The sequence below is a fragment of the Capra hircus genome, chromosome 10 (genome assembly GCF_001704415.2).
Source record: "Capra hircus breed San Clemente chromosome 10, ASM170441v1, whole genome shotgun sequence".
NCBI lineage: Eukaryota > Metazoa > Chordata > Mammalia > Artiodactyla > Bovidae > Capra > Capra hircus.
In genome coordinates, this window is record NC_030817.1 from 35,019,279 (window position 1) to 35,091,367 (window position 72,089).

The 72,089-nt window shown below is 43.0% G+C and overlaps 1 long non-coding RNA gene across 2 annotated transcripts; it reads left to right on the forward strand.

The window, feature by feature from the left end:
- On the forward strand, positions 3,587-34,329 carry LOC108636975. Of its 2 annotated transcripts, none has more exons than XR_001918669.1 (3): positions 3,587-3,646; positions 33,045-33,503; positions 34,127-34,329. It is a non-coding gene; the product is annotated as an uncharacterized LOC108636975 (long non-coding RNA). The 2 variants fall into 2 exon arrangements; XR_001918668.1 differs by lacking the exon at positions 3,587-3,646 and having other exon boundaries at positions 31,183-33,224; positions 33,318-33,503.

Sequence of the window (72,089 nt, forward strand, 5' to 3'; positions counted from 1 at the left end):
ACTGCCCACTTAATACATCCTGCTGCTGCTGCTGCTGCTGCTAAGTCGCTTCAGTCGTGTCCAACTCTGTGCGAACCCATAGACAGCAGCCCACCAGGCTGCTCTGTCCCTGGGATTCTCCAGACAAGAATACTGGAGTGGGTTGCTCTTTCCTTCTCCAATGCATGAAAGTAAAAAGTGAAAATGAAGTCGCCAGTCGTGTCTGACTCTTCGCGACCCCATAAACTGTAGCCTTCCTCTGTCCATGGGATTTTCCAGGCGAGAGCACTGGAGTGGGTTGCCATTTCCTTCTCCATGATACATCCTCAGTTCAGTTCAGTTCAGTCGCTCAGTCGTGTCCAACTTTTTGCGACCCCATGAATCACAGCATGCCAGGCCTCCCTGTCCATCACCAACTCTTGGAGTTTACTCAAACTCATGTCCATCGAGTCAGTGATGCCATCCAGCCATCTCATCCTCTGTCGTCCCTTTCTTCTGACCTCAATCCCTCCCAGCATCAGGGCCTTTTCCAATAGGTCAATGCTTCACAGCAGGTGGCCAAAGTATTGGAGTTTCAGCTTCAGCACCAGTCCTTCCAGTGAACCCCCAGGACTGATCTCCTTTAGGATGGACTGGTTGGATCTCCTTGCAGTCCAAGGGACTCTCAAGAGTCTTCTCGAACACCACAGTTCAAAAGCATCATTCTTCAGTGCTCAGCTTTCTTCACAGTCCAACTCTCACATCCATACATGACTACTGGAAAAACCATAGCCTTGACTAGATGGACCTTTGTTGGCAAAGTAATATCTCTGCTTTTCAATATGCTATCTAGGTTGGTCACAACTTTTCTTCCAAGGAGTAAGCATGTTTTAATTTCATGGCTGCAATCACCATCTGCAGTGATTTTGGAGACCCAAAAAAATAAAGTCTGACACTGTTTCCACTGTCTTGCCATCTGTTTGCCATGAAGTGATCAGACCAGATGCCATGATCTTCATTTTCTGAATGTTGAGCTTTAAGTCAACTTTTCCACTCTCCTCTTTCATGTTCATCAAGAGGCTTTTTAGTTCCTCTTCACTTTCTGCCATAAGGGTGGTGTCATCTGCATATTTGAGGTGATTGATATTTCTCCCGGCAATCTTGATTCCAGCTTGTGCTTCTTCCAGCCCAGCGTTTCTCATGATGTACTCTGCATATAAGTTAAATAAGCAGGGTGACAATGTACAGCCTTGATGTACTCCTTTTCCTATTTGGAACCAGTCTATTGCTCCATGTCCAGTTCTAACTGTTGCTTCCTGACCTGCATATAGGTTTCTCAAGAGGCAGGTCAGGTGGTCTGATATTCCCTCCCATCTCTTTCAGAATTTTCCACAGTTTATTGTGATCCACACAGTCAAAAGCTTTGGCACAGGGCTTCGCAGTTTAGTTGTTTTATGACTATATCATATTGATATCTAACTTGTAGGTGAGCCCTTGAGAAATCTATCAATAGTTTGGCTCAGGGACTCTTTGGAATGGGACACAGTCCTACCCACTAAGGAGTTTATAATCCATGGAGGAAAAAGTGTCTACAATGTATGGGGCATAGATTATATACCCTGAACTGTGCTAAATTTAAATATATAATCTCATTGTAACTAACCTAACTCAGTGTCTTATGCAAACACATAGCATAAGAAACGTGCAGAAATGTCACCTAACTCAAACTAATCATGGCACACTCGCCAGCAGTGATTTTGTACAATCTCAGGGAAAGACCAGCTTCCCTGGTGGTTCAGATGGTAAAGAATATGCCTGCAGTGTGGAGACCTGGGGTCAATTCCTGGATTGGGAAGATCCCCTGAAGAAGGGAACGGCTACCCACTCCAGTATTCTGGCCTGGAGAATTCCATGGACTGTATAGTCAATGGGGTCGCAAAGAGTCAGACACGACTGACTTTCACTTCAGAGTAAGACCAAGTGGTGTGATCTGGCTGGGCCATTCTCAGATGGCTCCACAGGAACAGCAAGAATCTGATCTGGAGCAAACTGGACTCTACATTGATCAGGAAGTGGAGGGCTGCTGCTGCTGCTAAGTCACTTCAGTCGTGTTCAACTCTGTGCGACCCCATAGATGGCAGCCCACCAGGCTTCCCCGTCCCTGAGATTCTCCAGGCAAGAACACTGGAGTGGGGTGCCATTTCCTTCTCCAATGCATGAGTAAAAAGTGAAAGTGAAGTCACTCAGTCGTGTCTGACTCTTAGCGACCCCATGGACTGCAGCCTACCAGGCTCCTCCATCCATGGGATTTTCCAGGCAAGAGTACTGGAGTGGGGTGCCATTGCCTTCTCCGAGTAGAGGGCTAGAGAATGGCATCTAGAGAGATTGCCTGACCAGTGGCGCTCAAGGGAAGAGAGAGCCACCACCGGGGTCTCAGAGGAGGCCGTGGGCCTGGACAGAAATGAGAAAGAGCCTAAGTTGGTCTGAGAAACTTCTCCTTTGAAATTCTGAAGCACCATATCCCCCAGAGAAAGTTCTTTCCCTTGTGTGTGAGGCCCAAAGGGCAGCTGCCTCTAAAATCATCAGGAGAGTTGTTAAATATATGGATTTCTGAAGCCTTTCTCTGACCTACCAAATCATAACTTGGGAGGTTTGAGCCTGGAAAGACTCTAATGAGCCATCTTGATGAACCTCATGCAGGCTAAACTGAGAACCACCACCCCAGATGATGGCCCAACCACCAAGTCAAACATTTATTTATTCAACAAACATTACTGTACACCTCCATGTACTAAGCCAATGCTGGGAAATGAGTAATACAAACTACTCTCATCATCCTCTCTGCCATGAGCAATAAGAAAGAGAATCAAGCATACGTCTATTCTGAGAATAAACTATATTTCCAAGGTCACCAAAGTATTCGAGAAAAACTATTCTAATTATGGCTTAATTGATAGAAGGAAGACCTGGGACGCTCATGGGCTCAGATTCAAACCCTGAAGAGGTCCAAATGAGTAGCTCTGGAGGGCTATTCTGAGCTTCATTAAAGGATGCCCCTGCTGCAAACAGTTTGTCTCTTTTTCTCTCCTTTAAAAGTGAGAAATGCAACTGGGAAAATGAGACTGTTTTTAAAAGTCATTTGCAGAACTGGGCAAAAACAGAGGAAATTCTGTGACCGAGTCCACCCCTGTACTGCAAATCCCTGCTCATTTTCCTTCTGATTTCTTCCTCAAAAGTAATATTGTAAGGTAAGGACAGAGTCCACCTCGCTGTAGATGGTCCTGGTGTCAGCCCTGAATAACACACTTGAGCAAACCAGAAGCATTCAGGCAGGCAAAATGAATCCCAGGAGGTGGCCTTCACAGTTGGGAACAAGTCTCATCCAGTAAAAAGAAATATCTAACCTAAAACATATGCATTTAGATACAACTCTATAAAGCCAATGCTAATTAATCCTCCTGCTCATATAAAATGGCAAAGGAATTAACAATATTGCCAAGTCTGAAAAAGTCTTTTAATTGCACTGCGGTTCTTTCCAAGCAGCAGGCATCTGAGTCACACGTGGCCGCACCCCCCACACCCAGGTGGCTTCGCCCTTCACGCAAAGCACTTGGCACTCAGGCTCACAACCATGTTTTGTTGAAGCCTGGTACACATCTTCCCCACAGACTACTCAGAAACCAGCAAGGTAAGTCCTGTTTACCTTTGTAAAAGATCAACCGCTGAACATTGCAGGTACCCTAGGAACCCCTTCGAGTCCCCTCTGGCATTTACCTTCCTGTGAAGTTATTTTTGCTTGTTCTTCATGCTAGGAAAGGAATTGATTTGGATTAGAATTGTGGGCTATGGGCATCTTGCCTTCCATTTGGGAAAGGTCATTAAATATATTCTTAACGTCGAATTAACTGAACTTTGCACTTTGATTCCAAGACTAAAATGAAAAGCAAGGTTAAGTTAGATTCTCTTTAAACACAAACTCTGGAATAGACTCCTGGGCATACTGGATGGAACACGCTGGTGCAGTGCTCGGAACACGCTGGTGCAGTTCTCAGACCACTGCCACTGAAGGTGAAGGAGGTCCCAGGAAGCCCCCAACCCTGTCTTCCACCCCTGCTCAAGCAGAGGGCTTCAGAATCTCACTGGGAGGTGAGTTCTAAGGGCATTCTGACACTGGATTTTCTATCTTCCCCGGCTGGGAGCCTCCAGACGGTTCCAGCTCCCAGAGACAGGGTTATTCTGCTGGAGAACGAGGACTCAAACCTTTCTGGGAGGCCCCAGCTAGAAAACCTCTGACTCACCATCACATGCATTCTACAAATTACCAGGTTAAATGACAGAATAAAGTTATGGAGCACCTACTGTATACGAGGCAGTGCTGTCCTAGGGACTCTGGGAGGCACGGATGAATCAAAGATTCTGTTCTCAGGGAACTTAAATTCAGAAATGAAGAGGAGGAAGGACAAAGCGTATTTGAATAAATACACATTATCACTACGTTTGGGGTGGGAGGGCGGCATTGATGACATACAAGCTTTCCAAGTTATTCATCACATTTGGAAGTTTCGACAATATGAAGTTTCTGGACTTCTTTCCAGGAACTGACAACTAGTTTTGAGGCCCTCAAGGCTTTTGGAATCCATGTTCTGCAGTGATGATTCTGTTTAAAAAAGACAGGGCTAAGGTTCATGAAACCTGAAAGTCCTGAGGCTCCCTACCTCCAGACCACCATCATGGAATTTAACTAGGGAGCAATGGATTAAGCAAAACAGAATCCACTGTCTTCCTCAAATCTGCCTCCCCTACCATTATTCTCCTGGCCCCCACTCTGCCCCTAACCCAGATTATTTTATAAGATAAATCAAAGGGGAAACCACGTTAATAGGAAGCCCCATCTCAGTCAAAGCCACCATATATAGCTATATTCAACTTGGTCTATGTGGATGGTGACCCTAGAGCTGTCTGGGATACAACCTGCTACTGTACATGCGTCCCCCAAAGGAGCAACTTGTTCTCGGGCCATTCCTGGCCATGGTTTCCACAAAGTGGATCAGACAGAGTTGGTGAAGCTCTCAGAAACTTAAGGAATCCTTAACCTGGGGAAGTCAGACAAGAAGAAGAGCTCTAGAATCATCTCAGTTGTCCAGACCGGAGCTGTCCTCAGGGACTGGAGCTCAACTAGGCCTGTTGATATTTTCTCAGATAATCTTGAGTTAAAATGTTTAAATTGCTCCATTCTTCTGAGAATTATTCCTTGACCTTCTTAGCTAAAGGAGCTTCTCCCGCCCATTTTTCATTACTTTATACCATCCTAGTTTTGCTTCCTTTATAATACCATAATTTCTTAACAATGTATTTGACTGTTTAGTTGAGTTCTTTGGTCTCTTTCCTCTAGACCTTGATGGCAAGCTCTATGTCTGGCTTGTTCACTGATGTATTCTCAGCTGAGAATAGTTCCGATGTGTGATAGGTACTCAGAAAAATGTTTTTCTAATTAATGAATGACTGATAGGAAAGGACAAAGGACATATGCCATAAGGGTCAAGTTACCCTTCTTTCAGATATGAACCCAGCAGAAATGGCAAAGTATGAGCACAATAGTCACATAGTTTGCACAGATAGGTTAATTTAAGTTTTTAAACATATATGTAATTTTGTATCAAAAACTTCAAAACATTTCTTCACCATCATCTAGTTGAAGGAATGAGCTGAACATCCTCTGAGATCTCTTTTGGCACTAACACAGCATGACCTATGATACACATTTGGTGAACTAATCCAAATCCTGTCTCTGATCTCTGATCTCTTTAAATCAGAAACAGGGCCAGTGCTGCAACCAATTGGAGAGAGGAATAGTTTATTTCTAAGATAACTGAAAACAGGTCAATACTGACATTTTTGAGAAGCTCCTTGATAAGACTGCTCTGACTTAGATACACACATTATAATTTCCTTATAATGTCTAAAGGCAGGATGTGGTTCACCTTAGGTATGTGTCCTTGGAGATGTCTAACTATCAGTGAGCTCTGATTAGATCATTACATCATGTTCTCCCAATAATTGTCCTTCGATGGGTCATTATTTATGGACCACAGTGACCCAAAGTACTTTTCTCTCCACCTGTTCCCTGAGCATGCTGCCTCTTTCCGCTCATGTAGTGGGCATTTTTTGTTTGACCACTCAGCATACATTTCCTTTATCTCTTGGAAAGAGAAGTTTAATTCTCATTCAACTATCTACCTCCACCATATGCACGGGAAAAACTGACCATACTCCTAGCTCTATGAGTGAACCTTCACTAATTTAAACAACACACTGGCTGAGTGTGCTCAGAATGGCTAGGGACATTCCTGGTTATGTCATCCTGCAGTTCTAGTGAGAGGAGGGAGATGTCTTCCCTAGTGAATTACTGTTACTCCATCCCTGACAGCTAGATTTCAGCTCTAGAGTTCAAAGCAAAGATCCAAGTCCCAGTCCTAAAGACCAGAGAGATTTACCCCTTGGAATGGTCAGTTTCATAGTAAAGCCTGAATCTAGTCCCAAGGTTCATGGGATAAGGCAAAAGAAGTAACAATTCCTAGAAAAGAACAACACCAAAAAATACCCCTATCTTAGTGTTTTAGTGTTAGTCACTCAGTCATGTCTGACTCTTTGCAACTCCATGAACTGTAGCCCACCAGGCTCCTCTGTCCATGGAATTTTCCAGGCAAGAATACTGGAGTAGGTAGCCATTCCCTTCTCCAGGGGATCTTCCTGACCCAGGGATCACACCCCAGTCTCCAGCATTGCAGGCAGATTTGTTACCATCTGAGCCATCAGGGAAGCCCCTATCTTAACTGCTCATAAAAATTAATTCAAAATGGATTAAAGACTTAAATATAAGCCTGATAGCTATAAATTCCTAGAAGACAACATAGGGAAGAAGCTCCTTGACACTGGTCTTGGCAATGATTTTTTTGGATATGGCACAAAAAGCACAAGTAACCAAAACAAAAATCAACAAATAGGACATCAAGCTAAAATCCTCTGCAGAGCAAAAAAAAAAAAAAATTAAAAGGTAACCTGTGGAATGGTACAGAATATATGCAATCCATGTATCAGATAAGAAGTTAATGTCCAAAAGGTATAAAGAACTCATACATGGTACATGGTCCAGTGGTTAAGAATCCACCTCCCAATGAAGGGGATATGGGTTCCGTCTCTGGTCAGGGAACTGAGAGCCCAAACGCCATGAGACAACTAAGCCCACGTGCTGCAACTACTGAGCCCACGCACCCCAACTAGAGAGCCGTTGTGCTGCAACCAAAAATCCGTGTGCTGCAACTAAGATCTTACACCGCCAAATAAATAAATATTTTTAAAACTCATACAATTCAATTAAAAGAAAAAATATCTGATTAAAAATGGGCAGAGGAACCGAACAGACATTTTTTTTCAAAGAACATATCCAAATAGCCCACAGGTATAAATATCACCAATCATCAGAAAATGCAAATCAAAACCGCAATGAGAGATTGCCTCACACCTGTTACAGTGACTATCATTAAGAAGACAAGAGACAAGTGTTGGCAAGGATATAAAGGGAATCCTTCTGCACTGGTGGTAGGAATGTAAATTTGGAATAACCACTATGGAAAATAGTATAAAGTTTCCTCAAAAATTAAAACTAGAACTACTATATGATCCAGCAATCCCACTTCTGTATATATATATGAAGAAAATAAATACAGGATATCTAAAGGATATCTGCACTCCCATGTTCCTTTCAGCATTATTCACAATGGCCAAGCCATGGAAACAGTGTGTCTGCCAGATGAACGAAAATATGGTATATACAATGTATATGCGCGTATGTGCTTAGTTGCTCAGTCATGTCTAAATCTTTGCACCCCTGTGGACCCTTCCAGGATCATTTGTCCATGGTATTTCTAGGCATGAATACTGGAATGGGTTGCCATTCCCTTCTCCAGGAGATCTTCCCTACCCAGGGATTGAACCCAGGTCTCCTGCATTGCAGGTGGATTCTTAAACATCTGAGCCATGAGGGAAGTCCAAATAATGTATATACACAACAGAATACTATTCAGTCATGAGAAAGAAGAAAATCCTGCCATTTGTGACAACATGGTTGGAACTTGAGGGCCTTAGACTAAGTAAAATAAGTCAGAGAAAGACAAATACTACATGATCTCACTTATATGTGGAATCTAAAAACACAGACAAATAAATAAAGAAATAAAACTAAAATCATAGAAACAAAGAGTAGAATGGAGGTTACCAGGGTCTGGATGTTGCAAGGAACTGGGAAGTGTTTTTTAAGGGTACAACATTACAACCAGTAGATTAAAAAGTCTTGGAGATCTAATGCACAGCATAGTGATTACAGTCAACAGTAGATAAATGGTAAACTTCAAAGTTGCTAAGAGACTAGATCTTAATTGTTTTCACCACATAAAAACAGAAGAAAATTGTGACATAATAAATGTGTTAGCTAACACTACAGATGTAATCCTATTGCAATACGTAAGTATATCAAATCAACACAGTGTAAATCTTAAACTTACACATTTTTTTTAAAAAGAAATACTAATCCCCACCCAAAAAAAAGCCTCACAGAAAGACAAAACAGCCAAAGTCAAAAAGGGAATGAAACTAACATGTAAAGATGCTCAATATCACTAATTATTAGAACAAGGCAGATGAAAACTGCAGTGAGATATTACCTCACACCAGTCAGAATGGATATGATCAAAAAACCTATAAACGATAAACGCTGGAGAGGATGTGGAAAAAAGGGAACCCTCCTACCCTGTTGGTGGGAGTATAAACTGGCACAACCATTATGGAGAATAGTATGAAAGTTCCTTAAAAAACCAAAAATAGAGCTAGCGTATGATCTTGCAATCCCACTTCTGTGCATATACCCCAAGAAAACCATAATTCAAAAATACATGCATCCAATGTTCATTGCAGCACTATTTACAATAGCCCAGACATAAACAACCTAAGTGTCCATTGACAGAGGAATAGACAAAGAAGCTGAGGTAAATATATACGTACATGTAGTGGAATATTACTCAGCCATAAATAATGAAATAACGCCATTTGCAGAAGAGACTGCCATACTGAGTGAAGTAAATCAGACAGAGAAAAATTAAAATCTTATGATATCACTTATATGTGAAATTTTTAAAAATGGTACAAATGAAGTTATTTACAAAACAGAAATGGAGTCATAGGTGTAGAAAATTCAAGTTATGGTTAGGGGGTGGGGGAGGAAAGGAGAGATAAATTGAGAGATTGGGTTGACATATAAACACTTCTATATATAAAACTGATGACTGATAAGGATCTACTATATAGCACATGAAACTCTACTCAGTACTCTGTAATGATCTATATGGGAAAAGAATGTTTTAAAAAGTAGCTATATGTATAACTGATTCACTTTGTGGTATAGCAAAATTAATACAATGCTTTAAAGCAGCTATATTCCAAGAAAAAATTTAAGAAGGAAAAAGTAAATAGATAACCAACAAGGATGGTGCTACTGTAAAGTACCAGGAACTCTACTCAATAATTCTGTAATAACCTAAATGGAAAAAGAATTTGAAAAAGAATAGATATATGTACATGGAAAAAAAGTAAACCTATTTTTGAGATGCTTATTAAAAAAAAAAAAAAGCATATAAAGGGATAGCAGTAAACCTTGCCTGGCTATGTATCCCCACAACTATGTTAGGTTCCCCAGCTCCAGATTCCCCTTGCCTTCACTTCTCAGTATTTATCAGTATATTGTAAACACAAAACATTCCCTCCATTCCTTCAGTTCTAAGGATTTTGGACTCAACATTGACTGTTCTTTTTCCCTCATCCTATACAAATAATCTATTCATAAATCCCATTGGCTTTATTTTAAGCATATGTTCCAAATATCACTAGCCATTTCTCTGTAACTCACTACAACCATCTCAGACCAAGCCAGTATCATGCCTGAATTAATAAAACATCCCATTAAATAGTGTCCCTGAATCCACACTTAGCCCGCCTCGTTCTCCACATAGTACTCAGGGTAATTATTTCAACACTTAGGTCAGCTCCTGTTACTTTTCTGCTCAAAGTCTCCCAAAGTGCTTAACAGTGAAAGAAAATTTGAAGTCCTCCCCATAGCTCCCTAAAACTATTGTTCTGACCTCATTTTCCCTTCATTCTTTCTGTCCAGTCGTGCTGGTCTTGTTGAAGCCTAGAATGCCCTTCTCTCAAATATTTACGTGGCTTGCTCCCTGGCTTCATCTAGATCTCTGTTCAAACACCATGGCCTCTGTGAAGAGCCCCTTGATCAGTTTATCTTAAAAGTTCATTTCTTAGACTTTCTGGGTGGCACAGTGGATAAGAATTCGCCTGCCAATTCAGGGGACACAGGTTCAAACCCTGGTCTGGGTGGCACAGTGGATAAGAATTCGCCTTATCTGGGGAGATCCCACATGGTCTGGTCTGGCCTGGGGAGATCCCACATGCCTCGGAGTAACTAAGCCCAGGCACCACAACTACTGAAGCCTGCGTGCCCTAGAGCCTGTGGTCCACAAGAGAAGCCTCTGCAGTGAGAAGCCCACACACCTCAACGAACGTAGCCACTGCTCCCTGCAACTAGAGAAAACCCGTGCACAACAATGGAGATCCAACACTGCCAACAATAAATTAAATACATTAATATTACTTTAAAAAAATGCACAAAGCCCTTTTCTAAAAAGGTTCTTTCCTTTCTATCCTCTTACCTGCTTCATTTTCCTTCAAAGTGTTTACCATTTGTTTGTTTGCTATCTGTCTCCTACTATTAGAATTTAATTCCCATGTGGTTGGGGATCAATGTCAAACTCTGCCTTTTCCCAGTAACAGTTGAAGTGTCAAAGGAATAAACAGTATAAGACCATGGGTCCATTAAAATATAAGTCCTTTTACTACCTTCTCCTTCTTAAATTTGGGCAAATGAACGTCTTTGTCTCTGTGTTTCCTTTCTGTAATTCAGATGAGATAAAAATGTATTTTACAAAATGAAAAGATGAGGCTTCATCTTTCTAGCTTCACTATTCAAGGTCTGACTTAACCTTAATCTATTAACATTATTTGATCTGTCCAAAGAAGTTAATGGGTTATAAAATCTTTTTATAATGAATTTATTTGGAGGACATCCCTGGCAGTCCAGAGGTTAAGACTTGCAGTGCAGGGGTCATGGGTTCGATCCCTGGCCAAGGAACTAAGATCCCACATGCCACATGGCCAACAAGTAAATTAAAATATGCTTTGGAGCCTAAAATAGTTTTATTTTGGCCCTTTACTTTCCTTTTCTCTTTATGCATTAACTTACCATTTATATTTCTGCTCCTGCAAAATACTTATTCATGCCTTTTGCTCATTCTAAATTTTGTTACCCATTTTTCTGATATTGGAATATAGTTCTTTATTTGTCTATCACATCTTTTTCAGATCTAAACTTTTGGGGAAATTTTTTAACATAAAATTCTAACTTGGCAATCATTTTCTTTCAGCACTTTAAGATCTTATTCCATTGTTTTCTGGATCCCATTTTTTTCTTTTGAGAAGTCAAATGTCTTATTGTTGTTCCTTGAGAGGTAAATGTATCTTTCTTCTTTATTTTTAAGATGTTTCTCTTTGTGTTGATTCAGATTTATTATATAATTAGACATGGTCTTCATTCTATTTACCCTGCTTGGGTTCACAGAGAATATTTGTATTTAAGGTTTGATGCATCAGCTTGGGGAATTCTTAACTGTTATCTCTTCAAATATTCTTCTCTGCTCATAGAATTCAAATGTTAGATCTATTCTCATATCTCTTATACTCTTTTATATATTTTCCATCTTCTTTTTCCTCCAGTCTCCAGGATGGATATTTCTATTCAGCCACTGTATAGCTCACCAAACCTCCCTTTACCTGTATCTTATTTGCTGTTAAACCCACCTACTCAGTTCTTAATTTCAGCTGTAGGACTTTTTAATTTCTAAAATTTCCATTTGCTACTTTTCTGTCTAGATTTCTACTCTCGGTGAAATTCTCCATTTTGTGGGTTTCTTCTTGGTCTGCTTTTCTAGATTCTGTCCCCTTCTCTTAGCATGATTTATAATTTTCTATTGAATACTAAAGTGTTGTGCATGAAAAGCTGTAGTGTCTCCATATTATATCACTCCAGAGAAGATACTCCCTATTCTCTGCCAAATGCTATAGCGGCACATAATATCAACCCAATCAGAACCAATTCTTGCTCAAGATTTGTTTTCAGTCCTCATTAGGTTTACAGTGTCTTTGGTTCTCTCCCCTATTCCTAGGGATTAGGGCTCCCAGGGATCCCAACTGAGAATCTAGGATGTTTCCTCTGCTTCCTCCTCCTTAAGGGACCCTGAACTTAAATTTCTGTCTTCACAGCACTGCCTAAGATTCCATTCTGTCTCAGCAGCCTTCTGGTTGCTTACTTTACATAAATTAAACAGGATATATCTTGAAGGGAAAACCGACACAGCATCTGATCCACTTCTCTCCAGGTTTTTGTGTCTTTGACTCCAAGTTTTCTTGCAAATCTGGACTCTATTATTTGTCTCCCTAGCTTCATGCAATTGCTCAAAGCTCAGAAGTCCTCTCTGACCCTTAGATACGAAACCACTGCCCAGATTCTCAGCATCTTATCCATGCCTATTACATTAAATGTCTCATGAAGAAGGTAGCACATAAATGTGCTTATTTCAATGAGCTTTCTTTCTTTCCAGAATCTGGCCCTTTAAATAATAGCAGGTTCAGTATCTCTCTGATGCTTTCAAAGAAACCTTTCTTTTGTACTTTATCCACATCTTCTAGGCATTCTTGGCAGAAACGATGGCTTGATACAAGTGATAGATAGGCTTATCATAGCCAGAGACCTAACACATATGTCTTAAATAATAAATTTTTAGACTCCAAAACAGGTTTCACTAAAAGCATCATGTATTCTCTATAATAAATAATTTGTTAAGGACCATAAGCTGATAGGATATGAAATAATTGTATTTTTCATGTAGAACACAGGAAAATTCTTCACTGGTGGCAGTTTTCTTGCAACAGAGAGCACTTCTGAAAAGTTACCATTTTCATGTTTTCTTCTTCAGGAAGAAAACAAAGCACATACTAGTCTTTGTATGTGGTGGGGCAGTTTGAAGGGTTTCTATGCAAGAAACCCCAGGTGGCTCAGTGGTAAAGAATCCAGTAAAGAATCTGCCTGCTAATGCAGAAGACGCAGAAGATGCCCAAGACACAGGAGAGGCAGGATACTTTGTCCCAAAGATATAGCAAGCCACTCCAGTATTCTTGCCTGGAAAATCTGCTGGTGGGGTAGAGTCCATGGGGTCGCAAAGAGTCAGACACGACTTAGTGACTGAGCATGCACACATGCAAGAAACGGTCTATAATACCAGGAAATTACGTAAGAACATACATATTGAAACAAAACTCTGGACTCAAAACTTGTATCGAAAATCACATCTTGTTTTATCTAAAATATTTATGTGAGGATAATTTTCCTGTTCTTGTTTTTGGTTAATAGCCTCAATTTTTGTTTTGCTTAAGAGACAGTATGCGTCTGCAACCTTGGAGAGGAATATCTCCACTTTCACCCAAGCACCCTGTCACTTGTATTTTGCTGCTTTTCAAATTGCTTGAGTCCTTTTATAGCTGAAAAGAGTGTGGTCATTCAACCACAAGACCATGCTTTCTAGCTTCCTGAACCTGAAGATGTTTGATAAGAGTAAGGGGTAAAAGTTGTCATCAGCACAGGATAAAAAAGCAGCTCCCACAGAGAGAAGAGTACGGGGATCTTTTTATCTCCTTCTTACAACTTAGTTTCTTCCTATAGCATTGCCAAAGCTCCTTTCACAAACCTTGTAAAAGCCTATGTTCTCATTTATTAATAATCTAATTTTACTGGCCTGTAAATATTCACTGGGCCACAGGTCACAAAAGAGAGAAAACCAACCTCCCAAATGGAATCTTGACTGGATATCTGAAATAGTTGGGAGCTATTAAATGATTAGCAGACTAGTACACTAATAGATACCTCCTTACCATCTCATCCTAAGATAAACTTCTAAGGCATGGCCTACTTCACCCGCTTCAAGGTTAAAATTAATGATTAAAACAGCAAGTAGCGATTAACCAAAGCGATCTGCTCTCAACCCACAACCAACATTTGGAAACACTGTCTTAGAAATGAGGCGCCCTGACATATGGACACCATATGTCCGCTGACTTATCCAGAAAGAGTTATAGGAGCCCGAAAAATTCAGTCACTCAAAAATGTTTATTAAACACCTACTGTGTGCCAGACTCTGTGCTAGAGGCTGAGGATATAGGGGTGAACTTAGTGAAGCCACATTACAGACAAATAATCTATTCAATAGGAGCATTTCACATGGGAGTAAGTGCAATAAAGCAAGTATAACGGGATGATGGAACACTGAGTGAAGAAGTGAGGCCCAGCTATAGGGTGATCACAAAGGGTCTCCCTGCAGAGGTACATTTAAGCAAGATGTGAAAGACAAGAGCCAGTCATGCAAATGTCTGGGGGGCAAAGTATTACAGGCAGAGGAGATCCAGTGCAAAATCCTAACGCAGGAGAGAAGGTACATGAAGGGTATATAGCATAAACAAGGAGAGGGATGCAGATTATCAGACAGATAGGAATCAGTGATGTCAAATCTCGTAGGCCACTGAAAAGCCTTCGCGAGTTACTCAGTCTCTCTTTTCTACCTTCTCCCATCTCTGAATAGCATGTGTATGCAGTTGTGGTCAGAATTTGTTCCGCAGTGCTCATTAATTGAAAAATAATACCAATGTACTAGAACATTGTCACCAGATAATAGCTTCTGGCAATGATAGAAATGCATTTATTTTTCTGAGCCAAAGCAACTGATCCTCCTGGCAATATTCAAGGGCATTGGCAGCACTCGAGCTGGGCCCTGTGATTAATGCAGATTTAATCGGTTTATCTGATGGATATCAGCACAGAGCTTTGACAGTGCCCCTGTGGACCCCAGTGCACTGATTGGTGAACACAACAGAACCATTGTGCGGCTGAAGCCAATCAAGGACTAGGCCAGTTCATCCCAGGGGCATTGAACTGAGATGAATAACCTGCTTTCTAACTGGCTCAAGTCACAGTGACTGTTTGTTACTTTTGCCAATGAATAAAGCTTATCCACATTCATTGGATGCAATTGGTTGGCCCTGATCCCACCTCATATAATTAATGCCACATTGTGTTGCAATATTTCTGAACTGACATGTGGCAGGCAGAGAAATTCTAAATGAGTTCATCACCACCAGGGCTCTGGCCAAAAAAGAAAAAAAAGCCAAATTAATGCAGAGTAACGGAATGGCCAAACAGCCAGCTGCTGTCTTCCTACCCTAGCACATTGTCATTCATCCCTAGAAATTGCGTCCAACTGATTATAACGAAGAGGTTCTTGAGATACCCTTCCTGTGTGTAAGGATAGGAAATTTTAACTCCAGCACCTTGGCCACCTTCCATTTTGAATAATTATATTCCATTAGCCAAAAATTTCTTCAGCCTTAGGCCTTCAGAAATATGGCTGGATGGGGTCTCAATGTCTCCAATCTCAATGCCTCACCCCAGAAGAATCTTTACTCTTGGTAGTGCTAATTAGAGAAGTTTTTACACACACACACGCAAGTATGTTTTCCCATACCCAGGACAACATTATGCCTACCATTAAAAGGTATGAGCATATTAAATAAAACAATACTCAATTGGGGGGAGGATGTATAATTTGGTTCACTATTAGGCATTCATTGCAGAGGTTTATTGATTTCTGCACCACAAGGGAGCTCATTATAACAGAAACTTTGCCTGGAGTGGATCACAAATAGGTGACTGGCCCCATTTCCTGGGTTTTTGGGAGGAGGGTAGAGAAAGGGGAGCTATAACGCTGTAGAAACCAGGCAGCTATATCCAAAAACAAACTGAGGAGCGTAGGGGAGAAAAATTTCCCTTCTACCTTTCTAGGTTCTTTGCCTGGTGTAATGATCAAATTGACATGAGAAAGATTAACAGGAGAAAAACCAATTTAATTTCATATGTACAGGGGCACCATAAAAATATGAGGCCCAAAGGCAAGTTGGGCAGTTGAGGCTCCTATGCCATCCTGAGCTGAGGCATGTGGTGGGGGCCGGGGGCTTCAAAGGGGAGGAGGACAACAAGCAGAGCAGATGTCTGGTAATTAGATGCTTGCCCTGTCATACGCAGAGCTCATTCAGATGAAAAGTTATCTCTGGTAATAGCATTCTTTCTCTCTCTATTATCTAAATTCTTTTCTGTAGTTAAGCGGGAGGTAAAAAGCTCTTCCTGAGTCTCTTGAGCCTTGATTGTCTTCAGCTCAAAATAATCCACATGCCTAAGTGGCACATTTTGAGGAAGCTTGTTCTGAACGCCTTTGGGAGACAGAGGTACCCTAGTCAGCTGTTCTTTTAAAGACCTGAGTATATACATAGGGTATATATATTTTATACACATACTTAGATACATAGCATATATATGCACTAACACGGGGCAGCCCCTGCCCAGTCACCTCTCCACCTTCCAATCAGCAGGCTGACCTTTTGCATCCTCCCCAGGGCTTTTTCCCTCCACAGTAAGACTTTTGACTACTTTCTTCTATCACCTACATAGTACAATGGCTTTGCCACGGGTCCTGGTTTGGAGTTCAGAAAATATGGCACTCAAATAGCACTGCAACTCCTTTTAAGCAATTTTATTAGCAAAGAAGGACCAGCAGGGCAGGGAGTAGATGTGGTGTGTAATCACAGTCTTCTCCATGCCCCATTCTTACCCTATGAGAGATGCAAGATATTAAAGACTAGACAAGATATTGAAGTTTCACCTTTGGAACCCAGGTACCTCAGCGATGTTACATTTAAAACACCCAAATGTTCTTTATCATAGTAATGATTCCACATTCCATGTTTACAAGGTTCATGACATTGTACAGGAGGCATTGATCAAGACCATGCCCAAGAAAAAGAAATGAAAAAAGGAAAACGGTTGTCTGACGAGGGCTTACAAATAGCTGAGAAAAGAAGAGATGCTAATGGCAAAGGAGAAAAGGAAAGATATACCCATTTGAATGCAGAGTTCCAAAGAATAGCAAGGAGAGATAAGAAAGCCTTCTTCAGTGATCAATGCAAAGAAATAGAGGAAACAAACAGAATGGGAAAGACTAAAGATCTCTTCAAGAAAATTAGAGATATCAAGGGAACATTTCATGCAAAGATGAGCACAATAAAGGACAGAAATGGTATGGACCTAACAGAAAGAGAAGACATTAAGAAGAGGTCACAGAATAACTATACAAAAAAAGATACTTAAGACCCAGATAACCACGATGGTGTGATCACTCACCTAGAGTCAGACATCCTGGAATGTGAAGTCAAGTGGGCCTTAGGAAGCATCACTACAAACAAAGCTAGTGGAGGTGATGGAATTCCAGTTGAGCTATTTCAAATCCTGAAAGATGATGCCGTGAAAGTGCTGCACTCAATATGCCAGCAAATCTGGAAAACTCAGCAGTGACCACAGGACAGGAAAAGGTCAGTTTTCATCCCAATCCCAAAGAGGGACAATGCCAAAGAATGTTCAAACTACTGCACAATTGCACTCATCCTGCATGATAGGAAAGTAATGCTCAAAATTCTTCAAGCGAGGCTTCAACAGTATGTGAACTGTGAACTTCCAAATGTTCAAGCTGGTTTTAGAAAAGGCAGAAGAACCAGAGATCAAACTGCCATCTGTTGGATCATTGAAAAAGCAAGAGAGTTCCAGAAAAACATCTACTTTTGCTTTATTGATTATATCAAAGACTTTGACTATGTGGATCACAATAAACTGTGGAAAATTCTGAAAGAGATGGGAATACCAGACCACCTGACCTGCCTCCTGGGAAATCTGTGTGCAGGTCAAGAAGCAAAAGTTAGAACTGGACATGGAACAATAGACTCGTTCCAAATCAGGAAAGGAGTACGTCAAAGCTGTATATTGTCACCCTGCTTATTTAACTTGTATGCAGAGTACATGATGCAAAATGCTGGCACAAGCATTTTGGAAGCACAAGCTAGAATCAAGATTGCCGGGAGAAATATCAAGAATCTCAGATACACAGATGACACCATCCTTATGGCAGAAAGTGAAGAAGAACTAAAGAGACTCTGGATGAAAGTGAAAGAGGAGAGTGAAAAAGTTGGTTTAAAACTCAACATTCAGAAAACGAAGATCATGGCATCCAGTCCCATCACTTTATGGCAAATAGATGGGGAAACAGTAAAAACAGTGGCAGACTTGATATTTTGGGGCTCCAAAATCACTGCAGATGGTGATTGCAGCCATGAAGTTAAGACGCTTGCTCCTTAGGACAAGCTATGACCAACCTAGACAGCATATTAAAAAGCAGAGACATTACTTTACCAACAAAGGTCTGTCTAGTCAAAGCTATGGTTTTTCCAATAGTCATGTATGGATATGAGAGTTGGACTATAAAGAAAGCTGAGTGCCAAAGAATTGATTCTTTTGAACTGTGGTGTTGGAGAAGACCCTTGAGAGTCCATTGGACTGCAAGGAGAACAAACCAGTCAATCCTAAAGGAAATCAGTCCTGAATATTCAACAGAAGGACTGCTGGGGTCCAGCCCTGGTGGATCCAGGGAATTCAAAGGGTGGACGGAGTTGGCGAGGAAAAAGTTTATTTATTTATTAATATAAGATTAGATTAGGTAGAAATAGTGTAGTAGGAAAATTAAGTGGAGAAAGAAGGCTGAAAAACTTGGTTTACGTGGGAAGCCAATAAAGTTCCAGACAAGGAGCTTGCACCATCTACATTAGGCCACCGGCATCCTCTTGAATATCGGGGGGTGCCCCACCTTGGGCTCCCCCTCGCATGGATCTTAAAAGCCGGGACAAGTAAGTAGATATGGTGAGCCTCCCCGCTCCAGATGGGAATTCAGCCTGAAATTAGAGTAAAGAGGAGAGGGAAGGAGAGGGAGAAAAAGAGAGAGAGAGAGAGAGACACGGGGGAGCCAGATTCCCAAGAAACTAGGCCAAGAGACTAGCCCGAGAAACTGGTCCATCCTTTATTGTTCAGAAGGCTTTTTATACTTTTGATAATACATGGAGATCAATGGGTAACACAAAGTTATGCAGCTTTAGCAGCCCAGATTCTTATCAAAACCTGGCTTTTCTCTCTGCATACCTAATTGCATACACAAGTCTTAGGTGATTTACATCATCTTCTGGCCAAAAAGGGCCAATTAACATTTTACAGCCTTTTTTCGGATAAGGGTTTGTTAACTAGAAGACTTATTTGTGTTGATCTTCCCAAAGTCTGGTGCCATTCTCAGAAAGCACTAAATAAAGTTACATTCTTACATAGCAAAGATACAGCAATTTATAACAAGTAAAAGGAGTACAGTGATTTATAACAAAAGAAAAGTAATTAACTCAAAAGTCTAGTGTTGCTAACATCAAAACTACTATATATCTTTTTCTACATCCCAATTACATTGATTAACATCCTCCCAGGTGCCTAAAAGATAAAGAATATGGAGGCCTGGCAGCAATCATTGAGTCAACAGTGAAAACCCTCTACCAATCTGATTTTTAACTCTTTAGAAAAGGCTCTGTATCTTTAAGATGCTTTAAGCTTTGTGCCTCTCGAGGTTGGGGGGCTGTAAGCAATTCACAAGCTGTAAGAGGTCCGGGGAACCTGTTAGGCAAGCTAGAGAGCTATCAGAGGGGTTTAACTGAAACATCCCTTTCAAATGCAGAAGACTAAAGCCCTGATTTGACTTTCTCCAGAGAATATCAGAAGAGCAGAGTACCAAAGCCGGCAGATTCTTGGTTTTTGGGGATACCTGCTTGAGAAATACCAGGGGGAGCCCCTGAAACCTGATCACGTCCTTGCGTTTTGTCAGGCTTCCTTCCTCATGACCTTGTCATGGGCGGGATTCCTCACGCTGGCTCCGGGCAAAGGACTGATGTTGAAGCTGAAACTCCAATATTTTGGCCCGCTGATGTGAAGAGCTGACTCATTAGAAAAGACCCTGACGCTGGGAAAGAGAAGACTCTGAAGGCGGGAGGAGAAGGGCATAGACACAGGATGAGATGGTTGGATGGCATCACCGACACGACGGACATGAGTTTAAGTAACCTCTGAGAGTTGGTGATGGACAGGGAAGCCTGGCGTGCTGCAGTCCATGGGGTAGCAAAGAGTCGGACACAACTGAGTGACTGAACTGAATCTGAATGTGTATAACAACAGTAATATAGTGCAATGTTTTAATCAAAGACTTGGAAAGATGTTAGTAAAAATTAATCTCTGTGGAAGCTTAGGGTTTGGAGTTTTCTTTTTTCTTTTCTTTTTCTTGAATACACTCTTTAACACTCATTTCATCTAGCCTCCCTAAAGTTTTCAGTGTACCCCTAAAGATAAAATGGGTTTTGAGAACCTGGAAGAGGAGGCTTTCACCTATGCCAGAGAGATGTTCCTGGGCAAAAAGGAGCCAAGAGAGAAACAAGACTTCCCTGGGTCATGCCATGAGCCTTAGGAGTCTCAAGAAATGATGTTAGGTGATACAGAGAAAAAACAGGGGAAATTTCTGCGAAGAAAAATGCTGAAAAGTCCCATACATCCAGGTGAGTGAGTACAAAAAATCTGAAATACAAATTGGGACTAGAAGGTCAATAAGTGAGCCACTTCATGGGGGAGAGAAGAGACACAGAAAGGAGAACAGGGCCATTGGCATTTCAGAAGCTGCCTGTGAGAGATACTCAAAGATGGAACAAAGAGGAGCCCAGAGCACGTGACATATACAGATGATGTCAAGGTCAACACAATATTTTTGTGTAAAATGCAAATTTCCCCAGATTTCAAAAAGTCAAATCGCTTCATTTTACTTGGTGAGGTAAAGTAACAGTAGAGGAGGTCGTGTACTCTATAAATTTCACGGAGCTCTCAGGGATAGAAAATGCTAGCTACAGGAGGTAATTATCTGTTACAGAACATGGTTAATGATTACGTTCAGAAGATGTTAACAATCACGCTTAGGGAAAAGATTACAAGGCCTTCAAAGGGGTCCCTCTGGGCCACGTGACTGTAATGTGGTCTGAGGAGCTTCTTCAGTGCAAATACTTGTTGTCATGGCAACAGGATAGCACCCGCCTGCTCACCAGCACCACACAATAAACTTTGGCACAATAAACTTGTTGTTCAAGAGAGACTTTATCAGTAACCAAATGTGGAAAGTAACATCCCATATGATTTTATCTATCCAACGCTCAGTGAGGACCTAAAGTTCACTAGAGTGAATCTAATCCTAGGACAGGTTTGGAACAAAATGGAAGAAACTGAGATGGGTCTAAGAATTCTCACTCTCCCAACACACACACACACATACGCGCGCACACACAGTCTCCTGTTTTTTCCTGAAACTTAACAGTTGCTGCTTATAGAATTGTCCTTGTACTAAGACACACAGTCATTCAGTTTTTTGCTCATTTTTTCTATTTCATTCATAATAAATGCAAGAGCTTTTTAAATATTTGGTGATGCCTTAGAGATAAGTGGTCACCCAGGGCGAGTGATGATTTATGGGGGTCAAGTAATAAAGAATAGGAATTTCATTTATTTTATTGCCTGTTTACCTCCTGGGGAAGAGACAGCTGGTAAATCATTTTGGTGAGTTAGTAAACTGGGCGGCCTTTGTTTGCCAGGCTCAGGAAGAAATCACAGGATGGAAGAGGATCCAGGGGCTGCCTCCTTTACCTGCCCTCTGCAGATCAGCAAGAAATCTGTTAATTCTGCCATTCAGAAACTGTAGGTTTAACAAATAATAACTGAGTTTCTTCTCTCCATTTTTCCAGTGCCTTAAGGTCCTCTTATTCTCTAAGTACTTCCTTATGTCTAACTTACACCCCTCTTTTTTTCCATTTTCACAGTTAATTATTTCTCCTTACTCATGTAGAATTTCTCTGGATACAAGCACAAACATTCTTAGTACTTGTCTCAGTTTAAAATTGGATATCTTTGGAATTTCTGGTCAGTTCCTATAGGAACCTCAAGGAATCTCTATTTCCTCCTCTCTAAAATAGGATGACTCCTTGCCCTCAAAGAGCCAGGTGAGAAAATATAGACATTTCTTTGTTCTTTTATAGGAAGCTCATCAAAACTTAATCATTTTCTAGAGATCAGTACTTGTACAAAGTGACATCATTATTTTTATGATCAAATAAGTAAGGATAAAAGTGTATTTTTTCAGAACAATTTTGCACCATAACTTACCATAAATACCTAATGTCACCCTGCCCTTGCTCTCCTTCTTCTGGGTCGTGTGCCTCAAGCTGAAACAATAAGGAGAAATGTGGCTCGGGGAAAGTGTGCGTCTCCTGCACGCATCTCTTACAGGTCATCTGTCAGGGCACTTTGCACACACGCGCATGCATATGTGTGTGGGGGGGGGGGGTGGGTGTGTGGGTGTGTGTGGGTGTGTGTGTGTGTGTGTGGGTGTGTGGGTGGGTGTGGGTGTGGGGGTGGGGGTGTGGGTGGGTGGGTGTGTGGGTGGGTGGGTGGGTGTGGGTGTTAAATGGGCCAACCCAGGGCTTTAACACTTTTTAAATTAGTTGCCAACATTTTGTACACTGGAAGTTTCAGTTAAAAGTCTGGATTTCAGGTTTTTATTTAAAAATATGAAGATATAACCACCATTGCCTCTACTGCCACAAGTGAAGCTATATAGCAGCTGCCTCCTCTAACGGGGTCTTCACTTTCCACTTTTCTCCAGTCCTCACCGGTCTTTATTGCATTACACTCTGCTCTTAACTTGGGTTACTTGTCTGACACCTTTTTCACAGCTAGCTATTTTGGAGGGGTTGGGGGTGATAACCCTATATCAGTTCAGTCGCTCAGTTGTGTCTGACTCTTTGCATTCCCATGGACTGCGGCACACCAGGCTTCCCTAACCATCACCAATTCCTGGAGCTTGCTCCAACTCATGTCCACGGAGTCAGTGATGCCATCTAACCATCTCATCCTTTGTCATCCCCTTCACCTCCTGCCTTCAATCTTTCCCAGCATCAGGGTCTTTTCTAATGAGTCAGTTTTTCACATCAGGTGGCCAAAGTAATGGAGCTTCAGCATCAGTCCTTCCAATGAGTATTCAGACTGATTTCCTTTATCAGTCCTATATACCCTGTTGAAATCAACTTTCCAAATGCAACTCTTTTTTCCTTTTGCTATGAAATCTGCTACTGCTAAGTCGCTTGAGTCATGTCCAACTCTGTGCGACCCCATAGACGGCAGCCCACCAGGCTTCCCCGTCCCTGGGATTCTCCAGGCAAGAACACTAGAGTGGGTTGCCATTTCCTTCTCCAGTGCATGAAAGTGAAAGGTGAAAGTGAAGTCACTCAGTCATTTCCGACTCTTAGTGACCCCATGGTCTGCAGCCTACCAGGCTCCTTCGTCCATGGGATTTTCCAGGCAAGAGTACCGGAGTGGGGTGCTTATTCTCAAAAGGACGTTTCCTAGTGGGAATTGGATAATCAACACCGCCTCATATTCCCTCCCCACTAGCTCCTAACAGACAGCTCTCATAGTGGTCTCCAATAAGGAGTATTAGTATGAAAGGGTCTTTCCTCTGTCTGAAGTATTCTTTGACCCTCTCTCTACCCACAGGCTGCATCCTTTTCTGAGAATCCATATCTGGAGGAGATTTTAAAAATTAAGCCAATCACATCACCTCAGAGGACACTCTAGATCCCCTACCTCTTTTCTTCCTGAATGCTGTCATCCCACCTCCCAGCAGTCAAACACACTGGATTTATCGATTCATTTCTAACACAGAGAATATGACAGGAGTGGTGTGCTATCAATTCCAAGTTTAGGTTACTTAAATTCCAAGTTTAGGTTGCTTCCATTTTGAAGGATCACTCTCTCTCTCCCTTGGATGGCCTGTGCTGGAGGAAGCCAGGTGGCAAGTTAATAAATAGCCCCATGACAAGACTAATGGGGTGAGAGACAGAGGCCCAACAGCAACCACATGCGTGACCTTGGAAGTGGATCACCTCTCCTTTAGATGAGCCCACAGCCTCTACTGACAGCTTGACTGCAACCTCACGAGAGACTGTGAGCCTGAAGCTCCCAAGTAAGCCACATTCAGACTTCTGACCCACAGAAACTGCGAGATAATACATGTTTGTTGTTTTCAAGCTACTAAATTTGGGGGTAATTTGTTAAGTTGTTGTTGCTGTTCAATTGCTAAGTTGTGTTCAACTCTGCTGTCCCATGGACTGCAGCATACCAGGCTTGCCTGTCATCCACTGTCTCCTGGAGTTTGCTCAAGTTCATGTCCACTGAGTCAGCTTGTTATCTAACCATCTCATCATCTGCCACCTTCTTCTCCTTTTGCCTTCAATCTTTCCTAGCATCAGGGTCTTTCCCACTGAGTCAGTTCTTCGCATCAGGTAACAAAAGTATTGGAGCTTTGGCTTTAGCATCAGTCCTTTCAATGAATATTAAGGGTTGATTTCCTTTAGGATCGACTGGTTTGATCTCTTTGCAGTCAGTTTGTTAAGCAACACTATGTAACCAGCACAGGGGATGCTGAGGTTGCTGGTCCAAACACCATTGTCTAAAAACCTCAGTTCTGATGAAACAGCTTCTTCTTCAGTCTTCTGACTTGTTTAGGCACAGAAACACTGGTTTTTTATATTTCTGGGCTCTAGAATGTTATAGAAGCATCCTTCCAGACTCTTCATCATATTGATTACAGAGACAACTTTGACATATCAGCCCCAGTCACCAAAGAGCCCCAGATTCTCTGCAGGTGGAATGATGAAGGCAAAGTGCTGCAGGTGGGCTGGTCTTCCCCACTGATGCCAGAGCGGTGTGAACTATCAGGAGATTGAAGTTCTCTTACAAAGAAAGACACAGGCAATTCCTGCTTCTATTGAGAGTGCAACAGAAGTCAAGACCCAGAAAAACTGGAGGAGTGAACAAAGTATTTCTTTTCCAACACTCACTGTCTCTCCCTTACTCTCCCCTGGTGAGCAGCCTCGGGGGCCTGCCCTGTGCCACGTGCTCTGGACTGAGTTATCAATGATTCATAGGAAACTGACCTGTGTACATCCCACCTTCACATATACATTCCACAAGGGCAGGGCCCTTGCCTGTTTTGTCTACTGCTATGTACAGGCACTTTGACATGTGACTGGCATGTAGAAGACACTCAGTATAGATTTGTTGAAGTTTTAATTCCTCAGAGTGGAACGTGATCAAGGGTGATGACCTCCGATAGCCAGAGCATGTATCTTCCACTCCCTTCCCCTCCTCCTAGCATCAGTCTGCTCACCCCTGGAATCTGGATTTAGGGAACACCCCTGATCATCTTAGCCAGGTCCCTGGCACTGCAGAGATGGGGGGCTGGAAAAGGGGCACCACTCTCCCTCCATTGCTTTCTGCCACAGTGTTCAAAGAGACGGACCATCCCTGTGCCCAGCAAGGAGACAGATATACAAAGACTCTGCAGGCCACCTCTACAAAGCTTCAAGGCCAAGGTCTCAGTTCAAGGGACACCAAGTAAGGAGATAGAAACACCAGATGGGGTCCTTTGGTGACTGGGTCCAAATGCCTCGTGCCAGAAACCAGAAAATAGTGTTTTTTGTATATATAGCAACTGGCCTAGGGCCTCATTCCACCAGCTTCAGAGGGAAATAAATCTTGTTTGTTTAACAGACCCAGTGGAAGAATGTCCTGGCACAATGCCCGACACCCAGTGAGCACTTAATAAATATTTATTGAATGAATGAGAAAGATCTTGAGCCCAGCAATATATTTCTTGGCTGCAAGTGGGGAAAGGTAAAAGTCAGATTTGTGAAGCCATACATCCCGTCTCCTCCCCACAACCCACACACAGAAAAGAGCGAAAAGGAAAGCAAAGAAACATGTCATTAGAGCAGTAGGAAGAAGCCACCTCCGCTCTGCGACTTGGGTCAAAGCAGTTAACCTCTCTGGGTCATAACTGCTTCATTTGTATAATGGAAAATCTGGGCTTGGAGAGCCAGTGCTGAGCTGCTATGGCTCTGAGTTTCTCTAAGGCACAGTCCCTCACACCTAATTACAGTTTGCCTGCGAAAGGCAAGTGGCCTATCTTTATCAGAGCAGGAACAAGAAGGAAAAGCCATTGTCATTCAAATCACGGGGTTGACCTTTCTCTCAACCTCCTGCTTTGTGCAAGCAGCCCAGTTACAGAACAGATATTCTTCTTTAGGGCTATTTTTTTTTAGTAACATTGGGAAGAGGTTGAAGAGGAAAAGCTTCTGGTGAAAACATGCCCTCCTTTTCAGGTTGTAATTTTTCATGTTCATTACAGTGGGAAACCCTCTCTCCAAGGACAGTGCCAAATAAGAGGGCAGCAAGGTTTCTCCACATGGAACTCAGTCTGCTGCTGGGGTGGAAGCAGCTGGTATTCAAGAATTAGGTGTAGATTTACTTTTGAAAGGAGGTAGACAAGGGGAGAGCAAAGAGCAGGAAAAAAGCCTCTCTGCCTTTTCAGTTTTGTGGACAGTAAAAATTGTCCTTCTGAAAAGAGCAAAAGGAAGAGGTGGGGGAAAAAAGTTTTTAAAGTGAAAAGAAAAAAAATTATTCTTTTGTGAAAATAAAGCACTTATTTTCAGCACCTATAATACTGGTGATCAGCACAAAAATCCTTACTGAAAAGAAGGCAAAGAAATCAAAATTTGTGCTAGGAAATTTCAGGAGTGTTTAATAAATGTCACATAGCAGAAGGATTCCATGTTCAAATTAGTTTGGGGACTTTGCGGTACTTCTCAGAGCCTTTACTGTACAAAGGGGCATGGTGACTTGAAAGAAAGACTTTACCTCTGGCGAGCAGAGTTTTCAGAAGATGCTTTGGTAAACACTGCCTTATAACTCATTTCTCTTACTTGAAGGCAAATCATGCAAATGAAAAAGAATTATCCTCTCTAGTTTCAGAAGAAAAAACAAGATCAACACATGTTGAAAATTACTCCTTTGGGACAATGGAATTAACAATTTAGTTTCAATATTGAACCTTTGCATGGAAGTTAGAGGGCAAAAGATCCGGGCTTGATATATTGATGCACTTGCTGACGATAACAGCTGTTCCCAAATGAAGAAACCTATCATCAGGAAGACTGAATAACTTGTCTCTGGAATAAAAATAATGGCCACCCCAGATGGAGTGTTTGCTCTGTTATGATTCTGTGCTAAACAACATTACCTATGTAGATACAGATAGAGATATATATAAAACAAGCAAGTATATATGGTATGTATGAATTTATATTTATGTTCATACCCACTTTTTTATTTAATCTTTATAACCCTACATAAGAAGATACTATCACTTATCTTCATTTTGTAGATAAGTAAACTAAGATTCCAGAACATTGACTAATTTGCCCAAGCCCGCATATAGAGTAAAAAGCTTAGCATAAGTTCAACTACCAGTCACAAAACCCTGTAGAAAGGATTTTGGTATAGACAAAGAGTGTTCTATGCTGGAAAATATGGAGGGCAGGAGGAGAAGTGGGTGACAGATGATGAGATGGTTGGATGGTATCACCAACTCAATGGGCATGAGTTTAAGCAAGCTCTGTGAGATAGTGAAGGACAAGGAAGCCTCGTGTGCTGCAGTCCATAGGATCACAAAGATTTGGACACAGTGACTGAAAAACAATGTGATTTACGGGGTCCTTACAAATAGTTATGACTAATTTTCCATCCACCTATATAGCTACTAATAATAGTATTTATAAAAACACTGAATTCAACTTGTAAACATACTAGCGGCTGCTATGTGCCTAGCATTGTAAAGAATGAAACTGAAAACAGCAAGGCAATCAAACCAATCAATGCTAAAGAAAATCAACTCTGAATATTCATTGGAACAACTGATGCTAAAGATAAAGCTCTAATATTTTGGCCACCTGATGTGAAGACCCAACTGTTTGAAAAAGACCCTGATGCTGGGAAAGATTGAGGGCAGGAGGAGAAGGGGTGATGGAGGATGAGATGGCTGGATGGCATCACCAACTTGATGGACATGAGTTTGAGCAAGCTCCGGGAGTTGGTGATCAACAGGGAAGCCTGGCATGCTGCAGTCCATGGGGTCACAAAGAGTTGGACACGACTGAGTGACTGAACTGAGCTGTCCTGTGAAGCCTCAGGCTTTGCACATAATGGTTACCATTGAGGCAGAATGTTCTGGATGGTTGTGGATCTGAAGCTGTTGCAACGGTGAGCTGAAGTGACAGGAAGTTCCTGTGACAAGGGTAAAGAGCACACAGAGTGCTCATATCTAATCAGCACTAAGTGCTGGGCTGCATATTTGCCACATAGCATGAATAGCTACAATAAAATACAGGGAAAGGTGCCCTGATTAGCTTCAGCAGCATGAGTAGTCAGGACTACACCTGGATATGAACCAGACCTACAGAAATGCCTCAAGTAGGACTAGGTAATCCAGAGACAAAGGAAGGTAGGCTAATCTGAGCTTTGAGAGTCCTCATAAGTGTGGATGCAGGTTGAATCACAGGGAAGGAAGAAAACCTTTTGGAAGACAATTTCCAAGGCATTTAGACTTTTTGTGACGTGGTGGCGGTGGTAGCTGAATCGCTAAGTTGTATTTGACTCTTTGTGACCCTATAAACTGTAGACTTCCAGGCTCCTCTGTCCATGGGATTTCCCAGGCAAGAATATTGGAGTGAATTGCCATTTCCATCTCCAGGAGATCTTCCCGACCCAGGGATCAAACTTGTGTCCGCTGCTTGGCAGGCAGATTCTTTACTACTGAGCCATCAGGGAAGCCCTAATTTGCTTGATAACATATCGTTTATTGTTTCATTCTCTCCCTTTCTGACTTTCCCATTCCCTTACAGTGTTTCCTTGGATCATCTCCCAAATTAAGCACTTGCCCTCAAATCCTTGTTCAGGGTTGCTTCTGGGGGAACCCCACCTGGACTTGGACTCCCAGGCCCTGGCAACCTGGGCATCTAGCTTCAGTACTACATGACCTAAATGATTCTGAGAGTTTTACCCTAGAGCAGATAAAGAGTTAGAAACAATCTAGAATTTGTTCTGAGGCCACTAGCAATGGCCTCCTATGTCCAGCAAGGTGATGGGAAGGACATTTGAGGCCATCCGGTTTTTTTCTTTACAGATGAGAAAATTGAGGCTAGCAAGGTTAAGAGATTTATTTAAGGTCCCAGAGGCAGGAGGAGACAAGAGACAGTTTTTCGACCATAGTGGTTAGGAGCCAGGCTATTTGAAGGCAGGCCCCTGGGTGTGAGGCCACACTTGCAGTTTGTGTGATTTGTAGAAAGCTATTTAAGTTCTTCAAGTCACCATTTTCTCATTATAAAGTTATAAAGGGCTTCCCTGATGGCTCAAGCAGTAAAGCACCTGCCTGCAATTCAGGAGACATGGTTTCAATCCCTGGGTCGGGAAGATGCCCTGGAGAAGGAAATGGCAACCCACTCCAGTATTCTTGCCTAGAATCCCCATGGACAAAGGATCCTGGATGGCACGGATCCAGGATCAGGATCCAGTCCACGGGGTCACAAAGAGTTGGACACTGCTGAGCTCACATGCACATAAAATTGTGAAGATCGAGTGAGATAATCTGTATAAAGCATTTAGCACGGCACTCACTGGGATGCTTTCAGCTCTATATAACAGAAGACCCCACTAAGAGTACCCCAAAAACAACATTAAGGAATCACAATGATAAGCTCAGAACTGGGGCTGCTCTCAGTCTGGTCAAGGAGGTTCTCATGTCATCAGGGACTCATGCTCTCTGTGTTCTGCTGTGCCATCTGCAATGTAGTCTCCCCTGATGGATGCAGAATGAAAGACGACACTCCTGGCAGCACCACCTCCGGCAACAGCAATCAGCAGGAGAGCAGGTTGGCAGATTCTCCCCAAGATACCCTTTACATCAAGGAAGAAGACATTTCCCAGAAGCCCCCTTGCGTTTCCCTAGCCAGGTCTGCATTGCACTCCATCCCTAATCCAGTCCCTGACAATAGAAGTCCAGGGAGCATGACTGGCTTAGATCAAAGCACCATGCTCCTCCTGGTAGAGGGGTTCAATCACTTCCCTGGAACACACCAGGGGGAGGGTCCAAACGAAAAGCAGGACTCTTCCCGCAAGAAGGAGGGGTTGGTGCAGACTGACTGCCAGGTTAGGAGGCAACCAAGTCAACCACAATTGCCGAGTTTACAAAGGTGTTGAGTAAATGCTATTTTTAGTGTGATGCACAGTTCTTTGTGCATCTATAAAATTACAACTCTTTCTTTGGTTTAAAGCTATTGACCTTCAAAGGCAAAATTATCTAGTAGTATAAGTAACACTCTGTCTTAACCATCATTTTGTCTGGTTGGTTTTAGCTTTGTATTTTTTAAGACTCTTTTTTAAAGAGCAGTTTTAGATTCACAGTAAAATTAAGAAGGCACAGAAACTTCCCATATACCCCTACCCACACATGTGTAGCCTCCCCCTTATCACATCCCCACCAGAGCGGTGTGTTTATGACAACTAATGAAACTACATTGACACAACATCACCCAAAGTCCATCATTTACACTCAGGCTAACTCTTGGCATTATACATTCTACAGGTTTGGACAAATGTATGACATAGTATTTTCACTGCCCTAAAAATCCTCTGTGGTCCACCTATTTGCCCCTCCCCTTGGCAACCACTGATCTTTTCACTGTCTCCACTTGTTGTTATTCAGTCACTCAGTTGTGTCTGACTCTTTGTGACCCCATGGACTGCAGCACGCCAGGCTTCCCTGTCCTTCACCATCTCCCGGAGCTTGCTCAAACTGATGCCATCCAACCATCTCATCCTCTGTTGTACCCTTCTCCTCCTGCCTTCAATCTTCCCCAAAATCAGAGTCTTTTCTAACAAGTCAACTCTTCATAGCAGATGGCCAACGTATTGGAGTTTCAGCTTAAGCATCAGTCCTTCCAATGAATATTCAAGGTTGATTTCCTTTAGGATTGACTGGTTTGACCTCCTTCCTTGCAGTCCAAGGGACTCTCAAGAGTCTTCTCCAGCACCACAGTTCAAAAGCATCAATAGTTTTGCCTTTTCCAGACTGTTGGTTTGTCAGTGTTGGTTTGTCCAGTATGAAGTCTTTTCAGTTTAGTTCCTTTCCCTCAGTAGTATGTTAAGTCATGTTTTACTTTACATTATAGGGAAGTTTTGTAAAGGGGAAAAGTGGCTATGGAGCTGGGAGAATAGATGGAAGAAAGGAGAAAGAAGGGCATGGTACCAGAAAATGAATTTCACAGGCATCCCGCTTTTGCCTAGGGCCTGCTCTGAGCTGGGCTTTAAAGAATGGATTTTACACTCGCACTTGTCCTCCTGAAATCCAAATTCCCACCTGTACAATGAGACCTTCAAACAAAGAGCAAGTCAGAAAACAAATCCTGCAGGAGCCTCTTCTAATAGCTGTGCCTCTTAGTGCGTATCGCCTGGTGGGGGCCCTAACTGATTTTGCTCACCCTGACGTGGCTAGCACAGCAGAGGATCAGGATGGGAAGAGGCCCATCGAGACGTTCCCAGGTTTTGTCACGAATGCAAATCTTAACCCTCAATGAGCGTCTTTCATCTATCAATTTTTTTCACCGTGAAAAAGGACTCTTACCTTGATATTCATCTAGGCCCCTCAGCTGACAGGATCTTTTAGCCTGAGTGTTCTCTGTTCCCCTTGACTCCTAACTTACTTTTTCACTATTGAGGGAATCTGGTTGACCTTACCAGACTACTAGTAAGGACCTCCCCTTCAGGTGAGGCACAGCCCCAGCCAGTCAGCAGGAAGTAGGCAGTAGAGAGTCACGTCATGCTTGCCTGTGTGACATGACCTGTGAACAGGGGCAGGCTCCATTCTCTTGAAGGGGATATGGGAGAAGTGGGTGGGGGGCAGGGAACCAGACCAAAGTATATGGGAGACAGAGGCATTAATTTACTCAGGAGCATTTTGCCAGAAGAACTAGAGAAAGGTTCCTCTGGCTCCTCCAAGAGGGAGCTACTCCAGTGAGCAGCAAATATGACTTTAGATCTAAGGGATGGTGTTTCTGAGGGACCCAGAAAATGTCTGCTTCCCTCCCCCTTGTTTACATCCATTTCAGGGTTTTCTGTGAATCAACAAACAAACAATGAAGGCGGGAAATGGGAGAAGAGAAGCTTGCTGAAGTCTAAACATGGGAGCCTAGTCTGAAGCTGCTGCCTTCCTCCAGATTTGGCAAAGTAGTCTCTCTAGACTTTTACTCCCTACCTTATTCCTTAGATTGGAACTCAAATTTCTCTAGGTCTTGAGTCACAGAATTATAAATAGAAAAGAGCAAAATACACCACCTTGTGTTCAGATCTAGAAACTGAGACCCAGAGAAGCCCTGTGACATGCCTAACTGCTGGAACTTGCCTTGAAATTAAGTCTTTAGCCTGGCTCTTCATGTGTTCTGGTGCCAGGGGAACCTCTCCATAGCTGCCCGAGAAGTCTCAGGGTACAACAGCTGCATAGGTGCCAAGAGTATTTGCAGACACCAGGCGTGGGAGCCTGGAGAGTGTCTGAGCTTTCAAGTGCTCACAGCTGATGTAGGTAGAAGCAGCGTCATCCCAGCCTGATGAGGACCACCTGGAGAAACCAGAGACCTGAAGCCCAAGACACCCCACCTTCCTCACACAGCCTGAAGATTGATTCAGGGAAGTTACACCTCCCATAGTGTGACATGCAACTGTTATTTCTTGAAAGAGTACCCGTCAAAATCACTAGTCATTAAAAACGAATCAAGGTAAGGTTAAAAATTACAAAGGTGAAGACTTAATCCAACTAGTTTACCTGAAGGAAGGGAAGATCAACTCTTGGGCAAAACCCATCCCAACGGTGAATAAAAGAATCCAGACACTCAGCCATTGCCCTTCCCCTCGGTTTTCTCAGGAATAGGCAACACCTCTTTGATGGAAGAGATCTGGGTTCAGATCCTGCTTACTAGCCATGACGACCTGGCCAGGCAACTGCACTTATCTGAAGTTCTGTTCACTCTTCTACATGATCTGGGACTATTGTGAGAATTCAGAGATAACGTACATAAGGGGCCCAGCTCTGGATGGGCACAGAGTAAGTATTAATGAAATAGTCGTGAATTTGGCTGTAACCGTCATTATTTGACCACTGTGTGCCCATATCTAACCATGACCATCACCAACCTAGGCAAGCTGTTTCAACAGGTGAGAAGCAGGCTTTGGTTGGACAGAGCTGCCTGGACTTCACATCCCAGTAACAGCACAGAGCCAGCACTGGACACTGGTTAGCTTAAAGCATGGATCTTCAACCTCAATTAATATTTTTGGACTGGATACTTCTTTGATTGAGAGACCTAACCAGCCTTGTAGGATGGTGAGCAGGATTTCCCAGCCTCTACTCATTAAATGCCAGCAGCATCCTTCTCTAATTGTCACAACCAAAAATGTTTCCAGGCATTGCCATATGTTCCCCCAGAGGCAAAATCACCCTGGTTGTACTGCTGGTCTAGTGACATATCAGGAATGGGTTTCTCAGGTGGGGTCAAAGAATCCATCCAAAGTTTCTGGTTACAAATCACCTGCCCAGGGTTACCTTTCTCTGGCAAAGCAATGAAGAACAGTCACCTCATATATTTTATAAGCACTGCATTCCAAGGGAGGAGAATGAACTGGGGAAATAATTTGGTGGGCATGTAGTCTGTGACTACTCATTGCTGCCTGATGAAATGGTAAGATTTTCTGAAGCTCAAGCATAGACCAGATGTTGGCAGGAGCCCCTTGTTCCTGGTTAAACACTGTAACTGGTCAGCAGCATTCTTTCCAAGGATATTTATCACTCTCCAGGTAAACATACCAAGGCACTGCTCCAATCCCAGGGGCCTATGCCTGCAGAGGGCCCTTTAAACAAGAAAATAAAGGAGTAAAAGAATAAAGGAAGCCCCCATTTTTTCCTTTTTTTTTTTTTTTACTTAACAATTTATTTTCTCACAATTCTAGGGGCTGAAGGGTCCAAGATCAACATTCTAGCAGATTTGATTTCTGGTGAGGACCCTCTTCCTGGATTGTCGACAGCCACCTTTTCACCATGTCTTCACGCTGAGGAAAGAGGGGGAAGCTGGAGGTCTCTAGTGAATTTAAAGTTTATTTTAGATGGCAGTATGGTTGATTAATGATGTTGCATTAGTTTCAGGTGTACAGTAAAGTGGTTCAGTTATACATATACATTTATCTGTTTTTTTTTTCAAATTCTTATCCCGTTTAGGTTGTTACATAAAACTGAGCAAAGTTCCCTGTGCTATACAGTACGTTTTTGTCGGTTGTCGTTTTAAATACAGCAGTGTGTACATGTCCATCCCAAACTCTCTAACTATCCCTCCCCTGACCCATTGCCTGGTAACCAGAAGTTCATAACCCCTCCTTTTCATGTCACCTTCTGTTGACCTGTGTGACTCAGGTTTACTAATACATAGGCTCAATAAATAGCATTTTAAAAATTAGCAGGCTGTGATTGAGACACACCCCTGGCCAGGAATGGGTTCCCTTGGTCCCGCTGGTTGCTCACTGTTGGAACCTCCAATGACCTCCAGGAGTACACTGAGAGAGCCCTCTGAGTCCTGCTGTGGCCCAAGTGTCTCAAAAATATGCAGAAACTAGTTCTTTCCAGGTTCAGGGGGCTAAAGTGATTCCACTGGGAGTGAAGAGAATTAACCCGCATCAGCCACACAAACAGCACCCCAAGATTTGATGGGCCCAGAGGGAAAGGGTACGAGAAAGGAAGTAGGTGAGGTACAAACATACATTTAGTATGTACCTTACAGTAAGTAAGACACTTTTTCAAATGTTACCTCCTTTACTTGTCACCACAGAGGGAGCTAGCATTATCCCCAACATCACTGACAATAAATTCAGAAAAGTTTGGCCAGCTGAGACTGGTCTTTGCCACACCTGGGCCTCCCAGCCCTGGCTGCAGAGTTAAATCACCTGAAAAGCTTTAGAAAAATAAAGATGCCCAAGCCCCAGCCTCCACCAATTCGGTCAAAGCCCTCACAGTGGAGCTAGAAAAGTTCCCAGGTGATTATAGTGGACATGAAGGGTCTGGAACCATGACTCTTCCACAAGGAGTAAAGAAGGGAGGTGTGAACAAAAGGACGAGACAGTGGGTGACTGCTCTCTGTGTCCGGTTATCCACCCCCAGAGCCGCATAGTGCAAAGGACACTCCTCCCCCCACCGCCCACACCAGTAGGTGGCGCTAGGAGAGGTCAGGCAATTTTAAGGTATGCCAAATCCACAAATCCTGCACGCCCTGTGATACATTCCAATAGGAACTGCTTTTGCATAATGGACTTTTCCATACAGTCAGCACTGCTGTCTCACTTTATTCCTATAGAGAACTGGTTCTCGGGCAGGGGACATTGGACAATGTCTGGAAACAAGACTGCTTCTCACTACTTGGGCAGAGTAAGGAGGTGCTACTGGGGATGCTGCTAAACACCTTACAATGCACAGAACAGCCTCCTGCCACAAAGAATTACCCAGCCCTGAACAACAGCAGTGAAGTTGCGACACGCTGCTGTAAAGAAACAGCAGTCACCACTAGGGTAGACACAAAGCCTTGAAGACAACCCTCCTTCAGGTCAGAAGCCTGTCTCTGACCAGGCATGCTTCAAAGAATCACAGAATCTTACAGCAGGAAGAGACTTCAGAGACAATGAGCCCAACTGAGACTCAGCTGGGTTTTTAGAAAAATCCTAGAACAAAGATACACAGTGTTTACCAAAGCACATTATAATGCATTGCTGGTTTGACTTTCCACCCAGATAGTACATGTGCTGCAAATTAACTAAAAATGGTATTCCTTAATAAGAATTCTTATTCATTGATTTAACAAATATTTGTTGGGTGCCCAGTGTGTTCAGGGCATGGTGCCAAACTTCCCTGCCAACACTGTCATCCACCCTGGGATAGTCCTCTTAATGTTCAAGCCCGATATAAGATCTGGGTGGTGGGGTGGGAGGTGGGAGGGGGGTTCAGGATTGGGAACCCATGTACACTCATGGCAGATTCATGTCAATGTATGGCAAAATCAATACAGTATTGTAAAGTAAAATAGAGTAAAAATAAAAATTAAAAAAAAAAAAGATCTGGGTGGGATATACAGACTCAGAACCCAGCAAAATCACCCCCAGCTGGATTTAAGGTGGTTTTATTGTTTTCTGGTTCATTGGGTAACTTGACAACCTGGAATCAGGTGTGCAAAGAAGTGAAGGAGACACATTCAAGAATCAACTCTCCCAGAGGCTGCATGGGGCAGCAGGGAGGGGGGAATGTGAGGCTCAGCACAGCCTGAGGCCCAAGGACAGATGCCTAGCATTCCTCCCACTGCCCAAAGATGCCCCCTGTCCCCAGCCCAGCCTACTCCAGCTCCCTCTCACATCAGGCAAGTGACAAGCTGCAGACTCTGACCACCCAGCACCCAGCCACGGAGCCCAGGGCTCTCCTCTTCCCCCACTCCGCCTCCTCACTACCACACGGTTATTGACAAGAATAAGCGCTCCGCGGTAACTTGCCACCGAAATGAAAACTGCTCAGGGGGAAGGAATTGAGAACATTTTGTCCTTCAGAGTCACAAAAGATTTAAGTCATTCTCCCTATCGGAGGTCTCATTTACCCTGAGCGGAAACAACAGCAAAATAAACACCTGTCGAATGGATTGAGCAATAAAGGGAAATAAATGCTGCAGAGGCAAACTGCTGGGGGCAAAGAGGAAGACACGAAGCCGCCATGAGGAAGCCTGTGAGTGTGGGGTGCTGGACTCAGGGTGATGCCGGAGGCGGCAGCCAGGGACCACTCTCCGGCTGGCTCCCTGAGAGTCCCTGTGCCTGTGACTATGGCTCTCCCTGCCAGAGACCACAGCTCCCAGCCGCCCTGCCCACCCCACAAGCTGCTGAAACCTGGCCGGAAACAACTGTCCCTGATGTGAAGTGAGAACTGCCCAGACTCATCTGCACGGCGGGCCTGTGATCTCAGCAGACACCCCCAGGATTTCACCTGACTCCCTGCTCCTTCTTCAGAACTCTATCTGGAAGTTATTTCCTCAGAGATGTTTCCTCTAATCCCATAGGTTCATCCTTGCACTCAATAAATATTTACTGAATGAATAATATTTACTGAGCAGCCCCGAGGGTTAGACGCCCTATGGGGCTTCCCAGGTGGTGCTAGTGGTAAGAACCTGCCTGCCAATGCAGGAGACATAAGAGACACGGGTTCAACCCCTGAGTCAGGAAGATCCCCTGGAGGAGAACATGGCAACTCACTCCAGTGTTCTTGCCTGGAGAATCCCACAGACAGAGGAGCCTGGCGGGTTACGGTCCATAGGGTTGCAAAGAGTCAGACACCACTGAAGCAACTTCGTAGCAGCAGCAACAAGGGCGTATGATCTCCCACAGCAAATCTCTTCTCCTTTTTAACAATAATGATGGTAATTAACCACTTATATCATTATTTCATGGGGTCCAGTTCCCACCCCCAACTCTCCAGCCCTTCCAGAATGTAGAGCTACAGGAGAACAGGAGCCAAATCTGTCTGGTTGACTCTGCTCCATCCCACTGTTGGTGCCTCCTGGGTACTGCGACATAGTGAACGAACAAGTGAACATACACATAAGCAAACAATCAAAGATATTCTATTTCTCAATCTAAGTCCTCAAAAATCCTTACAGGATAAAATCCTTATTTTATCCTTACGGCATATGTCAAACTGGACGAGCCTCATTTCAAGAGCTGACAGCCACACATGGTTACCATACAGAAGAGCACAACAGTGGGCTCCACCAGGGTCTTACCAGCGTTCTGGTTTGCTGGTAAAGTAGGAGAAAACTTAAGCTCTGCTACAGCAGAAGACAGGGCTTTCCAGATGGCTCAGTGGTAAAGAATCTGCCTGCCAAAGCAGGAGATGTGGGTTCAATCCCTGGGTCAGAAAGATTCCCTGAAGAAGGAAATGCAACCCACTCCAGAATTCTTGCCTGAAAAATCCCATGGACAGAGGAGCCTGGTGGGCAAAAGAACTGGACACAACATAATAACCAAACAACAACAGCCCTTACGCTCCTGCTCGTTAGACAGCCCGGGGCCAAACCTGGCTCTGCCACTCACTACTTGCCCAACCTGGGTAAGTTATGTGACCTCCCTGTACTTCAGTTCCCTCTTCTATAAAGTGGAGGTATTTTAATAACAGTACCTGCGTTGAGACAGAGATAGCAAGAACAACGAGCTAAGACCCATCAGCCCTTAGAACAATGCCTGACACATAAGCTCACGGTAGTATCAGACACTGAATATCTTATTACATGTTTGTATCACATATAGATATTCACACTCCACTTCCTGCCACAAGAAGGCAGCCTGAGTTACCCCACATCGCATGGTTACAACAAAAGAAAAACCAGTATACATGGTAGAATTGCATCCTGAACACATCAGTTACAAGCAAAGCCCACTGGGGGCCCCAAGAAAAGTAAGCCAGAGTCTAGGTGATAAGGTCTAACCTTTTCCTTTGTGCGTCATGTAGGTCCCTTTGCTCTTAGGGTGTTAAGTCCAGAAGCCTCACATTTGGCCCTTCAGCCTGGAGTTGTTGTTTATAACAGGACTGTGCCAACATCTCAGCTCCAGGGCTGTGTGCAGAAACGTTGCCCAGGACATTCAAGATGGCTGTGGTGAGCCGTGTGCAGAGGCAATGCTCTCGGCTCTGCAATCTAGAGCCCGAGCAGCACAGCTGTGCCTGATACCACAATCCCTCCACCCACTCTGTGCTGGTGAGATCCCTATCAAGCAGCCCCCACTAGTCTCTCTGGAGAGAGTGAGCTTTAGAGGCCACTTTCACATCTCTTCATTCTTTGATTAAAGACTAAAACTTTGAGTGGAAGAACTCAGTCTTGTTCTGTTGGCTTGGGCAACACTGAGCAGAAGGACCTTTGTTAGGGACCCACTTGGGTCAGTAACGTATTCCTTCATGTATCATAGCAAATGAGACTGATTGTGGATGTACAAATTGTGCAGGCTAGTAAAAAATTTAAATCTGCATAGAAAATTTAGACTCTGCCATGACACACATTATCATTGGTGAGAACAGAAAGCCCTCATTTAAAGAAAAACCTTGAGCAACTTTCTACAGGTTGTTTTAATGTAGTTCTCACATCTGCTAAATTTAAATTTAAAACGTTAAATCTCATCGTACAAGACAGACAAGTTGTGTCCTTTGCAATCCAGCAAAGAAAGCAAATGACCTTTACATTTGATTTCCTGTCTGGAGCATAAAGTCGGTTTTAGAAAGCTGAGCATTCAGCAGGTTCCAGATGCAAGGCAGATGCTGGAACCCTGGCTGCTGTCATTATATGGCTTTGGAGCAGAGGGGTGCCACATTTGGATTGAGGTAACAGTACCTACCTTGGAGGAACATTGTGAAATTCAATTGAAATAATACGAATGGCAATGCTTGACCCAAAGTAGGTATTCAATCAATGTCATTAGGGAAACACAATCTGATGTCTGGATCTTATTAGTGATGCCACAATCTCATTAAAAACACTTCTATATTAGAACTAAAAATGTGTTCTAATTCTGCCCTTTTTGACTATACAGAATGAGTCTAATTTCTCCTCCCAAAAGCACCCAAATATACGAGAGTGACCTTTCGTATCCTCCCCACCAAACTTCTCTTTTCCACCTAAACACAGTCAATTTCCTCCAATAAGACAAGAATTTGTTGTCTTCAAAGTAACTAGAAGCATCTGAGCTCTGGTGGTCCCAAGACACACCTCAACACATCTCAGCACCGATAATATGCCAGTAGTCCTGGAGGATCCCAAACTCGGTCTTGTGGGATCAGGTTAACCTAATGCTTTCTTCTTCATATAAAATTCAAGGAACTTTCTCCACATGCTCTCCCCATTCCCAACACTGACTGCAGACACTGCTTTGTTTGAAAGAGCCTGTTTCAGGACTAATATGCTCTTCACAGTTGAAATCCAGCCCTGAACCTTTGAAGTGACATTTATTGTGGTCTTGGGAAAGGCTCAGCAGAGGTGAGAAGTGACAGCTGAGGGTGATAAACCAAATGCAGCTCAGTTTTCATTTAAGGGCAAACTGTCATCCAGTCAGCCTGGCTGAGTCACCAGCCAGCTCGGGCCGCTTGAGATTTCTTATGTAACTGGTAAACAGATCACTGAATGATGACAATTTCTTCAACTGCTAGGATGAACCGTCGGCTTCTGTTCTCTGCTCAAACTTGACATCTTAAGCTGCTGGTTAGAGGAGAGTCGTGTTAACAAAAACATTTCAGGACTAATCATAATCATAAAGTCTCTTTTAGAAATGATGCTGTTTGAACAGCGTGTTCACCACACACCTTGTCTGTTCTGCTTCCCAAAGCACTGGATAGGACGTTGTAATACTCTAGCATTGACTGTCCAGTATGGTAACCTCTAGCTACATGGGGCCACTGAGCACTGGAAATCTGACTTGTCTGAGATTTTAAGTATAAAATATTACAGGATTTCAATGATTTCATACAAAAAATTATAGAATATCTTATATAACCTTATATTGATTTTATATTGAACTGATATTCTGGATATATTGAATTAAGCTAAGCAATTATTAAAATTTCACCTTTTTAAATACTTTTTTTCAATGTGATTACTAGAAAATTTTAAGTTGCATATATTATTCATAATGTGGCTTCTATCACATTTCAGTTGAAAAACACTAGTCTGGAAGGCAAGATGGGAGCTGGAAATGCCTCATTTCTCTGACTCTTCCTCTGGGTTCAAACTTAGGAAAAAAGGGACCTACTTCAGAACCTATCACTCTCTTTAGTTCTATTTATTGGTTAGACTAGAACAGTGGTCCTCAAACTTCAGTGAACATAAATGCTACAAACTGAACTATGAAGCCCCAAGAGTTATACATCGAATCTCTAACCCTCCCCCTCCCACCATGTGACTGTATTGGAGATAAGGTCTTTAAAAGAGGTGATTAGGGTTAAATTTGGAGAAGGCAATGGCACCCCACTCCAGTACTCTGGCCTGGAAAATCCCATGGACAGAGGAGCCTGGTAGGCTGCAGTTCATGGGGTTGCTAAGAGTCAGATACAACTGAGCAACTTCCCTTTCACTTTTCCCTTTCATGCACTGGAGAAGGAAATGGCAACCCACTCCAGTGTTCTTGCCTGGAGAATCCCAGGAACAGGGGAGCCTGGTGGGCTACCATCTATGGGGTCTCACAGAGTCGGACACGACTGAAGTGACTTAGGAGCAGCAGCAGGGTTAAATTAGGTCACAGGGGTAGAGCTCTGATCCAATAACACTGATACTCCTGGGTATATATTATAGCTGTAAAAACCAAAAACACTGATTTGAAAAGATACACACACTCCAATATTCATAGCAGCATTATTTACAATAGCCTAGATATGGAAGCAACCTCAACATTCAACAAAGATGAATGGATAAAGAAGAATATATTTGTGTGTGTGTATATATTCTTGTGTGTGTGTATATATATATATACATATATAAATGTATGTGTGTATACGTATACACATACATACACACAATAAAATACTATGCAGCCATTAAAAAAGAATAAACTTCTGCAGCAACACAGATGTACTTGGAGGGTATAACACTAAATAAGGCAAGTCAGAAAGAAAAGACAAACGCTGTATGATACCACTTATATGTGGATTCTTAAAAAAATACAACGAACTAGTGAACATAACAAAACAGAAGCAGATTTTCAGATATAGAGAACAAACCAGTGGTTACCAGTAGCGGGGAGGGACAATAGAGGGCAGAGAAAGTGGGAGGTACAAACTATTATGCATAAAATAAGCCACGAAGATAAATTGTACAATAGGGGGGAACATAGTCAATATTGTAGAATAACTATAAACGGAGTATAACCTTTAAAAACTGACCTGTAACTTACACAATATGGTAATCAACTACACTTCAGGAACACAAAACGGAAGAGGAGGAAACGCCAACCCTGTGCTCCACCACGTGAGGACACAGGGAGAAGGTGGCCATCCTCAAGCCAGGAAGACAGTCTTCACCAGAAACTAAACCCTGATGGCAACTCAATCTTAGGTTTTCCAGACTCCAGAATTGTGAGAAAATACATTTTTGTTATCTAAGCCCCCAAGTCTGTAGTATCTTGTTATGGCAGCTTGACCAGACTAAGGCAATAAGCATCACCTGCGGAACTTATTAGACATACAGGTTGTTGGGGCCTGTTCCTGACTCTATTGATCTGAGATAGGCCTGGAAATCTGCCTCTTTTTCACAAGCATTCTAAGCATTCTATCTATATTTCGATGTGCCCTACTCCAAAAGAAACATCATTATCTAAACTCCTGTCGGTGCTGTTACAGTCAGACTTGACAGCCCTGAACCGAATCCCTAGCTCTACCACTCCAGCATGCATGCTAAGTCACTTCAGTTGTGTCCGACTCTTTGCAACCTGCCAGGTGCCTCTGTCCATGGGATTCTCCAGGCAAGAATACTGGAGTGAGTTGCCATGGTCTACTCCAGGGAATCTTCCTGACTCAGGGATCAAACCCAGGTCTCCTCTGTCTCCTGCGTTAGTAGGCAGATTCTTTACCACTAGCGCCACCTGGGAAGCCTACCACTCCAGCAGTGGTAAACCAAATCAAGCTCATAGCTTGATTATGAGCACCCTCTTTTGGTAAAACATTTTGAGCATGCAACCGGCTGAGCACTATACTTAATAGATTACATATGCCCAATGGGGCTTCCCTGGTGGCTCAGTGGTAAAGAATCTGCCTGCCAATGCAGAAAACGGGTTCAATTCCTGGGTGGGGAAGATCCCCTAGAGAAAGAAATGGCAACTCACTCCAGTATTATTTCCTGGGAAATTCCAAAGACAGAGGAGACTGACTAGCTACAGTCCATGGGGTTGCAAAAGAGTCGGACACAACTTAGCGACTAAATAATGAATCATTTGCTGAATATTAACAAAGTTAATTTTTGCATAATAACACAGGTATGAAGTGAAGCTGTTTTCTTTTGGGATCCCAATGGATTATCTTTAGCCTGTGGAGGCCTCTCACTGAACAAGTTATAACACGTCATATATTATATGGAGTTCTTGCTTTTGCCCAAGCTATTCCCATTCTGCCTTCTCTGCACTTAGAAAATGCCTATTTATTCCTCAGGCTTCAACTCATAAATCTCCTCTGAGCTGCTTTTTCTCCCCTCCCCCTCCCACAGACAGCATTTCAGCCCCTCTTTGCAGCACCTCTATGGACTTACCACACCAACTGCAAATATTTGTTTAACCTGTCAGCTCCTTGTGGGCATGGATTGTGCTTTATTTATCTGTTTCGCCTGTGCCTTGCACACAGCTCCTGGCGCAAGGTATGCACTTTTTTTAATGTTTGTAAAATGAGCAAACCAATGAATGAAATGCAATTAATCAATACTTTCAGCAAGTCATTGCCCTTTGCAGAAGTAGAATCACCATAGTGTGCGTGAGAAATAACCCACATAAAGGCGTGCAGCCTGAAGCTATCTGAAGCCATGCTGGGCTTTAACTTTGGGTTTACAAAAGCACGTATAATTCACGCCAAGCTGAGGATGAAAGCAAAGTGAGCAGCCTAAGCCACACGCAGCTTAAAGAGCAGAGGTTTCAGGTGTTTATTTTTGTTTTTGTTTGTTTGTTTTTACTGCTGTTTTTAATTATTTATTTGTATTAAAGTCAGGATGCTCCTGGCAAAGGAATAATGGATGGTGTGTGAGAGATCTCAGTGCATCTTTGTGGGGCAGGACAAAGATGGAAGGGAAACAAGAGGGCTTTTAGAAGCAATATAATCTGTGAGCTACATCCAGGTCTGTACCACACAAAAGGAAGGAGTCACTTGGTCCAAACTCCAGAAATGTTACAGTTCAAAGTATCGTCTTTAGGAAATTTAAACCTGGCTTGGCTGTGTAATGACAAGTGTCCTCTGTAAAGTCTAAACCTCACTAGTTAGGAGTTGGTCTCCCCATTCCTTCTCATGCATTCTGTTGTCTGCCTCAAGCTTCCCTATCAGGGCTCATCATGAGTGGCAGCAGGAACCTGGCTGGAAGAATTCTCTTGGCTGTGCTTTCTCATGTGCTGGGACCCATAGGAGAAGAGAAATGCTTTGTTACTTCCCTGTTTACATAAAAGCTTTTCCTTTCAGCAGATACTTGAAAGAAACCAAATTGTACATAACCCATTTATCTTCTCAGACCCACTTAAAAAGATTGACCCTATGATATACTAGAAAGTAAAATATACATCTGCTTATGAATCAAAAGTGATTTATGAATCACTTTTTGAGGTGATTAGCAAGCAACATTAGCAAGTAGAAAGGTTTCTATGTTGCTCCCCTAAGAGTAGGGTTGCCAAATTTAGCAAATAAAAATATAGGACACCTGGTTAAATTTGAATTTCAGATAGACAATGAATAATTTTTTGGTATAAACATGTCCCAAATATTGCATGTGTCCTGCATTTTATCTGGAAACCTTACCTGAAGGGGGATAATCTCTATATAACCCTCAGGGGGAAAATTTCTCTCTGTGTCTCTTTGGAAATGTTGATCACTAGCTGAGAGGAATATGTTAATAAAAACATACATCTGAAAAAAAAAAAAAATGTCTGAGACCTCAGACAGCTGAGTTCTCTTTCAGTTCACACTCTAACTCATCAGTGTTTCATCCCAAATACCGAGTATGTCTCTCCTGGTAGTGTGTTTTCTTTGTAGCATAGCAGATTTCTGAAGATCAAATATGTTACCTGACAGGAGGACCTGATGCAGGCAATTTCATGTAGCAGTGGCAGATACAAGGCACTCAAGAGGGATTTCTGTCCTCGCTGAGCCTTTCAAAATGTTGCTGTTACCACCTCTACCTATGTTTAAAGGCTGTTCTGCATCTGACTTGTTGTTGTTCATTTATTAATATCATATCTTGTGGCTGCTTCCAAAATGGAAGCAATATGCATTAAAGAAGAATAAAAATCACCAAAAGTAAATATCATGTGAGCTTCCTGAAAGCCGAGGCAGAAAATGAAATGCGGCACATTACATACCTCTCACTGCTGGGTACACAGCACCGCTGCCTTCTCAGAAGAACTGAAGTTCTTCTCGGTGTTAAATTCCAACACACGCATGCAAAAATGTGCTTGTCCAGCTGCCCCTTCAGAACTGTCCTTCCAGAACTTTCAGAACAAGGTCTTTTGTTAAGAACTCTGCAACAGAAACAAGACTCTGCCTACAAAGTTAAAGTCCTTTGATTGGGAGATCCCTTTTGGGAAGCAGGGTACTAGCATAGCGTCAACACAAAACAAGGGGAAGTTAAAGAAAAAAAAAAAAACTGGCGGAGCTTGGTCACAAATGTGAAAATAGGCTTAATTTAGTTCATAAGTGAGAAACACTATAGAGCCTAAATAAAGGCTCTCCACAAAATGTTCTTCATTATTTTCATTCATCAGTGTAAACAGGTGGCTTGGTTTCTTCTGTAATTCTTCTGAAGCTAGTGAGACAAGATGATAACGTTCCAAGACAATGCTAAATTACTAGGGCTCCTTATTAGAAAGCAGCATTTTTCTTTTCAGGGTTGCTGCCGCTGCTGCTGCTAAGTCGCTTCACTCATGTCGGACTCTGTGCGATCCCAGAGACGGCAGCCCACCAGGCTCCCCTGTCCCTGGGATTCTCCAGGCAAGAACACTGGAGTGGGTTGCCATTTCCTTCTCCAATGCATGGAAGTGAAAAGTAAATGTGAAGTTGCTCAATCGTGTCCAACTCTTAGTGACCCCATGGACTGCAGCCCACCAGGCTCCTCTGTCCATGGGATTTTCCAGGCAAGAGTACTGGAGTGGGGTGCCATCGCCTTCTCCGAAAGAAAGCTGAGCATCAAAGAACTGATGCTTTTGAATTGTGGTGTTGGACAAGACTGTGGCGGGTCTCTTGGACTCCAAGGAGATCCAACCAGTCCATCCTAAAGGAAATCAGTCCTGAATATTCATTAGAAGGACTGATGCTGAAGCTGAAACTCTAATACTCTGGCCACCTGATTCGAGGAACTGACTCATTGGAAAAGACCCTGATGCTGGGAAAGATTGAAGGTGGGAGGAGAAGAGGATGACAGAGGATGAGATGGTTGGATGGCATTACCAACTTGATGGACATGAGTTTGAGCAAGCTCTGGGAGTTGGTAATGGTCAGGGAAGCCTGGCGTGCTGCAGTCCATGGGGTCACAAAGAGACTGACATGACTGAGTAACTGAACTGATTTATTAAGGATCAATATAATATATTGTTATATTAGAAATTAAAGCTGAAAATTTTAAAATACATTTGTTAACCTTATTAAGAAAAAAATATAATACACACAAACACTTTTATCAAACACATTTGGAAAATTTTCATTTTCCAAAATGAAAACATTAGTGAGAAGAGTGGTATTAATACACATTTTTGAAAATCTCTTTAATGCCTAGATAGCTGGACTGTCATATTTGTTTCAGTATTTGATCTGCTCCAATAATCATGTCATGTAACATCTGGAAAAAAACCCATACACTCATGAGAGAATGAGAGCGAAAAAGGAAATAGCAACTTAGTATTATTATTAAAATCATTTTGATCTCACAGACCCCCTGAGTGTGTCTTGGAAAGTACTAGGGTTCCCTCAACACATTTTGAGAACCACTGCATTTGGATAAGACTGACTCCTATAATAGCAAAATTAAGTTTACTATCTAGTGAAGAAGGACTAGGATTATAAGAGTAATTAAAAGTTCCATTCTATATATATACATAAGCTAACAGAAGTATAAAACAGTATCTATTTTAAGAGGCTCAAAATTTATTTTGCAATAGAGTAATGGGGTATGTGCATTACTCTTCAAAACATCAATTGCTTCTCTTACAAGCTTCTCCTCAATGGGCCCACCCAACAGATTCTTTCTACGGGAAGATTATACTTTTCCCACCTGACTATGTTCATGTCAGCCATCTGACTCACTTTGGCCAATAATGTGAGTGGAAGTGACATGTGCTACTTCTGTGCAGAAGTTTTAATGGCCATAAATGGATGCTTTAATGGATAGATAATTCTTCCATCCCTCATCTCCTCTCCCTCGAGACTCACAATGTCCCAGGAAATAGATGTTTCTTCAGCCTGAGTCCTGAAATGAAGGAAACATCGAGCGGAGAGACAGTCAATTCATGAAGTACAAGCAACCGAATAGTCCACTGAGATTTTTGGAGTTATTTGTTGCTGCAGCATAACTTAGCCTATGGTGACTGATAAAGGTAGAATAAAATAAGTACAGAAAAGCTTACACATCAAAGAAGTGTCATAATAATTATTCCCATGTCAATATACTCAATTTTTCAACAAATATTTAATTGAACATAACCAGCGTTATGGAGTCAGGCTGTATGCTAGACACTGAATATCCAGGGATGACTATGATACTCTCTCAGCCTGGAAGGAGGTGATAGAAAGCACAGCTTTGACATTACCAACACGGGAAGCTTAGCTCTGCTACACACAGCTATATGACCTTGGGTAGGTTTCTCTGAGCCTTATTTTCTCACCTGTACGGTGGAGATGATAATACCCACACTTCATATGACTATGAGGATTAAATGATATGATTATGTTAGCTATGCAGCAGAGAGCCTGGCATCGTGTGTATTTACAGTCAAGATTATTTTCCTTCCACCTTTGTCTCCCCATTTCCCACCCCCCACTCCTAGATGAGGGTCTTGGGATTCTGAACTTAGCTCTATCTACTGGATCTCTCAGTTTTCTGAATTTTAGTCTCTCCAAAGATTAAAAATTGCATATGTACAACATAACGTATACATACACAAATATATTCATTTAGTCTGTCACTCAGCTTATTAAATACTATACTCATTTTACAAATGAGAAAACTCAAGCAGTGAGAGGTTGAATAACTTCCCCAAATCATATGTCAGCACATATATATTTAATCTCATTTTCTTAATGGCTGATAATATTCAACAGTATTAACAGATTATGATTTACTTAACCACTCCCTTTTTGATGGGCATTTGTAAGATGTGTTATGCGTTTACTATAACAACAAAGAGACGTCCTCATAAATATCTTTTTACACATCTATAAATCCATCTTAAGATAAATTCTTAGAACTGGATTCCTAGGTCAAAAAGCACAGAAATTTTAGTTCTGATAGGTACCATGAGACTGCCTTTTAGAAAGTCTTTGCGGTTTTATACTCCTGCCCCTGCCCTCAGGAAATGAACATGCCCTTTCTGGAGAGCCTTATCTATACTTAGCCTGTGTCTCTGGGTCTGGATCATGTTTCCAAGAACACTTTCATTAGGTACTGCTTAGGAAAGCTGCTGCACAGACAGCACCCATTTTGCTTGTGTGTGTGTGTGTGTGTGTGTGTGTGTGTGTGTGCATGCATGCCTGGTGGGTTAATGCCTTCTTCTTCTGCTCTCACACACAATGTATTTGGGAAATCTGGCTGGAAGTGGGCTTTGTTCTGCTCTGAACTACACGAGAATAATTTATCTGTCTGAAAGGTAACTTGTATATTGATCCAGGAACATTGCAGGAGTGTAGCTTTTTCATTGATTATTTGATAATGGGTCATTTCATTTCTATCTACTTCTGATTTCTCTAACTCAGACAAAAAACCAGGTAACCCTAAGCACATGATTCATCTCAGTGAAAAGCGTTTGCCTGCCAATTCATATTAACTCAAAAAGTGACTCTGCAAACCTTTAAGTCATTCAGAGCAATACATTTCAGAGATGGCTCTTCCAACCTGCCTTATTCTTAATATTTGGACAGGACAATAAGACAGCATTTAGTTTGAAGCAAATTGCATATTTTTTTAGAATGAGGCAAAAGCAAATTTAAAACATCTTTCATTGAAGTGAGCCCACATTGACAACAGCACATGTAATTGCTTCCATTGTATGTTCTTAGCTAATTTACAACTACATTCATTGAATTAATAATGATCAGCTGGGATTCACAGAGGCCTGATCCCCAGGGTTCCATTCAGGGGCTGCTGGCCTGATATTTAAATATTTATTGATGATAATTGGGTGACAGAAAGGGACAGACCCAGCCAGAAACAAATTCAATCTGCTTGCACAAGCATCTTAGCCAAGATGCCTCCTTAGGCCACACAGACACAATAACAAGAGAAGCGGAGGTGAAAAGAATATTGAAAATATGTGAAAACTGAGATATTGAGACTTATGATTGCTTTGCTTCAGTTTAGTTCAGTTCATTCGCTCAGTCGTGTCTGACAGTTTGCGACTCTATGAATTGCAGCACACCAGGCCTCCCTGCCCGTCACCATCTCCTGGAGTTCACTCAGACTCATGTCCATCGAGTCCATGATGCCATCCAACCATCTCATCCTCTGTCGTCCCCTTCTTCTCCTGCCCCCAATCCCTCCCAGCATCAAAGTCTTTTCCAATGAGTCAACTCTTCGTATGAGGGGGCCAAAGTACTGGAGTTTTAGCTTTAGCATCATTCCTTCCAAAGAAATCCCAGGGTTGATCTCCTTCAGAATGGACTGGTTGGATCTCCTTGCAGTCCAAGGGACTCTCAAGAGTCTTCTCCAACACCACAGTTCAAAAGCATCAATTCTTCAGCGCTCAGTCTTCTTCACAGTCCAACTCTCACATCCATACATGACTACTGGAAAAACCAGAGCCTTGACTAGACGGACCTTAGTCGACAAAGTAACGTCTCTGCTTTTGAATATCCTATCTAGGCTGCTCATAACTTTTCTTCCAAGGAGTAAGCGTCTTTTAATTTCATGGCTGCAATCACCATCTGCAGTGATTTTGGAGCCCAAAAAAATAAAGTCTGACACTGTTTCCACTGTTTCCCCATCTATTTGCCATGAAGTGATGGGACTGGATGCCATAATCTTCGTTTTCTGAATGTTGAGCTTTAAGTCAACTTTTTCACTCTCCTCTTTCACTTTCATCAAGAGGCTTTTTAGTTCCTCTTCACTTTCTGCCATAAGAGTGGTATCATCTGCATATCTGAGGTTATTGATATTTCTCCCGGCAATCTTGATTCCAGCTTGTGTTTCTTCCAGTCCAGTATTTCTCATGATGTACTCTGCATAGAAGTTACATAAGCAGGGTGACAATATACAGCCTTGATGTATTCCTTTTCCTATTTGGAACCAGTCTGTTGTTCCATGCCCAGTTCTAACTGTTGCTTCCTGGCCTGCATACAGATTTCTCAAGAGGCAAGTCAGGTAGTCTGGTATGCCCATCACTTTCAGAATTTTCCACAGTTTATTGTGATCCACACAGTCAAAGGCTTTGGCATAGTCAATAAAGCAGAAATAGATGTTTTTCTGCAACTCTCTTGCTTTTTCCATGATCCAGCGGATGTTGGCAATTTGATCTCTGGCTCCTCTGCCTTTTCTAAAACCAGCTTGAACATCAGGAAGTTCACGGTTCACATATTGCTGAAGCCTGGCTTGGAGACTTTTGAGCATTACTTTACTAGCATGTGAGATGAGTGCAATTGTGCAGTAGTTTGAGCATTCTTTGGCATTGCCTTTCTTTGGGATTAGAATGAAAACTGACCTTTTCCAGTCCTGAGACCACTGCTGAGTTTTCCAAATTTGCTGGCATATTGAGTGCAGTACTTTCACAGCATCATCTTTCAGGATTTGAAACAGCTCAACTGGAATTCCATCACCTCTACTAGCTTTTTCGTAGTGATGCTTTCTAAGGCCCACTTGACTTCACATTCCAGGATGTCTGGCTCTAGATTAGTGATCACACCATCATGATTATCTGGGTTGTGAAGATATTTTTTGAACAATTCTTCTGTGTATTCTTGTCATCTCTTCTTAATATCTTCTGCTTCTGTTAGGTCCATACCATTTCTGTCCTTTATCGAGTCCATCTTTGCATGAAATGTTCCCTTGGTATCTCTAATTTTCTTGAAGAGATCTCTAGTCTTTCCCATTCTGTTCTCTTCCTCTATTTCTTTGCATTGATCGCTGAAGAAGGCTTCCTTATCTCTTCTTGCTATTCTCTGGAACTCTGCATTCAGATGCTTATTTCTTTCCTTTTCTCCCTTGCTTTTTGCTTCTCTTCTTTTCACAGCTATTTGTAAGGCCTCCCCAGACAGCCATTTTGCTTTTTTGCATTTCTTTTCCATGGGGATTGTCTTGATCCCTGTCTCCTGTACAATGTCACGAACCTCATTCCATAGTTCATCAGGCACTCTGTCTATCAGATCTAGGCCCTTAAATCTATTTCTCACTTCCACTGTATAATCATAAGGGATTTGACGGTAAACCCTTTAAACATCATTTTTTTAACCAATTTGTGAACTAAAAGATGAGCATTTTCATCTTTGAAATCCTCAACACTGCTTTCCTGGATTCTGAACTTTTCTTCCTATTTTAAAAATCTGAGGGCTGCTAGGCACTAGGCTTCCCTGGTGGCTCAGATAGTAAAGAACCCACCTGCAATGCAGGGCTTGAGCCCTTGGTCAGGAAGATCCCATGGAGAAGGGAATGGCTACCCACTCCAGTATTCTTGCCTAGAGAATTCCATGGACAGAGTTGCCTGGTGGGCTACAGTTCATGGGGTTGCAAGAAATCAGACACCACTGAGCAACTAACACTTTCACTTTCTTTTTCAGGCACTAGGCATTAGATCTGTCCAGAGACTAAACAGAGGCCCAGAGGGAAAAAAATGAAAGAGGTAGAAGGTAAGGGTGGGCGAAAGGGAAGAGAGGGAAAGAAACTGATTAAAAACACTGAGGGGGCGGGGATGACAAAAGATCCTTTTCAACCTATGACCTATCTTATCAGCACTTACAAACATTTAATTATTATCCATCCTCCTCAAGGTGATCCAGCCAGCTGCCTCTACTTGAGCAATAGGAAAATTGCAGATCACTTAGCTATCAGTGTTAATCACCTTTTGGAACATGTGTTAGTCAAGATATGCCAGGTTATGCTGCAGTAACAAACAATTGCAAAACCTTAACGAGTAAAAAACACAAAGTTCATTTCATGCTCATGCTACAAGTTTATTTCATGCTCATGCTACAAGTTTATCTCAGGCTGCAGGGCATTTTGCTCATCACAGTCACCCAGGACATAGGCTGACAGAGTAGCCAATTGCCTTATAGAAGGAGAATCTTGCATCGGCAATTAAATGATCTGGCCTGGAAGTAAACAGCACTGATGACAAGCACAGGGGTTGCACTTAAAACAGGTCTGGCTTTGGATCCCTTCTCTGATTCTCACTAACCATATGAACTTGAATATATCACTGAAACTCCTAGAGGCTCAGATTCCTTATGTGAAAAATGGAAATAGTACAATTTACTCATGAAGTTACTATGAAGAATAAATGGGCTGATAAGTACATAGAACCTAGAACATACTTGGGGCTGAATAAATGATAGGCTCTTGGTTCTTAACCATATTAAAAGACTTCTAGAGAGCCCAGTGAGTTCACATGGATGTGTGTTTTGCTCACTTGCACTATATGATACATTAGTTCTTTAAAATATTTGTTAAACCACAATGCACATGTATCTCAAGGCTCTCACTGCCACCTACTGTGGTTCCAACAGTTCAGTGTTGTACATGGGGAAATATGACCTGAAAGTGATTGAAGAATTGAGCCAAAGTTGTTCCATAGCTACTTGGGTGTAACAACCAACTCTGTGTCTCCTGACATCTACTACAACTGTTCACCTCACTGCTATATCTGACTTATTGTACATGGAAGCAAGTAAAGAAGACAATATACTGCACCCCCAGAGAGCATCTTTGGCAGCAAGCTTTTAGACAAGAAGGTAAGTCAAAAGGCTATTTTCTATCCATATGCAATGATTGCTCTTTACTATATTTCCCATAATAACTAAGGAAAACTAAAGAGATCAAAAAATGATGAGTTAACATTTATTAAGAATTTTCCCCATACCAGGTCCTACTCTATAAGCTTTCAGAAAATTCTCTCATTTACCTCTCACATGGAACCTAGGATGTAATATTACCCCATTTAGCAGATCAGAGAACTGAGTTCCCATGATGTGAAGTATCTTTCCCAGGGTGTCCTAAACAGTAAGTGGCTGAGTCAGCAGTCAAGCACAGACAATTTTATTCTGAATCGCATCATCAGAGCTTCCTTACTATGGTTCTAATTCATCTACAGTCACTATTTTGAAATCTTGCTTACCAGAAAAAGGGAATGGTAGCTGATGTAATTGCTCCAAAGTTCAAGGCTAAGAACTGTAGTTTCATTCAGACATACTGTTGTATTCTTGTCCATCATTACACTCAACATCTCCATAGTATCAGACAATTAACCAATAGATTAAGGTCTTGAACACCTAAAGAAAAAACAAAGGAAAAGCAGCAGATCAGAGCACAGAGAATGTGGTCAACTAATATTTACCAAATGCATGAATGGCAAATTCATCATCACCAATTGAAGAAAACTCAAACTGATGCTCTTCCTGTGCCCAGTCAACAATGTCCCGGTCATAAATGAAGTTCTCTATTCTAACTCTGTTTTATGGTAGAAAGCGAAGAACTAAAGATCCTCTTGATGAAAGTGAAAGAGAAGAGTGAAAAAGGTGGCTTAAAACTCAACATTCAGAAAACTAAGATCATGGCACCTGGTCCCATCACTTCATGGCAAGTAGACGAGGAAACAATGAAAACAGTGACAGACTTTATTATTTTAGGCTCCAAAATAACCACAGATGGTGACTGTAGCCATGAAATTAAAAGACACTTACTCCTTGGAGGAGAAGTTATGACCAACCTAGACAGCATATGAAAAAGCAGAGACATTACTTTGCCAACAAAGGTCCACCTAGTCAAAGCTATGCTTTTTCCAGTGGTCATGTATGGATGTGAGAGATGGACTCTGAAGAAAGCTGAGTGCTGAAGAATTGATGCTTTTGAACTGTGGTATTGGAGAAGACTGTGGAGAGTCCCTTGGACTGCAAGGAGATCCAACCAGTCCATCCTGAAGGAAATCAGTCCTGAATATTCATTGGAAGGACTCATGCTGAAGCTGAAACTCCAATACTTCAGCCACCTAATGCGAAGAACTGACTCATTGGAAAAAACCCTGATGCTGGGAAAGATTGAAGGTGGGAGGAAAATGGGACAACAGAGGATGAGATGGTTGGATAGCATCACTGACTCAATGGGCATGAGTTTGAGTATACTCCGGGAGTTGGTAATGGACAGGGAGGCCTGGTGTGTTGCAAGTCCATGGGGTCACAAAGAGTTGGACATGATTGGGCAGCTGAACTGACTGAACTGATTCTGTGTCAGCCCCTTAACGCAAGATATGCATGCCAGATTCTGAATATTGAACCTCATTGCATTGCTTCTTGTTTATAAACCAAGAAGATAATTCATAGAACAAAGTGTTTCAGGGAAGTGTCATAGGGTGGAAGCACAGAGGTAATTCATGCTTATCTCCAGGGAGAAGCAGGGACCCCCATGGATGAAGCAGGCCAGCTCCCTCAGTCCTGACAAATACTATTTCAGTGTCATGTAACCAATAAGTTGGAGAGAGAATTTAGTGCCTATCATTTTAATACTCACATAAAAGAACTTTTAAAATTCCATATCTATGAATTTTCAGGGAGAACCAAGTCGATATCAAGATCTAACCTCAAGATGTCAGATCTAATGCTCTGTCAAAACAAATCTCTCTCCAAATGATGACAACAATATTAAATAAAATTCTCTGTGTGTTTTTAAATATATAAACAATTAGCAATCACTCAGGAACTAATAGAATTTACAAGTGTCCCCTTCCTGATTTCATAGGAATATGTGGAACTTAATGGGATGTGAGTTTTCAGACTAAGCCCACAAGCTATTTCCAAGTCTTTGTTCCTTTTTCCTTTCACATGACAAGGTGGGCTGCAACTGACAATTTCTGTGAGCACAGTGTATGATCATTATTGCCAAGTGGAAGCTGTAGGGGTAATAACAGCAGTTGCCAAGTTAAATGAGGGTAGCATACAGCCCTTGTCAGTCAGTACCCCTCACAACACACATTTTCACCTGCTGTCCACATCTCCTTAGCTGTGTTTGTTGAGAAAGACTTAGTCCTGGCAAGCTGGTGAACGGTCCATGACGTGCTCCAGCAATGGGCATCAAAAACACATGAGCACTGAAAACTTGGGGAAGTAGAGGTCAATCCAAACACATTGGCCCTGAAACAATTATGTAACAGTCACCAAAGTTATCTATTTATTATCATGACTTTAAAGCCAAATGGAACAGATCAGCTTCACTGTACCAAGAGAGGGTCAGTTCAGTTCAGTTCAGTTGCTCAGTTGTGTCTGATTCTTTGCAACCCCATGAATTGCAGCACGCCAGGCCTCCCTGTCTATCACCAACTCCCAGAGTCTACCCAAACCCATGTCCATCGAGTCAGTGATGCCATCCAGCCATCTCATCCTCTGTCATCCTCTTCTCCTCCTGCTCCCAATCCTTCCCAGGACCAGGGTCTTTTCCAATGAGTCAACTCTTCGTATGAGGTGGCCAAAGTATTGGAGTTTCAGCCTCAGCATCAGTCCTTCCAATGAACACCCAGGACTGATCTCCTTTGAGATGAACTGTTTGGATCTCCTTGCAGTCCAAGGGACTCTCAAGAGTCTTCTCCAACATCACAGTTCAAAAACATCAGTTCTTCAGTGCTCAGCTTTCTTCACCATCCAACTCTCACATCCATACATGACTACTGGAAAAACCATAGCCTTGACTAGATGGAACTTTGTTGGCAAAGTAATGTCTCTGCTTTTAAATATGCTGTCTAGGTTGGTCATAACTTTCCTTCCAAGGAGTAAGCGTCTTTTAATTTCATGAAGTAATGCTCAAAATTCTCCAAGCCAAGCTTCAGCAATATGTGAACCATGAACTTCCAGATGTTCAAGCTGGTTTTCGAAAAGGCAGAGGAACCAGAGATCAAATTGCTAACATCCACTGGATCATATAAAAGCAAGAGAGTTGCAGAAAAACATCTATTTCTGCTTTATTGACTATGCCAAAGCCTTTGACTGTGTGGATCACAATAAACTGTGGAAAATTCTGAAAGAAATGGGAATACCAGACCACCTGACCCGCCTCTTGAGAAACCTATATGCAGGTCAGGAAGCAACAGTTAGAACTGGACATAGAACAACAGACTGGTATAGGAAAAGGAGTACATCAAGGCTGTATATTGTCACCCTGCTTATTTAACTTATACACAGAGTACATCATGAGAAACAGAGGGTCAAGGCAACCACAAAGGAAACCCTTTGGCTTTTCAACTGTCAAGGAGCCTTGGTTCAGAAACAAATGAGGACTTCTGCTTAAGTCCTGAGCTGACTTGTAAGCTCACAAGATCACAAGTGGTCCTCCTCGTACCTTTGTGTTTTTCTGGGTACTATGTGCCCATACCTATGTGCCTGTTAAAAGACACAAGTTTTTATATCCCTCTAGGCAGGAAAGTGAAAGTCACTGTCACGTCCAACTCTTTGCGACCCCATAGACTCTACAGTCCATGGAATTCTCCAGGCCAGAATACTGGAGTGGGTAGCCATTCCCTTCTCTAGGGGATCTTCCCAACCCAGGGATCAAAGCCAGGTCTCCCACACTGCAGCAAAGTCTTTACCAGCTGAGCCACCAGGAATATCAAAAATGACCTTATATAGACGCCAGAGCACCTAGATCTTTGATACCCAAAAATGTTTTTTTTTTCCTTCAAACTAAGGATGGTGCCGTGGTCTTGCCAATAAGCACCAAAATAGATCAGGTAGTGCTTCTTGCTAGCATAGTAGTTTCCCACTGTTCCACAGAGTGCCAGGGTTTCTCAGAGGGACTCCTCCAAGAGAGGAGAGGGAAAAGAGACGATCAAGAGGGTAGCACATCTCTCCCACCTCCTCAGCCAAGGCTTCTGCTTTATCTGTTTAATACATCAGGTTTTTCACCTGAGGAGGGGGTCTGGTTCTTTTAAAAGTTTGAAAACCATTATTTTAGAAGATGCCCAGGTTGTTAGAAAAAAAATCAGTATGTAGTTTGCCTTACTCATCCAAGAGAAGCAGCTGTGTATATAGCACTGTCTTGGGTTTCCAGAGTAAAGAATTTTCCTTTCTCAACAGTGAACATTAGTGACTCCTCAGCCCTCCAGGAAGAACTAGCAGCTCTGAGTGCCACAACAGCCTAATGGAGCCCCAAACAGGACAAAAACAGCAGCACTATGCCACCACGGAAATGCTATATTATTACTTTGCTTCATGGGAATTTAACCAGCCCTCTTCATAGGAATGGTCCAACCCAGCTATTGAAAGGTTCACACAGAGTGAAGGAAGTAAAGGGACAAAAGAAGCTGAGTAAACATTGTATTTGTACTCAGAAGGCCCGTGGTGACCTCACCGCAGTCCTGCTGAGTCTAGAAAGAGGGAGAAATTAGACCCCAGGGTTGAATCATTGGTAGTCAATTCTGGATGCATCCCCAGACACAACAGCAGTCAGACACCCTGGCACCAAAGACACAACCAAGAAAATGCTAGGGAAAGACCTCTGTTTAAAAGTCTGTGATCCCAAAAGAGCCCTATAGCAAAAAGTCTTTGCCTCCAAATGCTGTAGATTTTTCTCCTCCTGGTCATGCCTGCAACATACACAGCCTGATGTGAAATGAGCCTGTACAGTTCTGATTTCATCTGTTAAGCAAGAAATGGTGTCCAAGGTAGAAGAGCAGGAGGCTTTTCCAGGAAGCACCCAGACCCCACGAACCCTTCCATGAGACCCCATAACCTGTTCTGTTCTCTGGGGACCAGACAAGAGTGGTTGTTGTTCTTCAGTTGCTAAGTCATGTCTGACTCCTTGTGACCCCATGGACTGCAGCACACCAGGCTTTCCTGTCCTTCACTATCTCCTGGAGTTTCCTCAAACTCATTTCTATCGAATCAGTGATGCCATCCAACCATCTCATTCTCTGTCACCCCTTTCTCCTCCTGCCCTCAATCTTTCTCAGCATCAGGGTCATTTCCAATGAGACAAGAGTAGGTGGTCTCATTAGCCAGGGAGGAGAATGGAACATACAGTGGATGGAGAAAGAGACCCAGGGCTTGGTCAGTGGGGTCTCCGGACACCCAGCCTTCTTCTGGCTCCTAGGCTGTTTCATGGAGACACGCAAGTGCCTCGTCTATGGACTTTCGGGGACATTTTGCCTTGCCTCTACCCAAATGCCCTGCCTTTCATCAGCCCTAATGCTTTTGCACTGATGAGCTCCTTTCAGAGCAGGCCCAGGTGACTACTGCTTCTGAAGCCAAGACAGTGTATGCCCAACCGGAGCTTCTTCAAAGAGCCCTGGGAGGGCCAGTGTAAATGACTTTTCCTCCAAGCAGTGCCTCAGAAGGTCCACAATGCACCTCTCTGCCTCAGCGTTGTCATCCCTGAAGATTTAGATGTGGAAAAGAACAGAGTTACGTGGACCATGCATGGCTGGGTTCCTTTCCCTGACCCCCAAAGAACTTTCTCCATCTTCTCTCCAATCAGACCCAGCCCAAGGGACTCTGAAGTCATGAACTAATCCCTTCTTTCCCCAGATAAGGCAGCTTCTTTCACAGTGATATTACCAAGGCATCCGCTCATCGTTAGCTTGGAATGGATGTTCAGCAACTTTGCTCTGGGGTGGCTTTGATCTGGTATTTTCATTATAGTAGCTACATAATGAAGAATTGGGGGACATTTTATAAATCCCCAAAACTTAAAATGTATTTTTAGAGAATTGTTGGTTCATGAAATCTTAGGTTATGTCATCATTGTGTGAGCGCCAATAAAGAGGGATCTGAAATATGCGTCTCTGGTGACCACATGGTTTCTCATAGTTTTTCCAGAATTCATCTGCAGAGAGTCCCACAGGAATTTGGCAGTCACATCAGAGCTAGGGAGCTCATTCAGAGTGATCAGAATGGAAAGTCATAGCTGTAACTTTCTAATATCACGAATTTTCAACAGAGATTTGCATTCCCTTGGAGGCTGAGCCATCATTTAGCTTATTAGTAAGGAATGATATTAGGCCCAGTCAGGGAAGTTTGGATCATCTTAGTTCAATAAGATTTGAAGGCTGAAGCCACAGCCACCAGTGAGAGACAAAAGAGGAAAGATGGGGCCATCAAGGCAGGACTTGGTAAGCAGCAAGGAAATGAAAGATTGTGGCAGATATTACAGTCCTCTAGTTACAAATCCCCAGTCCCAATCAAACTTGCCATGGAGATGCTGGGGATCAGGCCTTCTGGACAGAGCCCACATCTCCCACACCAAAGCCACCAGGTTCTGCTTCTTGGGCAGTCTGATCCATGGACCAGATTATCTTCCTTTAAAACTGAATGGTCCTGGTCCTGAACACCATCCTCTAGGACAGTGACCTAGAGGAAAAGTTCAGAAGGAACTTTGCTTTGAATTCCAAAGCCCAGGTAAGATTACTCTTAGCCTGGATTTCATAGGCAAGTATTAAGAGCTAAAGTTCTATTCAGGTAGTACAATGCCAGGGCAGTGAAAACGAGGGGAAAGGACGGGAATCAATGCTTGTTGATGTCTTACTGTGCTGTCCAAATCTTAAAGAGATGCAGCCATTGCACAACGGGCGTACGTGTTCAGCCACTCTAGATATCTCTGGTCAAGCTATAAAGAGAAGAAAATATATCTGAGGACTGTCCATGAAAGGGAAGAATGGAGAGGGAATTTATCTACCGACCTCCAGTCTTGTTGGCCAGACCGTAGCCCATTCAACTTCCCTGCATGTCTGAGTTACATCAAACGGCCCCTCCCCATTACATGGCATGATGCTCATTCACTTCCAGAAGTCCTAGGAGCAGGCAGAGACTCTGGGCATCAGAATTGCACAGAGACTTTACAGAGTTGACCCATACTGCAACAGCTGAGGTGAAGCAACCAGCCGCATCTAGGAGGCAAGTGAGGCCAAGAGAATGAGGGGAACCTGAGATATGTCCATAAAATGACATACTAAAACCAGCTGAAGCAAACTGCTTCCCCTTGCTCCTAATTTTCAGTGTAGCTGTCATCCATCAGTTGTGGGCACATCACTGGAACTAGAGTTGAGGAAGCCTCATGGGAAGCCAGGCTCCCTGCCCCACTGCTCTCCAGGTGACCTTCTGGAATGGAAGATGACCAGTGCCTCACTGCACCTGCTCCCCGAGACAAGCTTTCCATTCTCCATCCACAAACACATTAGTGACCAGGTGAGATCAGGTGTGGCCCACTGGGCATCTGCGGGACTCCTCTCTGGTTCTTGGCTTGATGACACACATCAAAATGCCAGAAAGAACTGCACAACCCCTTTCCCGTATATTGAGGCAGCACAGCATCAGGTGGAAGGTTTTAGGTTGGGCTCTGGAAGGAGACAGCCTAGTGCAACTGGGGCCACCACTTCCCAGTTATGTAACCTCTCTCCCCATTTGCTTATACGTAAAAATGGGCATAAGTTAGGGACCTCCTCATAGAACTATTGAGGGGATGAAATGAGACATTCCCTGGCAAGTGCCTAAGCAGTCACTGGTACCCCAGTCTCAGTGTTAGTCACTCAGTCGTGTCTGACTCTTTGTGACCCCATGGATTGTAGCCCGCCAGGCTCCTCTGTCCAGGGAATTTCCCAGGCAACAATACTGGAATGGGTAGCCATTTCCTTCTCCAGGGGATCTTCTCCATCCAGAGATCGAACCCTGGTCTCCTGCATAGCAGGCAGATTCTTTACCATCTGAGCCACCAGGAAAACCCAACTGGTACCTAGAAGGCATGAAATATTAGCTTTTAATAGTTAGAAATTCTCTTGCCCATTATTATTATTTTTTGCCCTCATTGCCCCAAAGTTTGATGGTAAATTGTGACTGCATTTGACCTCATCACTTACAAACCCATTTATTCCTCCTGAATAAACTTTTTCCCTCCCCTGTTGTATTTTCAGTGTCGTGTGAAGCTGCATCTTATTTCTCCTTCCTATCAAGCTTTCCTCCTTTAACCCACCTTATCAGATTCCCACTTTTCCAGATAAAGAAACTGACCTTTGGCTTAGTCCTGCACCCACCACGCTTCCTAGGGTAGGTGCCTGGCTGAGCGCTGACCCTTCAATGATAAGCATTTGTAGAGGGCTGCCCACTTCATTAAAGGTGAATGCAGCCCCGCAGGACCCAGCTGTCACCATCTGGTGTGCTGGACCACAGAGCACTGAGGAGGAGCGGGAACAAAGGTTCTAGAATAATCACCCCTCAGATGCTGCAGCCTCCTAAGGCCAGCTGCCCACCCCAGCCCGCCAGCAGCCTACACCCTGCTGCGGACGTAGGAGAGAGTCACCTCCAATCATGTCCCCAGATGGGGCACTCTGTTTCCTAGGACAGCGAGTCCTAGTACTGGACAGTTTATTACTAGACATATGAAACAAATGCAGTTTCCTAGGGGCTGTAGAGTTCCATGTAACTTCCTTGGGCGCCTGAAGCTCACACTCATCTGTGTGATTAATAACAAAGACCCTCACAGCCCGGGGCGGTGGCCTCCCTGGCCCTTCCAACCGTGGACCATGGACTGATAAAAGGTGCGGGGAGTGGACGGAGTGGCCCGGGTGCTGGCAGCTGCCTCACATCCTTGCGCCTCCAGGGCGTTCAAGGGGAAGTTACCAGAGTGGGTAACTGAAAGACAAACTGCAGCAAGAGCTGCTGCCGCCCAGGACTGGAAGAAATCCTCCTGTCTCTGAATGACTGCACAGGGGCTTCTCCTCGGGGCACCTTCAGGTCCCCGTGCCCCCAGTCTCCTCTGTCATCTCGGGCCAGCGCCGGGTGCAGACTAAGGATGGCGAATGAGCCCAGAAAGGCAGAGGAACATTGGCTGCAAACCACCCCCATGGGCTTCCGGATCAGCAGTCCCACATGGCACAGGAAGGAGGAGGAGACTGAAAGAAAGGGCCTGGCCTCCCAGTCCTTGGAAAATCTTAATCTAAAATAAAGCAAGCAAAAAAATAAATAAATGAATGAAAAAAAAGCAAGGGACGTTCAGATATGATCTGCTGTCAGTAACAGCAGTTTATTCAGGGCCCAGCTAAACCCAAGGAAGTAGGGATAGCCATTCCAGTTTCAGAGCCTGACTCAGACTGTCAGGGTATCATATTAATTATATATAACCAACTTAATTTCTGTATCTGAGCACCTCTTCTGCTGATGGTAACAAACTCATTCTTGTCAAAATTAAGTAAATGGCTATACTGGCGTCTTCTCCAGCCCCACCCTGGGCCTCTCTCAGCCCCTCTTTGTCCCTACAGGGGCCCAGAACCCTTGGAATTCTCTTTGCACTGAGAAGGGGTAGGAGACTGCCTCCTGGATGTCCCCTAATCACCCTTCCTTCTCTACCTTTGTGGTCCCTGGGCTGCACCATAGGCAGGGAACACACAAGTCACCTGTGCTCTGGGTGGGGTCACCCAGACTTAACTGGGGTTTCCATCAACGAATTCAAAGCTGGGGCTTGGTTCTGATGGTGTGATGCTTTCTCTGAAATACTTCTTATATCAAATTCAACTTATCTCCTAACTCAAAAATCAAAACCAAAGAAACTTCTCCAAAGCCAAGAAAAGATTTATATTTGTCAGGAAGACTGTCCTTACATATTTATTCTTTCTTTCCAGTGCCATTGTTTTTTAAGTCAATCTTATGCTCCTTCAGTTCAGTTGTTTGTTTTTTTTCGGGGGGGGGTTGTTTTTGGTGTTCCTTTTGGAACTCAAATAATAATAAGAGTATAAACAGTGGAAATTTCTTAAAGAGATGGGAATACCAGACACCTGACCTGCCTCTTGAGAAACCTATATGCAGGTCAGGAAGCAACAGTTAGAATTGGACATGGAAAAACAGACTGGTTCCAAATAGGAAAAGGAGTACGTCAAGGCTGTATATCGTCACCCTATTTATTTAACTTATATGCAGAGTACATCATGCAAAATGCCGGGCTGGATGAAGCACAAGTTGGAATAAAGATTGCTGGGTGAAACATCAATAACCTCAGATACCCAGATGATACCACCCTTATGGCAGAAAGTGAAGAAGAACTAAGGAGCCTCTTGATGAGAGTGAAAGAGGAGAGTGAAAAAGTTGGCTTAAATCTCAACATTCAAAAAAATTAGATCATGGCATCTGGTCCAGTCACTTCATGGCAAATAGATGGGGAAATAATGGAAACAATAAGAGACTTTATTTTGCAGGGCTCCAAAATCACTGCAGATGGTGACTGCAGCCATGAAATTAAAAGACGCTTTCTCCTTGGAAGTAAAGCTATGATCAACCTAGACAGAATATTAAAAAGCAGAGACATTATTTTGTCAACAAAGGTCCACCTAGTCAAAGCTATGGTTTTTCCACTAGTCATGTATGGATGTGAGTTGGACTACAAAGAAAGCTGAGCACCAAAGAATTGATGCTTTTGAACTGTGGTGTTGGAGAAGACTGTGGAGAGTCCCTTGGACTGCAAGGAGATCAAACCGGTCAATCCTAAAGGAAATCAGTCCTGAATACTCATTGGAAGGACTGATGATGAAGCTGAAACTCCAATACTTTGGTCACCTGATGCATAGAACTTACTCACTGGAAAAGACCCTGATGCTAGGAAAGATTGAAGGCGGGAGGAGAAGGGGATGACAGAGGATGAGATGGTTGGATGGCATCACCGACTTTATGGACATGAGTTTGAGCAAGCTCCTGGAGTTGGTGTTGGACAGGGAGGCCTGACGTGCTGCAGTCCATGGAGCTGCAAAGAGATAGACACAACTGAGCGACTGAACTGAACTGAACTGAACTGAATAGTAGCAAAATAGTAATGATGATAATTTTCCAGTAGTAACAAGCGTTTCTCCTCTTGGCAAGGAACTACTGGCTTCACTGCCCCTCAGGCTCCATGTCCAAGTTGCTCCATGATCCAAAATGACCTATTTATGGAGTCTCCCTGCTTCCAGGCTTCTGCCCTGGGTGTTGAGCTAGTAAGAGCAAGGAAAGGAAATACCACATTTTTAAAATAAGTAAACTTTTAGAACCTAAACAAAGTCCTTAAGGTCTTACCCCAAACCAAGCCCTTGTCCATTAAAAACAGAAATGGCCTCTTTTGTCAAAAGCTGTGACTCTCCCACAACTGTCCCCAAAGGAAATACCAGCTATAATAATGGTACCCTTCGAACTGCCATTTCTTGGGCTTCCAAGGCAGGGGTGTAGATTCAATCTCTGGTCAGGGAACTAAGATCCCTCATGACATGCAACCAAAAAAATAAATAAAAATTTTTAAATGCCATTTCTTGTTTATTGTTCCTCTTTGTGAGATCCGTCTTACCAAGAAATAACCGAAAGAAAGTTGAGAGAGAAGATCAGAAAAGGAGCAATTAAGAATCACAGAAATATTTACCAGCCCATAAAATCTGTAGACTTTTAGGAAAACAAACTCATGTAAGTAATGAATGATATTTTATTTCATTTTATTTCTTCACTTAAAACTTTTTATACAAGTTAAGATTTCTAACATAGATATGACACTATTACCATCCATATTCAAACTTGCTCAATTGTTCTAAAGCTGTCTTTTAGAGGCTAACTTTTCCCAATGTCAAGGATCGTGCATCGCACTCAGCTGAAATATCTTGCTGTGCTGTGCTTAGTCACTGTCGTGTCCGATTCTTTGTCGCCCCATGGACTGTAGCCTTCCGGGCTCCTCTGTCCGTGGGGACTCTCCCAGAGAATACTTGAGTGTGTAGCTGTTCCCTTCTCCAGGGGATCTTCCCAACCCAGGGACTGAACGGTCTCCAACATTGCAGGCAGATTCTTTACCATCTGAGACACCAGGGAAGCCCAATAATACTGGAGTGGGTAGCCTATCCCTTCTCTGGGGGCTCTTCCCCACCCAGGAATTGAACTGGGGTCTCCTATATTGCAGGAGGATTCTTTACCAGCTGAGATAGTTCTCATTTTAGTTCTCATGATAATTCTCATGTCACCAGGTCTGGGATATTTCTCATTTCATCTTTTATGACATTGAATTTGTGAAGAATTCAGGCCAGTTGTTTTGTAGAATGTCCTCAAATTTGGCTGTGTTTGATGGTTTCTTCATGATTAGATTCAGACTAAATATTTTTGGCAAGAATCCCACACAGGTGTTGGTCCTCGTGTGTCACGCCAGGGGCCATGATGTCAATTTATCCATTACTGTTGATGCTAATGTTGATCATTTAGCTAAGGTGGTGTCTGCCAGATTTCTCCTTCATAAGGGACCTTTGCCCCTTTGTAATTAGAAAGCAATCTAGGAGATGATACTTAGAAACTGTGAATACCCTCTGCCTCATCAACCTTTCACCCAATGGTTTTAGCATCCATTAAAAATTCTTACCTGAGTTAGTTTTTACTGCAGTGGCTGAAAAATGATGAGTTTTGTAATTCTGACTTTCCTCTGTATTTATTCATTTACATTCTTCTACAAAGAAGGGATTTTTCTTCTCCTTCCCTTTTTCATTCAGTATAAATATGGCCTGGTAGATTATTTATTTAATGTAACGTGTTATTATCCATTACTGTCATCATTACTCTGATTATTACTTTCATGTTGTCCCATATCTGGTTAGGAGAGCCTGCTCAAGCAAATCCTGTGTCTTTTGACATGGCCTGTTCAGTTGTGAACACATTTCAGTGGTATTTAGAAGGAAAGATAGAGACCAAGGGAAATGTGGAGGAAGAAAGCCATGAAGACCTGGGCAAGAGGACAGCCCTGGCCCCAGCGGCAGTTTTTTTCAAGTCAAAGCGGAGATCTCATCTTTAGCCTCAGCCTCCATGTCCACCCCTGGGGGTCAGGAGCCACAGGGACAGGCCTTATAATAGTTGACGTGCATGGTAAGTCTTGTGGGAAGAACTCAGGATATGTCCATTGATAGGTTCAAAAATATTAGGTTATGCCTGGCAAATACCCTATTTTCCAAAGGATGTAGGGTTTGTCTGAAGGGAGGGGAGTTGAGCACCATTGACTGGCCCTTGGTTGTTAAAGGAGAATAGTTGTTCACAAGTCGAATGGGATGGGGGTGGGGGGAAAGGCTACTCTCCCCACCTCCAGCCAGTCCTGAAGGTGAGAGTGGGCAACGGGGGTGGTGGTAAACTGTCACACCTAGAAGTTCAAGCAGCACTGCTCTGGGCTCCTTCTAGCAGGTAGTGAGACAGGTTAGGAGAGCCCTTCTTCCTTTTGGCAATAGAGGTCCATATAGCTTTCCCACGAAGGATCTTCCCCTGGCAGAACAGTGCAGACACTGCAGGGAGAGACGTCTTCATAAGTACCTGGGGACTGACTCCCAGAAATATTTGAAGTGGGAGAGATGGTGGACTATTTGAGTAATTCTGCAGAGGCAAGAGCTAGATTAACGTAATGAAGTAGATAATACTACACCTGAATGGTAGCCTTGGAAGTTATCGTTACTCCTGGTGTTCATTACAGTGGTGTTCTGTGTCTCAAAGTCAACTAGCTCATGAGCAGTATTCATAGGGCTTGAACTGCTAGTCCACCATTTTTCCCTTTCTAAAAGGGAAACGAAGAATTCTAGAAGAATGGAAAGAGAAGAGAACAAATCATGATAGAAGAAGCACAAGGATGGCAATGAACTAGAAATAGTCATGGAAAGTTCCGCATGCAATAAGCAAGCAGACTAGCCTGGAAGAGCACATTTAAGTGGATGAGAATAGTCAGGAGCATGCCTCACTAGCTCTGCTTCACATGACCAACAAACATGGTCTGCAGAGGAATGAAGAAAGGGGAAACTAATCCTTAAGGAAAACAGAGGTGATCACAGAGGAACAAGGCAAGAAGCCAGAGAACAATGAGGGTCAATGCTTAGCCCTTAGCATCTTCCATTCATTTGCTGGGCAACACCCACTATTCAAAAGTATTGATGAGAGAATAAGATGCCTTCATGGAAACACTTCAATGGAAGCACAAGGTCAAATCTGTATGAGAAAGGCAGTCAGTGCCTAGCACAAGTCTTTGCTTTTCTATTTTAAATCTCTGAGCCTCAATTACAAGAAAAATACACTTCCCTTCCAAGACGAAGTTTGCTTATATGCATTGTCTATTGCCTCCCCCTAGTGATTACATGTGAGATGTGCACTAACTCTCTTTCATCATGAAAAATCAAATGACCCAATGATAATACTGCCTCTTTATACTTGTACGATATCGCAGGTCCTCAGAATGCTTTTCGGTATTCTGACAACAGTCCCATGAAACAGGCAAAATGTGTTCCATCACTAAATCGCCTCATGCTCACATTGCTTTGGAACTTCTTAATCAAAACCTAGGTGTTTGGAGTGAGACCTGCACTTGAAGTTCGGTGCTGCCGTGCACCCCTTTGTGATGTCCAGCCATGGGCTTAAACTCAGTGCCTCCATTTCCAGATGTGTGAAAGGAGGTGAGACTTCACACATCAGAGAGATGCAGTGAGGACTCGGTGAGCCACACTTATGCAGGCTTGAGCATTGTGTCCGGCACACAGGTAAGGCCTGTAAAAGTGCTATGGCTGCTGCTGCCGCTGCTGTTTAAAGCATCTTTTTTTTTCAAACTTTAAACTTTTAATTTTGTTTTGGGGTATAGCTGATTAACAGTGTTGTGATAGTTTCAGGTGAACAGCAAAGGGACTCAGCCATACATATACACATACCCATTCTCCCCCAAACCTCCCTCCCAGCCTTAAGAGCATCTTTGAGGAGAGGTTTTAACTGCCTTAGCAACCCATTCATGGTTTTTGAACCTACTGGGAGGCACCCTACTGAAAAACATGCCATTGTAATTACTTAATTCTATTTTATTTTGCTCAGTTTTCTGTTGTTTCTCCCTTTTTAAGTTCGCTTCAGGCTTGTCATACAGTTCACATCTAAAGGACAAGAGTCCTGGCATCTCTCAGCTTAGGCCTCAAGCCCAGTGCCCCATGCAAACCCAGAGGACACCCTTTCCTGAGGCTCCCTGGATCCTGTGAAGGAGCATGTGCCCAGCTCTGGGTACCCAGCACAGCCAGAAGAGCATGTGCAGACCAGGCTGTGTTCAGCATGGATTCTCTTCCTCAAAAGACTTTATCCCCTGCTGGCTAAAAAGGAACCAGTGGTCATGATAAAGGGCAGAAAAATCCATAGGGAACTCTTTAAGCCTCTAAATCAGACTTATTACCAGGCACACACACATAGAGAGTTTCAGAGCAATTACAGGCTCATGAGATCCGTTCAGGGATGATAGGAAGTAATTCCTGTAGTCAGCTACCCAAAATAGCTCCAGCACCTCGACTGAGCAGATGTCAGGATGAAGAGCAAACAGCTTGTTCCTGAGAAAACACCTTTGACACAACCGGAGTCACACAGGCAGCCCCTGGAACAAGCGTTAGCCTCTGTCTCCACTCCATAGAGGAGTCAAGAGTCAAGATTCCACCAGGTCCTTTAGGGTCTTATGAGATAAATGAGGGAGAAAGTGAAATCTGCGACTACACAGACTTCTTTACTCATGTGCCTCCTTCCTGTTGCTGAAGAAAACGCCACCTTTGCCACCTCCGAGGTGCAAAGGTTTGGACTTCTTTTTACTGTGCAGTAGGAAGGTGCTCTCCAGAATTCGTGTTCTGGGATATGAGCCATTGGGCACACAGCTAAGTCTGTGCTAGCTTCCCTGCACTGAGGCTAGAGAACCTGTACTCCAGTCTCTAAAGGGGAAGCAGGAGACGCCATCGTGGTCTCAGTTCTTCAGAGCTTCCAGTAGGTCCTGCAAGCCCATGCCAAAATCTGTAACAAACCAAGGACCTAGTCTGCCGACCTACCTCCGGAGCCAGGGACCCTTGGGAATCAGAGCCCATCATATTTGTACACAACAAATATGTTAGATTGAACTGAAGGGCTCTATTCATGTGTATTGGGCAGGGGGAAACCCTAAAGGATGCAGGACCAAAAAGTTATAGCTCTTCCTTTAGGAGACAAACATTCTTTAAGTCCCTTCTGAGTGCCAGGCACTGTCCATGCTTGACCCAGGGTTATCCTTTAGTCCTCACAATGATCTTATGAAACAGGTGCTAGCATCCCTCCTTAACAGATACAAGATCTAAAGGTTTAGATCGTTTACCTATTGCCACACAACTTGAGGGACAAAAGGATTTGGAACCAATTCCTGGGTATTTGGAAGTGATCTAACTACAATGCTGACATCCCAGGAAGCAGCAAAAGTCACTGTTGGTGAGAACTGCCACCTAAAGAAATGGCACATCCAGTCCCACACAGCTTGACTCAGGCAGCACTGAATAGGCAAGCTGTGCACCTCATCAGCCCAGTCTGGACACCACAATCTTGACTGCAGTTGCCACATAGGGACCACTCCATTTAGGAACTTGGAAGGTATCTTCAACTTTATGGAGTCAGCCAAAAGAACCAGATGAGAATGGCCACCTTCACTCCAGGGAGTGGAGCTCCGAACACAAGCTGTACATCACACTGCCTGCATGAAACCTTGATCGGGCCACTCAGTAGCTGTGCAATCTTAGCAAGCTGATGAGTCTCTTTGAGTCTCACTTTTCCCATTTATATGATAAGGTAATATGAGAATCTACTTCATTTAGTGTGACACTTAAAAGAGATGATACCCTTAAGGTACTTAGCACAGCAGCTGGAATATAGTGATCATACAATACGTGTTCACTGTTATTATTACTATCATTACAGTTAATCAGAATTACACACAACAAACGATGACTAATCTACAGCGGGGTAGACTCTCTACCACCTTCCAGTCTCTCCTTGTGAGGAACTGATGAACAGCGTCAGCCAGACATGGCTAAAGGAAATGTCCTCCTTTCCTTTGGTTTTGCATGCTACGCAGATTCTGTTTTGTGTGATGTACACCCTCCTCCCTTCCCTCTTCACCCATGTGTCAGGGGGAAGACAGAGCCTCCAGACTGGTGAGTGAAGCCTGTGATCATTATAGCATTCACAGAGGCTGTGATGGAAGTCTGGTGGCGGGGCCCCTGGGGTCCAACTAAGAGAGTTGTCAATTTCCCCATCCAGTGTTCATCAGCGCCTTGCTACCGTGACTTGTCCTGTCCTAAAATCAGAGTCCTTAATACAAAGTACAAGGAATAATATTTGCTCCAAGGCCACATATAACTGCAATATAGTTTCTATCTCCTGCATTTTGCAGGGAAATTTGCTTTCTTGCTTCACTATCACTTGTTGGCGTTTATGCACACAGCACTGGAGTGTCTTCATCAAAGGTCTCCAGAGAAAGTGTGTGTGTGACACACAGAGAGACAGAAATTCATCATAATTAATTGGCTCATGTGATTATGGAGGCTGGCAGGGGTGATTCAGCAGGCTGGAGGACCAGGAATGCTGTGGGCAAAGTTTCGGGCTGAAGACAAGCAGTCTCGATATCCAGGAAGAGTTGATGTTTCAGTTCAAGTATGAAGGCGGGAGAAAATGATGTCCTCGCTCAAAGGCAGGCAGGCAGAAGGAATTCTCTCTTATCTGGGAGAGGGTCAGTCCTTTTGTTCTATCCAGGCCTCCAACTGATGGGATGAGGCCCACCCACGCTGAGGAAGCGATCCCACATGCCACCAAGGAACTAAACCGGTAGGCCACAACACTGAGCCTGCGCCCTAGAGCCCAGGAGTGGCAACTACTGAGGCCCGTTTACCCTGGATCGGGTGCTCTGCAACAAGAGAAGCCGCCACAAGGAGAAGCCAGCCCACCACAACGAGAGAGTAGCCCCTGCTCGCCGCAACCCAGAGAACAAAGCCTGAGCAGCAACCAAGACCCAGTGCAGCCCAAAATAAACACATAAATAAAATTATGTTTTTAAAAAAGAAAAGAAAAGCACCTCCTGTAGTACAGAGGCTAAAGCTTCAATAAGATTTCCTGAGCAGCAGTGTCATAAACTACAACACAGTGAAAAGGGAAACAGCCAAGTCTTGGTGACCAGATTTGGTCTGAATCTTGGTTCTACATCTTTCTGGTTGGTGGATCTTGGAAATGTTACTTAATATCTTCAGTCCTCAGTTTTCTCATCCTTCAAATGGACATAATAACATCCCAGTCTTGCAAGGAGTGAAGTAATGTACAAAGTGCTTGACCCCTGTAGGCATTACGTAAGCGGAGCTTTTTGTCACTGTTCCCCTGAAACCTAATAAACGGTGCCAAATGCAGCGGCTGAGTGTGGTTCCTGCCCAGCCATCTTATCCTGCTCGTTAGGCAGGACCTTCCACTGCCTCCAGGCTAACGGCCCTCACGTGGTGCCTCTTATGTTATCCTTGCTCTTGGGCTGCATTAATTGTCTCAGAAATCTGTTAGGCACAACCCTCCCGAGGCTCCTACTGTGTCCTACAATAGCTTACAGTTCTTCACATTAAAAATGAGCATCTTCAACTCTTCATTTCTTACCCTCAACCCCCTGGGACATGTTTAAAACAATAATCAAAGCAGCAAAACCAGTTGACACGAGTCATGAGTAAAAGCAGCCTGTACCTAATGCCATTCCTCTTGAGAATATTAAATGCTTTCAGTCCCACTTTATAAATAAAGCCTTCCTTCCCAGGTGTTTAGCATCACTCTCCTAGCTACCTGGCCCTTCCTTCTCATTCCTCCTGAACCCCCCTCCTGCTTATTCTCACCTCTCTCAACAGCCTCCTTAGTTTCTCGCTCTCCTGCCCCAATATTGACAATGACAATGACAACTGATAGCAACTATGGAATATCTATGACGAGCTAGGCTCTGTTGTAAGGAATTTACAGGTGCTAAGCTGTTTCCCTCCTACGACAAACCTGAGAGTGTGTTCAGTTCAGTTCAGT